This window comes from Panthera tigris, chromosome X (genome assembly GCF_018350195.1).
Source record: "Panthera tigris isolate Pti1 chromosome X, P.tigris_Pti1_mat1.1, whole genome shotgun sequence".
NCBI classification, from domain to species: domain Eukaryota; kingdom Metazoa; phylum Chordata; class Mammalia; order Carnivora; family Felidae; genus Panthera; species Panthera tigris.
In genome coordinates, this window is record NC_056677.1 from 34,404,144 (window position 1) to 34,475,502 (window position 71,359).

Here is a 71,359-nt window from a genome sequence, read left to right on the forward strand (position 1 = left end):
ATTCTCCCGGCAGCGTAGCTCACAGAACGAAGCCAGGCCAGCTTAACCTGAATTCGCTGGGCGTTTGGCACTCCCGAGCTCGAAGGCCTTGGTCGGATGGGAGCAAACACCCATGCTGGCCGTGGGAGCGAGCTGTGGGTGTCACGGGGGTGGCATTCAAAATATCTAAGGGCCGGGACAGCCTGGGCCTCGGCCACTTGGCATGGGCACTAGCCTCCGCCGGCCCGAGGTCGGGAGCCTGGGCTTTGAGCTGTGCCCAGGCGGCCATGGTGGAAAGCGCACGTGGGACGACTGACCTAGAAGCATTTCGATACTGTGATAACTAAGAGGACCAGGCTTGGTGGCACCATAACGCCTCATCCCATCCTTCGGTGCCCAGGACAGCCCTGAGTCACCGGCCTGATCCAAAACCTTCCAGACTTGGGGCCGTGCCCTTGTAGACAGAGTTGGACCATGGGGTCTTCCAAGAACCATGCCCACCTGAAGCAGAAATGTACAACTTGGGCGCTCCCAGCGTGTTTCTCCAAGGCTGGGTTTTAAATTTTGAATGACTCTAGATGCTTCCAAACTATCTGGGACATAGCCAAGGGATGGTCCTGTCAATGCTCCCCTTGCCCCACCCCCAATTCCTGTTCTGCTCGTCTCCTCATTGCCACAAGCATTGTCCTAGCCAGGAAGAAAGGGCTACATTCTAGATGTATCTAGGTGGAGACAGATATGTCTACAACCCCCCCCCCCCACCGCCACCTGCTCTGAGCTCCAGCTTCCTCCTGGCTCAGCCTCAGACAACTCTAGGGGTCTTAGGGGCCACAGTCACTTGGGCACATTAGGTCCGTACGTCCTTGGCATTTTTGTGTAAGGCAGCTTTGCCCTGGGAGACCTTGTGACATCTCAGTAAGGCGAGGTGACCTCCCCGCTGCGGTCACCTTGGTTTTAAAGCAACAGATGTTGAGCTTGTAAATACGCGGAAGCCAATGAGGTGAATGCAATTTACCCCACTTTGACCCGACTCAGCTTCCCCACTGGTGAAATCCGGCCAGCGGGGCCTTTCAGTGCCTCAGTTTACTCATCCAGGAAATGGGCCAGATCTACACCCTGGAAATGGGATAACCCGACCTCACAGGCTCATTGTGAGGACCGAGCAGTGTTGCGTGTGATAGCCAGCCCTATATATAAGATGTAAAATCGGACGCCCCAAACGCGCCCCCGAAAAGCCCCAGCCCCGGCGCAGCTGAAAGGCTCTGTGTGTCCCGTCTGCTCGTGTCGGGGGCACAGTGTGCCCGAGTTTCGTCCGCTGGCACTGCCGGAGTGCAATTTTTCCGAGGACAAAACAGCCCCAGTGCTCAGGCAAGGACCCGCCACAAGACAGCACGTCACCTCAGCATTTCTATAAAAAGATTTCTCGGGCTCCGGAGCCTGGCTGACAGGCAGGGCTGGGAGGGTGTGTGCATGTGTGCGAACGTGTGCAATGAGACGGTCTCCTAACAGCTGGCCTCGGCCAACAAGCCACGCTCGCCCTAAAGCCCCCAGCCCTGCTGGCAGCGGGGGATGGATGCAAGGAAGGGAAGAGAGACAGAGAGAGAGAGAGAGAGAGAGAGAATGAGAGGGAGGGAGGGAGGGAGGGAGGGCTGTAAGCTGAAGAATGGAGCCGAGCAAAGAGATGTCTGCAGTGCTGATCTGTCGCTCTCTGCCGCCGACACAATGGACCTCTGGGTGGGCTCAGAGAGCCCCCCCCCCGCCAGCCCCCCGACCTCCTGCCCGTGACACAGATAAGGACCTAGAGGACTGCTCCGAGCTGCTGCGTGTGCCCTGGGCCAGCCAGCAGCGAGGCCAGCCTGGTGTGAGTGGCAGCAAAGATAAACGACGCCCGCGCGGGCATTGACTGCCCCAACACAAAGGCCGCCTCTCCCCGAGTCCCTCTGAGGCCCAGATGGTCAGGGAAGCCCTTTCCCGCCTCACAAAGAGGATCGCTGCATGTCTTTTCCTTTTAAAATGGAATAAAAAAAAAAAAAAGCCATTGCTCACAAAGGACCTGGATGAAAAATAAACCCTTAAAAAACCCAGCCTCTCCTCGCTCAGCAGCCCGGCATTTCTTCCGACTGTCAGACTTCGCAGATTGCTTTCTGGAAAGGATCCAATTGGCAAGGCCTGCCGCTGTGCAAATGAAATTTTAAAACCCCGCTCCTTGTTGCGCTCAAAGAGCTTTTCTCTCTCTGCTTGTTCTACACGGCCTCGTAGAATTATTCTCTTGTCTCTCGTTGTATCGGAAACTAATATTCCCCCGCTTTCCCGCCCCACGTGAGGGGTCCTCACCCCAGCTGGGGGTTTGGGTAATCAGAGGCGGCTGGAGCACCACTCTAGGCCCCAATCTTCATTCCTCACCTGGGCTTCATCTCACAGAATCACCTCCTAATTAGGAGAGAGACTCTCTCCCCAAGAGAAGAAACACTCTTGCGGGCTGCCTCCCTCCCCCCCCCAGCCCCCCCCCGCCCCCCCCCCCCCGTAACGAGCTAAGTGTTTGGGGGGTTGAGAGAGCCGGGATAACGCGGACGTTTTCCGCGCACCGGGTTTGACACCCGTCAGGCCCGTGACACCAGCTCGGTTTGGCTGGCGTCCCCCTGGTGAAAAGTCAGCGCAAAAAATAGCCCACAGGACTTGTCTGGCTTTGACAAGCCGCCTCAGCGTGTGATGAACTTGTGTGGAGGAGGCAGCGTGATGTGTCAGGAGAGTCCCGGGCCCCGGAGCCGGGCCGCCTGGGTTGGGGTTCTGAGTCTGCCCCCCGAGGCGGTGCCCTGTCCAGCCTCCCTCTGTGCTCAAACACTTGCCTCGTGGGGACGATCGCATCATCGGTGCCATCCTTCACCCCTCCCTGCAGCCGTGAGACCTGGTGGCCCCTCTCGCTAAAGGGGCCAAGGAGTATACCCCACCACCTTCTGACTCTGGGTTCGACCCTCTGACCTGAGGCAGAAGGGACAACGTTCCCCCCACCCTGACACTCCTCACCCTCATCCCGAACCTAGGCCCCAAAAGGCACAGCCAGGTTCCTCTCGCCTTCTGGCGTCCCTTGTCGCCTCGTGAGAAGAGCCTCTCCCTCTGGTGGCCACCGCGCCCTCAGCCCTGAGCACACGCGAGGCAGACCTGACTTTATAAATGTCCTTTGGGAAGATGACATCCCCTCCCCCGCCCCAAAACTGGTGGCTGCCGCCTGAATTTGACATTTGGAGGAGAAGGACCCGCGGCAGCTGTCCTGAAGGATGTCTGTTACGTTCCAGCCCTGGCCTCTTTGGGGCAAGGGCAGTGACACCTGACCGCTCATTCGTCGCGCACATATTTCCCCAGCACCTACCGCGTGCCAAGAGCTAAGCCAGACGCCGCCAGAGAGAAACGTGGGCTGCCAGGCGATGACAATGTTGCCCTCCAATAAGCGCGGGGGGGGGGGGGGAAGGGGGGGCGTCGGTCCACGGTCACCCGATCCATCAGTATGTAAGTCCTAATTTCCCGTCAGAAGATGTTAAGAAAGGGGAAAGAGGGAAGCCAGGCGGGCCACCGCCCCCCACCCTGTAGCTGGTGTATTCAATTAAAAATATGCAGGTTCTGACCTGTTGATTGAGGAGGCACAAAGCCACCCACGGGGGTGGACAGGTAGCTCCTGAAGCATCTGGGCTCCCCCTCTGGGGCAGCAAAAAGCCCCGGGTCCTTTTGGTTGAAGGCATTTTCAACACATTGTCACAAAGGAAGTAAAGGCCCAAGATTGATTACGTACCAGCCCCGGAAACAAGGGTGGGTGGGGGCACGGTGAGCCTGGGGAGGGGCAGTCCTCCCCGTCGGGCCAGGAGCCGTCAGGAGCTAGAGGGCAGGGTAGCGAGCACCTTCTACGGTGGCTGGGGCGGAGGTCCCTAACTTTTCATGGGCTTCACTCCAAGTGGTTACTTGAAAAGATGCCCTGAGAAAAGCCAAGCAGAATCCTGTGGCGGGAGCCCTAAGCCTCGGTCCTTATCTCCACGTCCAGACTCTGGGCGTGAGGAGGGCTGTCATACCGTCAAATGCCGAGGCAGCGACTCATAATAGCTGTTTTCTCATCACGGGCAGGGAGGCAGGCTACTATATTAAAGGAATACATCAAATGTAAATGACGGCACCCCGATCTCAGAAATGGTAAAATGTGAAAAGGAAGTGTGTGTCTGTCACTCAGCAGACAAGCCCATTCTCCATTGTGTGGCAATGTCCCGGGCACTGTCCGCCGAGAACACCGCGATGCCGAACCCGAGCGTGGGGTTCGAAGCACAGAATGTTGGAAAGAGCCCCCGGAATCTTTCTGTGTTCAGTGATTCACAAGGCCTTGCTTAAGTCGCCAGGTGATGGGACATGCCCCAAATGGGCCACCAGTAGGTCCCCAGGGTGTTTTGAAGCCAGGAGCGTTCCCTCGAGCACGGTCTGTGCCAGGCATTCAGGGGTGGGAGGCAGCTGCTTGAACCATCCCTAAGCCAAGGCTTCCAAAGCCATCACCCTGACCGTTCAAAGGACTTGTAGGAAGCGGCGCTCATGGGGCACCTCAGTAGTTCGGTGGATTGGGTGTCTGACCCTTGATTTCGGCGCGGGTCGTGATTCCAGCGTCATGGGATCGAGCCCCGTGCCGGGCTCCATGCTGAGCGGGGAGCCTGCTTAAGATTCTCATTCTCCCTCTGTCCCTCTCCCCGGCTCACGTTTTCTCTGTCTCTAAAAAAAACTACGTATATATATGTACACACACACCTATATGTATGTATACATATATATATGTATATATACGTGTGTGTGTGTGTATATATATATATATGTGTGTATATATATATATATATATACACACACACATATATACATATATATATATAAAGGGCGACTCGTGCCTGACAGCGTTCCCAGCAAGCCAAGCGTGTTCGGAGAGGGAGGGACGAGGCTGGGGGAAGATCACATCCAGAGCAGCACCTCCCACCCTGGGAAACTCTGGTGAGTGAAAGCAGATCAGAGGCAATGGCAAAAGGCCAGGCCGGTTCGGAACAGGCATCAGTGTTCAGAAGCGAGGGAGCGTACATAGCCCAAGGCCGGAACTGGAGCCGGGTCGGTCCGTCCCGGGCAAAGGCGGGCAAAAGCTGGGGAGCCTGGATGGTGGGAAGCACGGGGGAGGGGGGGCTCCAGGACTCAGGTGGAAAGGGCCAGTGGCACCTTGGGGCCAGGGCGGGGAGGAGGCAGCAAGGCCACACTGGCCAGGCAATTTAACGTCCCGGTGCAAACTCAGAATTTTCCACAAACCCGGCTAGCTGGTGGGGAGATGATTGCAACTCTTTGGCCAGGCTGGGCTTCCTGCTGACTCCAGCGTGAGGTCCAGGGCCGAGCCGGAGTTAGAACCCCCCACTCATCGCGGCCGGGGCAGGGCTAAGCCCTACCCCACGCCCAAGCCTCAGTGTCCCAGTAAGCGCATCCCAGAAATGCCCAGAAACAGCAGCTCAGACAGATTCCAGACTCCTTGTCGTCCAGTACCCACAGGTACAGACGGTCTAGTTGGCGGACTCTGCGTACTTTAAGTCTGATTAGCAGGTGACTGCAGCCCCGAGCGCCCCAGCCTGACGACTTCCCCCCACCAACCTAGCCCTCCCCGGCTCCCCACTCCCCGAGCTCCGTGGAGCTCCACACACGCCAGCAAGTGAACAGTTAACGCCCACGGTGCAGGGGCCGAGGTCCATCCTGATTGTTCAGGGACTGTGCCCTGCCAGTTGTTCAGTGTTTTGAACGTGCCACCTGGATACACGGAAAACGCCAAGTGCGGTGCCCTGTCCTGTTAATCGCGGTCTGGCACCTGCAGCAAGCGAGCGAGGGTCTCCTCCATCCGGGGCCTTCTAAAGGAACCCCGCACACCCACCCAACGAGCCCCCAAACCACCCTGCTCTCGGCCCCCACTAGACCCTTAGGTCCACGGCTTAGTGTGGGTTTGATTTGCTAACTGGAAGCGTGGCTTTCCCTTAAGACAGTGATAAGCATCACGCAGCCTGCATGGCTCTTCGTGTGGCCCCTGATCCAGTTCACAGGCAGGACACTGAACGTATTAAAGCAACAAATATCAACCCCCCTTCTTCTCCTGCGCGCAAGCTGAACCACCCCAACCAGCCTTTCCTGCGGCGCCTCTCCGTGGGGGTCCACGGCAGACTGTGTTCTACCGTGTGGGAGGGAAAGGACCCTTCAGTTCACGTCAGTTGGAAAGTTCCCGAAGGCATCTATTTGATAGTCTGGACCATTTGGGCGTAACAGATGGTGAGGAGAACGTGCCCAGGAAAGGGGGCTCAGCTCCTGGCCAGCCCAGCATCTGGGTCTCTTTGGGTGGGTCATGGCTGGGGCCAGTCTACCGGCAGGGGCAGATCGTCTCAAAGTAGTGCCCTGTCGCCTCCTCAAAGACAGCCACCGCCGTCATTCTCACCGGCCCAGAGCTGGCTTCCTGAACAGGGACAGGCCGGGGTGGAGGATGCTGGCACGGCGGCTGGCATCCCCGGGAAGCAGGAAGGCCCCGCCACAGCTCTGGAGGCCGAGAGCCAGGTGCGGTGTGGCCAAGGTGGGCAAGATCTTCGGCCGTTCGGAGGCCAGATGCCTGGCACAGGGCATTCCCTTCCTGGTGAAGTCAGCTCCTGGGGCAGTTGGCAGAAAGAAGCGGGGAGCGTCACGAATAACATCGGGCAAACCCAGGAATCACCCCCTTGATGTCACTGACCGAGCCGGGGTGCCCTCTCTGGAACAGCTGACACAGTGTCCACTTCTGGGCTCTTAAGCATCTCTCAAGGTTCAGGACGGATGCTCCCGCAGCTGATTCAGAGCTGCCAAGGCCAGGGGTCCCTACTCCTTCAACTTGAGGAAATAAATCAAGTCGCCATTCAGGTAAATGCCAACACCTCTGTCAAGCGGTCATTCATGGTGAGAGGAAAGCAGAAAAGCTGGGGAGTCCAAGGGCTTTCTGATGGACTTGAGCTTTCTAAAGCACATCTAGAGGATAGACCTCAGTTGGCGGGGTAAGTAGGTTTTGATCCTTTCAATCGCTCATTTAATCCCGTTGAGCACCAACTATGCACCAGGCAGCATCGCAGATCCTGGGGACCTGGGCGCAGTTGCAGAGGTCGGAATCCACTTTCACTCCTCTGAGCACAAAAGGATTAATTGCACGGTCTTCGGCAGGACTGTGGAAGCAAGTTCTAGATGGAGCTTTCGGGAGCAGCAGACTCCCCAAACCGTACCGCTCTGCCGCGGTGAGGACCCCTCCGTGGGCAGAACGCCACTGCCTCGGCGGTTGGACCACACCGTTGTCTGTCACCACCCACCCAACAAAACAGAGGTCCGGCAGGCTGCCTGTTGTCCCACGCGTGTGAGTCAGCGCCCGAGTCTGAGACCTGCTGAGTTCTGTAATTGACGAAACCAAAAAACATCCCCAGAACCCCTAGCTGCGTGTCACACAAGCCGCCGTGGTGAACAAGGTCCACCCGGCTCCTCCTGGGAGCTGACACCCCAGCTGAGGAGACGGACGCGAACATCCCGTGACCTACTTAGCCACCTGAGGAGGACTGGCAGGGGCGTCACGAAGGGGAAGTGGAGGGCGATGCGGCAGTGACCCGGCCTGGCGGGGGGGGGGGGGGGGGTGAGGGGACAAGGAGGGTTTGCCCCCAGGAAATGGCGAAAGGTCGAGAAGGAGTCAGTGTGGTGAAGAGGGTGCGGGAGAACCTTCCAGACCGGGAAGCCATTCTCAGCGTGCGTGAGGACGTGGGCGCAGCCCATGGTGGTTCACAAGCGCGCTTAGCTGATGAGACCAACCTACGTGGGCGTCACCGCGAGGCAGGCAAACCCAGGAATCGTGGGAATAGCTACCTACCACTTACCTCGTGCCTCTTCTGTGCCAGGCACCGCTAGAAATACACTCGGTCGAATGACTCGTTTCATCCTGTCAACACCAGGCTCTCAGTATCCCCGTTTTCAGATGAGGAAACTGAGGCACGGAGCGGCTCCGTAACGGACTTGTCCACAGCCGTGCAGCTGCGGAGGGGTAGAGCCACGATTCCAAGCCCCGCGGTCCACACTGCGGGGTCTGCGATCTCAACCCTGGTGTCACCCTGGCCCTGCAGCAAAGGGGAAGGTTTGGGCCACGCGGCAGGGGGCCCTGGATGTCATAGGGAGGAGGAGCTTCCGGGAGCGGGTGCTAAATGTGAAAGTGAAACAAACGCCACAGGGCTGAGTTCAGTAAACAGCAAATGAGTGGAGCGGTGCAAATATGCTGAAGGATTTGATTTTTAATGTTTATTCAGTTTTGAGAGAGAGAGAGAGAAAGTGTGTGTGCACGCGCAGGGGAAGGGTGGGGGGAGTGGGGGACAGAGGATCCACAGAACCGGACTCGGGGCTCGAACCCACGAACCGTGAGGTCGTGACCTGAGCCGAAGTCAGACGCTGAACCGACTGAGCCACCCAGGCGTCCCTTCTAAAGGATTTTGTAACAGATGCTGTCTTCCCTCGCCTCGTGTCCCCAGCCCCTAGCAGTGCTTTCTGGGGTCACCCCCACATAAATTGCTTTTCCACTCAAATCCTTGGCAGAGGAGGGGGGACGGAGAATAGGTACGATTCTGATGTCGGGGCAGGAGGAAGGCTGGTATCACCCCAGGTGAGGGGACCAGCTGGTACCCACGTGAGCAAGAGGGTCTCGAGGAGCCTGGTCATCGTTCAGGGGCTCCTGGGCTGTCCTTGGTCCCCCTGCCCTGGTAGGGTCCTCCGCTGGCTCCCACACGAAGCCTCAGCCAGCCCTGAGGGCCAAGCATTCCCGGGTGGCCAAGCTGCCTGTGTGAAGGTTACATTCGGATTCCTCTTCAAGGCTGTTGGAAGTCGGGACATTCCCCTACTCTCACCAGCAAAGGTCACTGGGAAATGTCACCTAACTTGGCCACTGCCAGCTTCCTGGCTCTCCTCCTATCACTGCCCTCACAGCTGAGCAGAGGTGGGGGACGCTTATATCGCCCGTCCCTTCAGAGCCCTCCAGGGGGGCGCGGGAGACCCACAGCGTGGAACATCGATTTTCCAAAGATCTTTCCACCCAAAGGTGGGGTCTACATTCCTTCCTCTTGAATCTGAGTGGGGCTGGGGACTGTTCCAGCCAAGAGATTCTAGAGGAGACGATGCCACGTGACTCCCTGGTCCAGGTCATAAAAAAGATCCAGCTTCCGCCTGCTTCTCTCCTTCTCGGAAGCCCACTCTGGGCACCCAGCCACCACACTGCGAGGAAGCCCAAATCAGCACAGGAAGAGAGTTCACACAGAGAGGCACGGGGGAGGAGAGCTGAGGTCCCCCGGCCAACAGCCAGCATCAGCCGCCAGACATGTGCGTGCACAAGCCTTCAGATGGCCCCAGCCTCCAGACTTCGGGGCTTCCAGCTGAGGCCCCAGACACCACGGAGCGGAGACAGGCTGTCCCCACGTGCCCCGTCCAAACTGCTGATCCACGGAGTCTGCAAGTGTAAGAAATCATTACTGTTTTAATCCACTAGGTTGTGTGTGGAGGGGGCGATTTGTTACACAACCGCAGGGACTAAAACACCAAGCTTCCAAGATCCTGCCATTAACAACAACACGGATGAACCTGGACGACAGGATGCTAGGTGAAATAAGCCAGACGCAGAAAGACAAACACTGCATGATCTCACTTTTATGTGGAATCTCAGAAAGTTGAGTTCATAGACGCAGAGTAGAACAGTGGTTACCAGGGGTGGGGAGATGGGAGAATGGAGGGATGTTGGCCCCAGTTTGCAAAGTTACCCTCACATCGGACGAATAAGCCTCGAGATCCAATGCACAGCTTGGGGATTATAGTTAAAAATACCGTGTCGTGTACGAGAATGTGCTAGAAGAGTAGATTTCGGGGGCTCTCATCACAGAACAAATGATGGTGCAGACACAGGTAGGTGAATTAGCTTTGCTGTAGCAAACATTTCACTACATATGTATATATCAGAACATCGTGTTGTACACTTTAAATATAGACAATTTGGGGGGCGCCTGGGTGGCTCAGTCGGTTAAGCGTCCGACTTCGGCTCCGGTCACGATCTCTCGGTCCGTGAGTTCGAGCCCGCGTCGGGCTCTGTGCTGGCAGCTCGGAGCCTGGAGCCTGCTTCGGATCCTGTGTCTCCCTCTCTGTGTCCCTTCCCTGCTCTCTCTCAAAAATAAACAAACATTTCAAAAACTTTTAAAAATATATAGACAATTTTTATGGAAAATTTTAATTTAATTTCAAAAGAATTTTAAATTAAATTTAAAAAGAATTTTAATTAAATTAAAAAGGATTTAAAAATGAAACACCAAGCTTCCCAAATTCCCAGGGTTGAGTTGGGTTTTATCTGGTCTTGTTTGACATTGCTCCGTCCCTACCAGGACAACCACGAGAAGGCATCCTCTGCGTCGGGATCGTGGTCTCCGCTCGCCTTTCCTAATACCAGCTCCTGACTTGCAGGTCTGCGGGGCATGCACCCGGTATCTCTAACAGGGACATTCTTCCGAAGAGCTGGGGACAGCAGTTTGCCGGGTGACCATGGAGCCAACTGGGGTCACATCACTAATTCCCAGCCACTCTTGCAGTCCCACTTGGTCTCTTGTTCAGCGCTGACGGTAGATAACTTCAGGACCACACCGTCCGGAGGAGGGGAGGGGGGCAGTCTCCCTTCTCCCACCAGGTCCAAAACGCTCCGTAGCCAACTTGGCGAGTCCAGAGGCCCCTCCCCATCCACAGAAGCAAAGCGGTGGGGCGGGGGGGGGGGGGGAAGGGGGGGGTGGGGAGCAGGTGTCTCCAGAACTTGCTATTTATTCAGTTGCTTACATCTGCAGGCGGGGCCCCTCTAGGGCTCACTCAGATGTTTCCCATCTCCCCTTTGGCTGCTCCCATCTGCATGACCCATTCACGCTGGAAACACTCTCAAAGCGGCAACGCCTCGCCCAGGGTCCAGCCCAGCCCTGGGGACAGATGGCGCCGTAACGGGTGACACTGACGGGGACACTCACGTTGAGCAGCCTCACCCATGACCCCTCCCCGCGCGCACCCGGCCAAGGGGACGCCCACGTAAAACCTGCTCCCATAGGCTTCTTCCAGCAACTGGAGGCAGCAGCTAACGGTTCCACGGTACCACGCGCCGGTAAGCAACATCACTAACTCCTTTTGAAATTGCGTTTCCGCACTAACTACCTGTGTGACTTTGGGCTAATTATGGAAACTCTCAAAGCCTCGTGCTCCTTTATGTGTAAAATATGGTTGGCACCCACCTCAAAGGGTTTGCGAATGAATTAAATGAGATAATAACACGTGCGTACAGAGCGCTCGCCGTGTTCCAGAAATGCCACCGCACCCTTGGCATGTGCTAGTCGCTCTTTCCGTCCAGGAGCCTGTGATGGGCTTTTGCCACCGTAAGCCTATAGTAAAAGGGCTTGAAACAAGTGATTCGTCCACGGGGACAGGAAAACGCAGATTTGCTTTCTTTGTGGTATGAATTGCGGGTGACATCAGTCAGCCTTGGTGTTGGCTCCTAAGGTGGCGGCGTGGAGGGAGCACTGACTTAGAAGGGTGACAACCTGGAGTCTGCTTCCACACGTGTTCCACAGCAGCCACAGAATTAGACTTCTCCATTGGTTCCCCATTATTTGAGGGCCACAGTCCACAAAGTTCTCACCGCGGCTGCAAAGCCCCATGGGAACTAGCCCCAGCTGTTCCCAGCCTCTCCCTTCCCTCATTTCACAGCAGCCACCTGGCTTCTTTGCTGTTCCTTGAACAGGTCAAGCCTACACCTACCTCAGGGCCTTTGCACTTGCTGTCCCCTCTACCTGGAATGCTCTCACCTCAACAGTCTTGGGCTTACTCTCACTTCTTCAGACCTCTGCTCAAAAAGCTGCCTCCATCATTTCTCGCCTTCAAATGCTTTATTTTTTTTAGAGCGCTTGCCCTGGTATTATAATACATACCTGTTTATGAGTATATCGTCTGTCTCGCCTCACTAGAACATAAGCTCCCTAAGGAGCTCCCTAAGGACATGTCCTTATTCACCGCATCGTCCCCAGAATCTGGAGCCACATTTGACACACAGTAGGTACTCAATAAATAGTTATGGGTGAGCACATCGCTTTTCTAAACTGTCAGCCTGCCCCTCTGAGTTCATTGAACAACCTCCCTTCGTCCTAAGGGTAAAGTCTTCCAGACCCCATTATTGTCTATCCTCTGCGTAGGTCCAGTCACCCCCCCCCACCCACCCCCACCACTCACACACATACACACACGCACGCTAATGCGAGACACGGAGACGCACAGATATACAATTATAAAACACTCAGACGTGCGTGGACAGACACAGACACACACACGCAGAGACGCACATCTACAAACGTGCACACACATGCATGCACATGGACACACACGAACACGCATACACACACACACGGGCATACCCGTAGACATATACAGACACACATGCACACACACACAGACGCACGCAGATACGCACGTGCACATGGACAGACCCACAGACAGACATGGGCAGGCACATACACAGACACGTGCACAAGCACACAAGAGGTACATGTACGCACACACACGCACGCACACACACGCACACACACGCACACGCTTTCCAGCCTGCGGTTCTGCAGACCTACCACACTCGTGCTCACCCCTGGGATTTTAACACTTCGCAGCTGCCCTTCCTTGGGCCAGCTTTTCCCTCCTGGACAGTCCCCGCTCATTCTTCAGGTCACAGCTCGGACGTCATCCCCCCCACCCCCCAGGGAGTCAGTCAGTACAACACGGTGGACAAAAGTACAGACTCTAAAGCCAGATCACCTGAGTTCAAATTCTGGCTTTGCTGCTTGCCAGCGGCGTGCCCTTAGACAAGTTACCTCACCTCTCTGTGCCTCGGTTTCCTCCCCAGTAAACCGGGATGGCGGATGTTAACGGTACGTACCTCACGCGGCCGTTTCGGTTAATGCGTGGAAAGCACTCAGCAAGGTACCTGGCCCACAGGGGAGGTTAGTTAGCCTGTCGTTGTTATTTGCTGACCACTCCTAAGACCGGATTAGGTCTCAGCATCAACGCAGGGACCCATCTGGGCCACAAGCATGCTTACTGTCTCTATGGGCAACAGGCCTGGCAGGTTTTGGAGGGCATCCTGTCCCCCGAGAGCCTCGGTACCACGCCCAGGGCGCCTCACACCAATGTGCTCAACACACAGTTGCTGAGCACAAGCATGCCTTTGCGTGATCCATTGAGCTGCCCTGGAGTGTTGCTTCCTCTTCCGTAAAGTGAAATCATTGGACCGAAAGTTTTCTAAGGCAATCCCGACCTTTCTCCGAGGAGAGGACCGAAGCCCAGAGACAGAGGTAGGCTAGCTCAAGGCCACTCGGCAAGCCACTGGAAGAACCGGGGCCATCATTCAGGGGTTGTGGCTTACGGCGTTGTTTTTTCTTGCCGAAACGAAATGATTTGGGGAGATCTCTCTAGCAAAGGCAGAATAGTGAAAGCTAGCAACGTTCGGGTGGAAATTTGAGAAAGAGGATGAGTCATATCTCTTTAAAGTATCACTCGGTGTTTTTGCTGTGACAGAGCATAAAAATAACAGCAGCTAGCTGGCTTAGTGAATTCTTGCCACCAGCCAGGAACCGCAATGAAGCACTTGAAACGCTTTTCCTCATTTGAGGCTCCAAATGATGCCATGGGAAACGCACCCATTTTACAGATGATTCTTTAGGGTGTGTGTCACAAACACAGCCTGAAAGCAGTGGAAGTGGGAAGTGGCTTGCAGGAGATACGGGTTGTACCGGTCGGCTACTGCTGGGTAACAAGCCACCCCAACGTATACAACAAGCATTTATTCTCATACTCGCAGGTCGGAGGGCCACCTGGAGTGGCTCTGCTTCAGCCACATGTCTGCAGGTTGGCTGGTCTGGGCTGGACCGGACCCCAAGCTATAAGGTCAGGTCAAGACCACAGGTGTCCTTATGCTTCTGAGACCAGCTGGCTCCTGGGGCAGGTTCTTTCGCGATCATGACAGAAACGCAACAGGACAAGGGCAAACATATGACCCCGCTTACGGCTTCGGCTCGGAACTGGCACGTGTCATCACTTCTGTCTACATTTTAATGGCCGACGAAAGCTACACGGCCAAGTCCAGCACCAATGGGATGGGAAATAGACCCACCCCTCTTTAATGGGAGGAATGGCAACGGGCGTGGATAGAGGGAGGAGTGACAAATTGGAAGGAGTGATGCAATCTACTGCCGAGGTCATTCACAAATGTAGCAAGATCTGAGCATCAGCATGTTTTTATTTTGTGAAGATGGGGGGGGGGTGGGCAGGGAGGCACTGGCGTTACGTGTATCTCAAATGCGGGGACGAGATTTCCCTCTTCATCTTGAATTTAGGGTCAAGGTTTCCAGGGGTGCTGAGGGAGACAGAGAGCCTTCTGGACTAGAGAGGGGACGTGGGGACAAGCGACCTCCTAACGGGTGTTTGCAGACCCTGACCAGGACAGCAATTATCTCTGTGAAATCAGAGACTTGTTCAGTGTGCAGCCTTCGGGTCACACAGGGCTGAAGCCCCGCCCACTTCTAAGGCGCTTGCGGGGAAAGCGGCTGGGCAAAGGCAGATGGCCCGGACACCTCCGTGCACCTGAAATGCTGACCAGATGGCCATGCTGCCTGCCTCTTGCGCCTGAACTTCTCCTCTCCTCCCCTCCTCTTCCCACCCCCCCCCTCCTCCTCCTCCCCCATCTTGTGAGCTCTTCCTGTCCTGAGTGTGCTGTCTTTTCCACTTCCTCTTATGCCCAAATCCAAGTGGCATCACTGTTGAGCCTGGTGACGTCTCTAAGCTTTGGTCTTTCCATCGAGAAAATGGTCATAATGCCCCACAGAAATGCAGTGAGGAGGACTAAATGAGAGAACAGTGGCTGGAACATGATAATGTTCTGAAAGTCCTAGCTCTTATTGTCAAATGTCTCTCAGATCTCTGATGTTCAGGGTCAGACCTCACATTCAATCTATGCAGGCATTGTCTGTTGGTGTGACGTTCATGTTCCAAACATCTCACGGCAGGCCAAGTACGGCTGTGCCAGCGGGACCCCCAAAGCCATTCATTCATTCATTCATTCATCCATCCATCCGTCCATCCATCCAATGATTTTTTAAGCGTATTTATTTATTTTTAGAGAGAGAAAGAGAGAGAGAGAGAGAGAGAGAGAGAGCGAGCCTGACGCGGGGCTCCGACCCACAAACCGTGAAATCATGACCTGAGCCCAGATCAAGAGTCAGATGCTCAACCGACTGAGCCACCCAGGCGCTCCCATCCATTCACTGATTTTTATTGGTGGCCCCCTATCTGCCCAGAATCAGCCCAGAAACTAAGAGAGATACGGAGAAATGTAAAACACAACTCGTATTTCAAGTAGCTCCTGGTCTACCTGGGAATCAATGCCTTCAAGCAAGCAGAAAAAAACTGAGAGACAGGAGGGGCCCAACTCCCACCCAAGGCAAGAAGCCCCCTTCCCTGTTCCCAACAGGTTTGGCCTCCCGCTGAAATAGACCCGCACACAGGGAGCTTAGAGCCTAAGGCAGGTGGCCGGGTTTTTTCAGTTCTAATTGTGAGAAAAAAAAATGTCTCTCTGACTTTGAGCTGAAATTTAGCTTCCTGTGATGTTTGCCCCCCTGGCACATTTGCAGGAAGCTGTCCCATCTTTTCTGATTATACATATACCGCTAAATCCGTGCTTTCTGGGGTGTTCCGTGGAACACTAGTCCCACGGAGCTTCAGTACGTCCCCACGTATTCCAGCCGAATCAGTGCTCGTCGGTCATTCCGTTTGAGAAACTCTGGGTAAGCAAAACCAGTTTCTGTTACCGAAAGATAGTGCCACGAAGCCTATGAGAGAAGCAGGGCCGGGCTTTGCTCGGGGGACATGGCTCAGAGCCGGCATTCCTCAGTGAACTCTTTCGGGAAAAGTAAAGTTAAAAAAATAATAATAATAATAAGGTAATCTGGACTGGGAGAACAGAGGCAAGAAAGATCATTCTGAGTTGGACGGTGCAGCACCCACTCAGCACGTCACATATCCGGGCACATGGTCTTGACTCCCGATGTCCAGCACTGCGTATCTGCCTGAGCGCTTTCTGGCTACCGGAGCCTGCCGTACCCATGACCGCAGCAGGCTGGAATTCCTAGAAATCTACTGACCCTCTCCCCCGGAGCAGCTGTCACCCAATGATTGACAGCCCAACTCCTGGACCGTTGGCTGGGATACATCCTACAGCATGTCCCAGAGGGCCCCGTGGGACTGAGCCCCACTTGCCCGCATGGGCGGTAAGTGACTTGCCGACACACCCTCCCATCCCTGCCCTGACGCCTCACTCCCCGACAGGTCCTTCTCGCAATCCCCTTTCAAATACGCTATGTGCACTCAAGTCCATGTCCGGGCTCTGCTTTTGGTGGGACCCAAAACACAACAGATGGTCTGGGGAGTGTTTTCCACCGTCAGGGCTGAACATAAAAGAGGGGCTAGTGTCCGGTGGGCCAGAAGAGGAGGAGGGAGGGGGAGAAGAGGGGCAAGAAGAGGGGCTCCCGCACGGTCGTCCTCAACGCGTCACCTCTCCTCCTCCCCACCGCCCACGTCAATTTCCCCACTCGTTTGCCCGCGGCTTGGGGACTCGGTCTGGCCGGGGTGGAAGGGGACTGCAGACAAGGAGTCATGGGAAAGGAGGAGAGGGCTCTCTTGGGTCCATAAGTCACTCGGCAGAAGAGAGGTCTGGCGTTCCCAAGCCTGGAAGCTAATTCCCAGGGCTGCAAATACCTGGCAGGCAACCCCCAAGTCCGGGCGGGACTCAGCGGGCCTCAACCCCAGCTTCTGGGTTGCTTTTCTCCATTTTACTGTGGGTGTAACCTTGAGCCCTCTGCAGAGGTAAACAGCGGGGTCTGAATTATTCGGTTTGGAAAAGGAAGAGGCCCCAGGGAGGGAAGCGCTGCGGTAATAAATGCGGAGGAGACACGGCTTCCCCTCCCTTAGCACAAACCCGGGGCATCTCTACCAGCACAAAGGCATCACTCTCCTCTCCCTATTGCATGGGCCGGAGTCACAGAAGCCACAAATCACTAAGAAAAGTGCGGAAGAACGCTTGCCATTTCTTGGAATGGAAATAATAATAAATAATAATAATCCGGGCCGTGTACGTAGCCAGGACATTTTCTCCAAGGATTACACTCAAATTTATCGTAAGTCCCCAGGGTCTGGATATTTTTTAATTAAAACTGTTACTGGGGGTTCACGGGCAAATAAAAAGAACGAAAAATTACCCCCAGAAGTGAGTTACGGGGAGGTGACCACCACACTGCGGTCCTGTGGCATCGGTCTTTTTATTGTCTACGCCGTCTGTACGGTTACATCCTGGTCAGTCCCACCATGCCCACTGCTCTTCGCAGAAGAAACTAACCGACATCGACCATCTCCTGAGCGTCAGGCGTGCCGCCCAGACGTTATATTCTTAAGTCTCATTACCCCCCGGGAGCTACCATTTAAATGATTACTGTGTGCCTGCTAAGTGCTTTTTTTTTTTAAATTAAAAAAAAATTTTTTTAAATGTTTATTTTTGAGACAGAGAGAGACAGAGCATGAGCAGGGGAGGGACAGGGAGAGAGGGAGACACAGAATCCGAAACAGGCTCCGGGCTCTGAGCTGTCAGCCCAGAGCCCGACGTGGGGCTCGAACTCACGGACCGCGAGATGGTGACCTGAGCCGAAGTCGGACGCTTCACCGACTGAGCCACCCAGGCGCCCCCCCCCCCCCCCCGCTAAGTGCTTTTGATGCAAACTTCGTGCAATCCTCACAAAGTCCTCTGATGTGACTTAGTGTCCCCGTGTTTCGGATGAGGACACCGAGGCTTAGAGTAAAACGTGAAGAAAATCTCGCAGGTGGAAACTGGAGGAAACCAGGTAAGGGTGCCAACCCAGGTCCCACCCTCAGCCCCATCCTGGGGACTCTGGGACACAACTTCTACCCCGGAGTTTGTCTTGCCTCCAGGGAACGGAGTCGGGGTTTCTTAGGCCACAGTGGTCACTGGCTATGGGTGCCCGGGGATGAAGATGGGAAGGGGGACAGAAAACTTCTAGCAATTTTCTTTTTTTTTTTTTTTTTTTTTTTTAACGTTTATTTATTTTTGAGACAGAGAGAGACAGAGCATGAACGGGGGAGGGTCAGAGAGAGAGAGGGAGACACAGAATCTGAAACAGGCTCCAGGCTCTGAGCCGTCCGCACAGAGCCCGACACGGGGCTCGAACCCACGGACTGCGAGATCATGACCTGAGCCGAAGTCGGCCGCTTAACCGACTGAGCCACCCAGGCGCCCCTTCTAGCAATTTTCAACCCTCCATGCCTCAGGGGAGGCCACCGATGCGGGAGGGCGACCTTCTGAAGGTTACAGCTGTCGGCCGCAGAGCCTCCTGGAGCTGGGGACAGGGCACCCAGACCTGGCCGAAGGAATGAGAACAAATCGGGGGCGATGTGCCGTACTTGGTTGCTTCGTTAAGAGAGGAGCACCTTGGCACGAGACCCTCCTCTCGCCCCATGTTTGGACCCCACAACACGGACCACCTGGTCAAGCCAGCCCACCCATTGCTAATTCCTTCGGCCAGGTCTGTGCGCCCTGTCCCCAGCTCCAGGAGGCTCTGCGGCCGACAGCTGTGGCAGCCAGGAGCCGGGGGGCAAAGGCCTACAGCAGCCGGCCGCTCACGTCTGTGCAGCCTTGAAGCCCAAGCAAGCCACTGACAAATAAGCCTGCTCGAGGCCTTGACCGAGGCAGACAGCCAGGAGCCCAAGTCGCAGGGATCCGGCGAAAAAGCGGCACAGAAGTCCCAGCAACGGGAGAGCACAGGTTGGGGGGGGGGCCCACAACCCTCTGGCAACAGGGTTTGGGGCCCAGGAGCTGCCCTGTGCCTCTCTCTGAGGTTCACAGCTCACTGTGATGGCTTTCTGGGTCCTCAGGACAAATCCCCCTTTGAATCTGGCCTGGTTTGAGTGAGTATGTGTGCCTGGCCATCACAGTGTCTAGGAGGACACATGGCATTTCAAGCTCCCAGAGTAAGCGGAGCTCAAAAGGGCAGCCTAGGGGCGCCTGGGTGGCTCCGTCGGTTGAGCATCCGACTTCGGCTCGGGTCACGATCTCGCGGTCCGCGAGTTCGAGCCCCGCGTCGGGCTCTGGGCTGACGCCTCGGAGCCTGGAGCCTGCTTCCGATTCTGTGTCTCCCTCTCTCCCTTCTCCTCCCCTGCTCACCCTCTGTCTCCCTCTCAAAAATAAACATTAAGGGGCGCCTGGGTGGCTCAGTTGGTTAAGCGGCCGACTTCGGCTCAGGTCACGATCTCGCGGTCCGTGAGTTCGAGCCCCGTGTCAGGCTCTGTGCTGACAGCTCAGAGCCTAGAGCCTATTTCAGATTCTGTGTCTCCCTCTCTCTCTGCCCTTCCCCTGTTCATGCTCTGTCTCTCTCTGTCTCAAAAATAAATAAACGTTAAAAAAAATTAAAAAATAAAAAAAATTAAAAAAATAAACATTAAAAAAAATTTTTTTTTAAAAAGGGGCAGCCTGGAATAGACTGGACCCAAGTGCAAGAGGTTACACACTCACACGATCATATACACTCACACACCTCACACATTCATATACGCTCACATGCTCGCACACATACAGGTGCATTTATACGCCCGTGGACTGTCTCACACCTAGCCTGTCAAAGTACAACAAAAGCCGTGACAAGGCACACATTGTGTTTTCTGTATTTGTACATGTCGATACGTGTCAATTTACTTCAGTCAATGGAATAACCCTCTTATTGCAGGACATTTAGGAGACTCCCACCGCTTTGCTGTTGCAAACAAATAATATTCGGTGAAGAAAAGTAAGTTCCGAAGGATACGTACAGGATGCCACCACCTTTGTAAGATTTAAAAACAATCAAACGATGGTGTATGTGGTTTGTAAATACATACATATGTAGTACGAGTCTATTTTTTTATTTTACTTCTTTTGGGAGAGAGATCGAGTAGCAGGGGGCAGAGAGAATCTTAAGCAGGTTCCATGCCCTACGCAGGGTCTGACATGGGACTCGATGTCACGACCCTGGGATCATGACCTGAGCCGACATCAAGAGTCCGACGCTCAACTGGCTGAGCCCCCCAGGCGCCCCCGCAGTACAAGTCTAAAACGTTCGTGCAAAAGATGACATGTGGCCCCTGAGGGGAGGGGAGGAGGGAAGCTGGGAGGGAGGGAGAGAGAGACGGGATTTTCACTGTCTTTGGAAATTTGTGTTTTGTAAATCTATGAATAAAAGAAACAAAGGAAATACGACAAAATGTTAACATTTGGCTAATCTCTGTGGTAGGATCACGGGTCTTTCCTATCACTTCCCATCATTTTCTGTGCGCAAATAATACCTAGTATTGTACCGATTTTTAAAAGTTCCCCTACAGCTGTCACCATAACCTATGAGCCAGCAGCTCTACCCTTAGACCCTCAACACAACATGCCCAGGCGCAAAGAACATTCGTCCCAGCACGATTTTACCGGCCCCACAGGGAAAATGACCCCAATGCCAGTGAACAGCAGAACGGATGAGTAAATCGCGGTGTGTTCGTGCAATGGCATACTATTTGGCGACGGGAGTGGCCAGATTACAACACACAACAGCATGATGTAGTAGTTCAGCAGTCAACACACCGCCGTGTTGCAGCCTGAGAGTGCTCGGAGTCTGACTCTGTGCTTACCTTTACCGGTGTGTTGTATGTTTTCACGTTACTAATTAGCGTTCTTTCATTTCAACTCAAAGAGCTCCTTTCGGCGTTTCTGGTAAGGCAGGTGTCACGGTGATGAACTCCCCCGCCTTCGTTAGGGAAAGTCTTTACTCCACCTCCATTTCTGAAGAGCAACTTGTTGGGTAAAGTAGTCTCGGTTGGTACTTTCTTTCTTTGAGCATTTTGAGTATACCATCCCGAACTCTTCTGGCTCGCGAAGTCTCTGCTGAGAAATCCTCTGACAGCCTTCCGGGGGGGGGGAGGGGGTTCCTGGTATGACAGATTTTTTTTCTCTTGCTGCTTTTAAAATTCTCCCTTTGTCCTTGATTTTAGACAGCTTTATTTTAATATGTCTTGGAGACGATCTCTGAGTTAAATGTGTTTGGGGACCTATGACTTGACGAACTTGGATACCCAGATCTCTCCCCAGCTTTGGGAAATTCTCAGCCATTGTTTCTTTAAATAAGCTTTCTGTCCCTTTCTCCCTCTCTCCTCCTTCCGGGACTCCGAGAATGTCTACATTGTTTCGCTGTAGATGGTATCCCATAATTCACATGGGTTTTTGTCACTTTTGTCCGTTGTTTTTTCTTTGCTCGCTTCTAAGTGGATAATTTCAAATAACCTATCTTTGAGTCCGTAGGTTCTTTCTTCCGCATGATCAAGCCTTCTGTTGATGTTCTTTGCTGCATTTTTCATTTCGTTCACTGTATTCTTCACCTCCAGGATCTCTTTTTGGTTCTTTTTTATGACTGCTGTATCTGTTACACTTCTCATTTTGTTCACATATTGTGTTCCTGACTTCCTTGAATTGTCTTTTGGTGTTTTCGTGTAGCTCACCAAGCTTCCTTAAAACAATTCTTTCTTTTTTTTTAATGTTTATTTATTTTTGAGAGAGAGAGAGAGAGAGAGAGAGAGAGAGCAGGGAAGGGGCAGACAGAAAAGGAGACAGAGGATCTGAGGCAGGCTCTGAGCTGTCAGCACAGAGCCTGACGCCGGGCTCAAACTCCCGAGCGGTGAGATCGTGACCTGAGCCGAAGTCAGACACTTAAACCGACTGTGCTGCCCAGGCGTCCCTAAGCCAATTATTTCTAATTTGTTTCCAGGTAAATTGCAGATCTCCACGTCTCCGGGATCCGTTACTAGAGAATTACTGTGTACCTTTGGTGGTATCATGTTTCCTCCATCTGTCATGTTCCTTGAAGTCTTTCGCATCACTGTCTTCACATTTGAAGAAGCAGTCATCTCGTCCAGTCTTTGCTGACTGGATTCAGGAAAGAAATACCTTCTTTCAGCCTTACTAAGGATTTTGAGGCTTTCTTAGACCTTCTCTGTGGCTATGCCTGCTCTGTACTTTATTCCCTCTTGGGAGTACGGGTGGGGGGATTCTTAAGATTCCCCTTCTCCCAACCCTACAAAGGTAGGACTTCTCCCAACCCTACAAAGCCCGGCGGTGTAGGGACAGACTCCCGTTTGCTTTCCCTAAGGTGGTGCTGAATGCTCACATTTGCGTGTTTTCTCCCAGTGCCACAGAGTCGGGCTGGCTTTCCGCGCGTGCTCACCAGCTATGTGCAAAGGCTCACACTCGCTGCCCTCAGGGGTGCACACAGGGACCCAGCCATAGGGCCGGGGGGTGTGGGTGAGGCACATGGAGTGTTGGACATCATGCCCGTGAGCCTACCGGGGGGGATTTTCAGGGGAGATGTCCCCAGGGGCTCAGGGATGGGCTCCCTGCTAGACTCTAGGAAGTGGTTAGAGAATCAACGTCCCTCTGATACCTTCTGATCTCTGGCCGCCGTTCGCCCAGCTTACTCTATGCCCCTTAGGCACGCAGCGCACCTCAGCGCTCTGGACGGGGGGAGACAAAGTGGGCTTCTTTGGCCGCCTCCCACATAGCTGGGGAAGCTGAGCATTCGCTCGCATGCTCTCACCTCTCCTGTAGAAGAAATCGCAGGCTGAGGGAGTCTGTCTTGGCACGGAGCTGTGTTGCCTTGGGAGAGGAACAATTCAAATAAAGCAGAACGATTTCTCCTCCCCTCTTCAGGGCATCCAATCCCAGGTTTTTGTTGTTGTTGTTCCAACAGCGTACCGAAACTTCACTGGACTCCTGGACTTCCGCAAAGACGGTCTCGTCCGTGGGCAATTGTCAAAATCTGTGTTCCTTGCAGGGGAAGAAGGTAGAAAGCGCCTATCCTGCTAGCTTGGTGACGTCACTCTCCATGCTCTGCCTCTTGATCCAGGTGTGGTTACCTGAGGGTGTTCAGTTTGTGATAAACCATCCCGTGTACGCTTACGATTTGTGCACTCTTTGTCATTTCCTTACGTTTGAATAAAATCTACATTAATTGAGTCTCCAAAGTAAAAGTTAAGGCACATTCAACGTAACGCTCTCTGTTGGGGCTATCACATGAAGGCCATTGTCAGCCATCCATTTCTCAGCTGAAATTAATCTATTGATCACCGCTGTTGTAACGCACTCGATATCAGACATGAAATTATCGACTGGGAATAGCCGCTAGGCCGCTGCAGTAATGGGGGGGTGGGTGTGGGAGCTCCGTTAATGGTATTTCACAGGAAGTCTCGTTGCCTCTGCACTGCTCCAATGGAATGTCCCTTTTTAGCCCAGACCTCATCAGAAAAGGACTCATCCCGCCCCTGAAGGAAACTAAACCATCCCCCCACCCCGCCCTAGAGCAGTGGACTGATCACAGTCAGGAACCAAGTGCCCAGGTTAGAGGAGGGGCTGTGGGGCAGCTAAAAGAAAAAGCCAATCTCGCCAGCCCTTAGACCTCACCCGTGAGTGCCTGAGTCTAAGGGGACCTTGAGCCATGGGCCGCGGCCAAGGAGCGAGCCAGGCACACACGGCCTCCCCAGATACGGATGGCACGTATACAGCACACGTACCCCCAGTTTCCCCGCCAAGCCCTTAGCAGACATCACTAATCAATCGAGGCCCTCTGAGAGCAGACAAGGCCTCGCAGCCCTTCTCAATGACTCTCTGGAAAGCCCGGAAGAAGATCTAGCAAAGAGACGCCTCTGGGTAATGTGGGCTGAGGCAGGCAGGGACCTTAGTAACGAAGGTCATTACCAAGAGCAGTGGGGACCAGACAGCACGGTGCAGCTGTATTTCTCTGTTGACCGAATAGTACACACGTACTTTTATTTCAGAAGGCAGGATATCTTTCTGTGGCCCTCGTGGAAAGATACCCCTTTGGGCCATTGTTAGATTTGCGCAGCGGGCAACGGGTAGCACTTAACAATAGCGGCTCGGCGTGCCCTTCCACCACAGCGGGACCAAGCCAGGAGGGGGGAAGAAGCCGGAACTTTCTCCCGACTTGGGAATCGTGTACAAGCTAAACCGGGGCGGGACCCCAAGGCTAAGTGACTCCTTTAGGGTAGAACTGACGCCTTTCCCGTGCAGAGAACACTCCCAAAGGAGCAGGTTACCAATGGGCAGGTCTGCCACGTTGCTCACGGGGACACGATTCACGTGGTATTGTGTGAGATTTGCTTTCTCTAATGCCGCAGCCCTGCCCACAAGCGACGGTGTCGAGGGCCCCTGGGAAAGGCTGCCCACGACCCACGGCCTGGGAGGTCACGGGGCCCCGAGGAGAGCCATCTCAGGCCAGGACCGGTCTGCCCAGCAATAAATAGAACGGAGGCGTGTCTCCCATTCGGCCGTTGTTCCCCGTGTGTGTCCCACTCCCCAGACAGAGGAGGCAGGCCTGGGGGAGGAGTCGGGCCCCAGAGCCCCTGCTGCGACCCCAGCAGATTCCAAAGCTTGGCTGCAGCCTGGGACGGGAGTCGCTGTTGAGGCTGCAGACAGCTGTCTATTATCACATCCCCACCCCGGGAGGACTGACAGCTACACGCAGCCACAACGTCACGCCCGGGCCAGCTGCTGATGCGCAGCGTGGCTCCGATCCAACCATCAGAATGGCTTTTCCTCGTGGCTGAGGTGGCAGACTGAGTCCTCCTGTCCTAGGGGAGGGTGAAATGGGGACTCGGTCGCTGTTAACCCGCGTTTCACCCGTCTGCGCTCCTGACATGCGGAGCCAGCCGTGTCTGTTCACCACAGCGCTACCCGCTCCCCGAGGTGACCGCGGTGTGCCAGCTGAACTGCCTCCACGTAGCCCCCCCATCCCCCCCCACCCCCGCTCCTCAGGGACGTCCTTCCCTCCCCTCAGCCCCGCCTCCCGGCCGCAGCCCAGACCTGGACCTAAAATGCCCTCTAAGGACTTTGCCAGTTTTCATTCCATTTTCATTCTCTGATTTTAGATCCGGCTCCTTTGGGCACCTGTCCTGAGATGGACAGGTAGAAGCCCAAACCCTGGGGCTCCCTCTGGGCTGAGTGTCCCAAGACTGAGCAGGTTGCTGGTGTGAAAGAGGGCAGGAAGCATCCTTCCTAATGTCTCACTCGGCCTCTCGCCGGGACGGGCCCAAATCAGAAGAGGTGACAAGTGAGGCCATAACCATACCGGTGCATTTGAGCTCTGATTTGCACCTAACTGGGAGCTATTGCAAGTTTTTGACGGGGGGGGGGGGGGGGAGTATATAAGCAGAGTGATATTTTAGGAAGATGTGCAGGAGAAAAGCCTGGGGGTAGAGGACCAGTTAGGGGCTCTGCAGTAGCCCAGGAAAGAGGAGAGGAAGACCCCGGACCTCAGCAAAAGTCCAGAAAGTTCCAAGAGCTAGGGATAAGCCACAAGGCTGAGCAAGCAAAGAAGCCAAGGCAACGATTCCCTCTTGAAAGCCCACCTGGAGGGGCGCCTGGGGGGCTCAGTCGGTTAGGCCTCCGACTCTCGATTTCGGCTCAGATCACGATCTCAACAGTTCGCCGGTTCGAGCCCCATGTCGGGCTCTGCGCTGACAGCGTGAAACCTGCTTGGGATCTTCTCTCTCCCTCTCTCTCTCTGCCCCTCCCCTGCTCATGCTGTCTCTATCTCTCTCTCCAGAAATAAATACATAAACTGAAAAGAAAAGAAAAGAAAAGAAAAGAAAAGAAAAGAAAAGGAAAGAAAAGAAAAAAGAAAAGAAAGCCCACCTAAAATAGGACACAGATGCAGAGGAGTGGTGTAGCCTTAGACAACTTCCGGGCCAGCCACTTCTCACAGGTGAATAAATCGCCACCGGAAGCCCAGGGGAACCGACTCCATCGAGGGCCAGGTCCGGGCCAGCCACCGTGCAAGTGCATTATGATCTCCAGCCACCCCCCCCCACCCCCCGTCACCCAGTGAGCCATTTTTTTCTGGGATCATGAAACTTGGCCCAGAGACATTCTCGGATTTGCCCCGCACCGGGGCTAGAAGCCAGCCCGCACTTCACCCCACGCTGTGCCGCCTCTCGGAAAGAAAGGGCCCGATCGCCTAGAAACCAGCAGTGGCCAAAGAGACACGACCTTGGTTTTCGATCAAAGGACAAGACTGGGACGGTTGAGCCAAAAGCACATTGCCCGGCAAGGGTGGAGAATGCCAAAGGAGACCCACGTGCTGGAACATGGGGCTGACGACGAGTAGCCCCTGAAAAGAACAACAGTGTGATGAGTCACCGGAAAGCCAGAAAGCTGAGTTCAGCTGGGAACTCCGGCAGGAATGACGGGAGCCCCTCGTTCACGGCCAAGGGCCCTCATGAGAACTGGCCCACACTCAGACAGGGAGGAACCCCGGGAAGGGCTGGGTCCCCCAGAAGCGGAGACGGAGCCAGGGAAGCCTGCGAGCATGGTTTGTTGGGGGTGGGCTCTCCCAAGGACTTGTAGGGGAGTAGGGAAAGCAGGTGTAGAAAGGCAAAGGGCAAAACAGAGACGGGGGCTCAGCTGAAGACAAGGGCAAAGAGCCACCCTGGTTTGCCCGGGATTCATGGTCCCAGGGGACACGGACTTCCAGAGCTAAATCTGACGGTCAAGAGAAAACTGGGACAGATCGGGCGCCGTACCTCAGCCTGATCCCCCAGCGGCTTCCGGAGCAGGAAAGGCACGCTGCAGGCTTGTCCCCTTAAAGCAGAGTCCAGGCTTTTGTACCCCTGGTGGAGGTCATTGGCCACGTGTCTCCCCCACTGGGGAGAGCTGCAACCTCCCAGAGGCAACCTGGGTAAAGTGGATCCCACTGACCAAGGACAGTCTGAGAACAAGGCTGTGAGCTGGTGATAGACAACACTGATCACAACCAACGGACAGGTGCACCAGGGATCTCGGCGAGGCACCAACAGGAAGAACGTAGCTTCCAAAGAGCCACCTCCTCCATGCCCTTCACCCCCCGAACTCTCAAGCCACCCCCTCTTCTCCCTTGACAGGCAGCAGAGTGACTCCAGCCCTCATTAACAGAGAGGCGTGAGTCCCCGGGGACTTCCGGGGAGCGTGTCACCGGGTAGCTGGGCTCAGTTCCTGGCCTCCCGCGGGGGCTAGTGGCATTGTTCAAGGCTTTCCCTGAGGCCTCTGTGATGCAGGTGAGCGAAAGGCTCTACAGTAACCTTGTGGTTCTGTTAACCATCGACAACGCGGAGCGTAGTAACACTTCGGCCACATTCTCCGTTGACCGGAGCTCTGAGAAAAATGCGAGAATGTTCGCTCATCGGTAACTGCCTATCACGTCATTATTTTTTCTTTTTTCAGACCACGAGGGCTCCTTGGGACTCCTTGGTGGCCTATCCAGTTTGATGAGCATTATTAGTTAAAAGTACAATTATCGTGAAACGAGTAGAGGTGTGAAGTGTAACACATTCCTAAGGCTCAGCTTGAGCTGCTCCAGGAATCTGGCCAACAAGCATCTATTGAGCACCTACTATGCACCAGCTGGCTCAGGGCTGCGTGCTGGGGATAGAAGATGAAAAGCACAAGGTTCCTGCCCTCCGGGAGTTCGGGATCCCCTGGGAAGCTAGAAACAGGTGAATCCCAGCCACAGTGCTGAGGAATTATAGCATAAGGGGTATCACCCTTACCTGGGGCAGGGCACTAAGGGTAGGGGGTCTTGAGGACTCCCTGAAAGTTGATCTTTAAGGATGAGGAGTTTGTCAGGTGGAAGGAGACCCTGCTAATCGTCCCCCAGTATCTGGTCGCTTTTTCCTGATTTGGGGCCAAAAAAAAAAAAAAAAAAAGGACTTCAGAACTAAAAACTATGTTTCCCACGTTCCTTTGTAGCCAGATGCGGCCATGTGACTAAGTCTGCCGGTTGATGGGATTAAGGTGTCCCCCTGTGACTTCCAGGAAGTGTTCTTAACCCAAAGGGCCGTGCCCTTCTTCATCAATCTCTCTCCTTCCTGTTGGTGGTCGGACGCAGAGGCAATGGCTGGGGCTGGGGCAGCCATCCTGAAACATGAAGTGCACTCATGCTGACAAGGGTAGCGCGACAAGATGGAAGAAGCCTGGGTCTCTGACGACTTTGTGAAACTGCTAGAACAGCCTTGGGCTGTGTGACTCCAGCTTTATTTACTGGGGGGAAAAAAAAAAACTTCGATTGTGTTTAAGCCCATGTTATTTTGGATTTCCTATCAGTCGCTGCCAAACCTAATTCTAACAGGTAAAGAAGCTAAGGTAGAGCAATTCCATTCTAAACGCACAACCCCTGAGTTCATTACCTTGGCCTTGGCTTTGGCTTGGGTAATTTTTCTGGTTCTCCCCACCCCTGAGTTTCTCATTAACCCTCCTGCTTTTGAACTCCCTTGGCCGCTGTGGTGGACGCCAGGGTGCGCTGACCAGAGCGCTTCTTGGGGAGGAAGGACTTGCTGCCCCAGCTTCCGGGAGTGGTGTCAGCAAAAGGCCTGTGGCTGTCAGCCCCCCGGGACAGGCACCTCCTCTGAGCTCATGCTTCTGCCCCAGGTAGCCTCCATCAATGACTGGCGTGGGGAGAGGGAGGGCTGGCCATCTCGGCCCAACCGAGGGCCCCTCCGTGGGGGCATCTTCTAGCTACAGAGCACCCCGTGGCATCAGCTGAGGCTGTCGCTGGGCACACGACGGCTCAGCTTCTCTCCCTGCCTGCTGCTGCTGCCTTCTCGTCCCTTCCCCGGGGGCCATCCCAAGGGCACCCCTTAGGTCTGTCCGTGCTGCGCTTTGAACTGCATCTCACGGGGGCGCCTGGGTGGCTCAGTCGGTCGAGCGTCCGGCTTCGGCTCAGGTCATGATCTCACAGTCTGTGAGTTCGAGCCCCGCGTCGGGCTCTGTGCTGACAGCTCAGAGCCTGCAGCCTGCTTCCGATTCTGTGTCCCCCACTCTCTCTCTGCCCCTCCCCCACTCATGCTCTGTCTCTGTCTCAGAAATAAATAAACATTAAAAAAAAATTAAAAATGAACTGCATCTCACGGTCCGCTTCCTAGACTTTCTAGACCCAACCTGCAACAGTTCTGACCAGGCAACTTGGGGAAACTGAGCCCTGAGTGAAAATCAGGAAACCTGGGTTCTCCACCCACCTTTGCCTCCAGGGTGCCGTGTGACCTCAGACCAGCCACTCGACGCCTCTGTGCTTCAGATACTTGAACCAGAAAGCAGAAACCGCAATTTTGACGTTACGCGACACGTTTGTTGCTAAATCAGGGGTTGGCAAACTATGGCTCGTGGGCCCAGTCGGGCCCGTCACCTGTTTTTGCAAATGAAGTTTTATTGGAACACAGTCCTGCCCGTCTGTGTCAACGTTAGCTATGGCTGCTTTTTGTGCTACAATGGCAGGGTTGAGTAACTGTGACAGAGACTCTACGGCCTGCAAAGCCTAAGACTTACTACATGGTCCTTTGCAGAAAAAGTTTGCTGATCCCCGGTCTAAATAAATTAAGGGGTTACTGCCTCAAGAGTTAAGACTGGAGTCTGTCCATTTCTTCAATATTTACTGAGCACCTACTAGGCACCCGGCCCTTTTGTAGACCCTGGGGCACCTATAGTGAATACAACAAGCAGAGCCCCTGCTCTCCCAGGGCGCGTGTTCCAGCGGAGGAGATGGGCAGTAAACAAAGAAATATGTGCCATGAATGCCATGGGGAAAATAAAGCAAGGCATGGGAGAGGAGGACGAGGGGTAGGGTGGGCCTGAGATTTTAACTCTAATGGTTGAGGAGGGCTCCTCTGATGGGGGCGGCATTGGAGTAGAGACCCGAAGGAAGCAAGACAGGAAGCCATGCAGATATCGGAGGTAAAAGCATTCCAGGCAGAGGGAGCAGCCAGCGCAAAGGTCCTGAGGCAGGAACACAGCTGGTTTGTCAGAGACACATAAGAAGGCCAGTGTGGCTGAAGAAGGGGTGAGGGGGAGAAGAGGAGAAGGTGAGGCCAGGGCACTCACAGGGGGTCAGACCCTAGAGGGTCTTCCAGGGCATTGTAAGGACTCTGGTTTTCACTCTGAGTGAGATGTGGTGTCACAGGAAAGCTCTGAGCAGAGAAGACCCATGTCTGACTTAGGTTTAGGGATCCTTCTTTCTACCGTGCGGAAAACGGACAGTAGAGGTCACGGGAGGGGGTGACGAGGGGGCGAGAGTGAAGAGAGGTGAAGAGGGTGAAGAGAGACGAGGCTGGCTCAGACCAGGGAGGTAGAAACAGAGATGGGGAGAAGTGGTCGGATTTGGGATGTTTTGAGCGTAGAGCCTGTAAGCAAGCCATGCTTGTTCCAAGAACAGGGCTTGGGGTTGAATTACTCACTTTGGTTCTTTCCAGCGCTCTTCCTCGCGTGGGGATATTGCGCCCTAAAGTCATTCGCTCGATGCCTGGCAGGGGGGGAATTTACTAGCCCTGCAAGCCCGCCCCGTCAGAGATTATCTATGAGCGTCACCGATGAGGGAGAAGGATGTCTCCTCACCAAAGGGGATTTCAGCAGCTGGTGAAGGGGACAGAAGTTCCCCCTGTCGCCCCCTCCCTGCTGAATCACAGCACAGTTCCTGTGGGGTCCAGAGCTGGTGCAGGAGCACCCAGAGGGATCCTGAACTCTAAGTCAGACCTGACCCTCCTCCACCCAGAGCCCTCCTGTGACACCCTGGGTCGGAAGGGGGGGTCGATTCCCCCTCTGGAAGCTGAGCTTACTGTAGCGACTCACTGGTAGCCCATAGAATGGAGCAAATTGAGGTTTCATGACAGCCAAGGGTGGGGCAGAAAAGGCCATGGGGCTTCCGCCGGGTTCTTGGAACGCTCGCTCTGGGGGCTGCCGGCTACCACGAGAGAAACCCAACCCCCCTGAGACCGCCACGCCGGAGGGTCTTTGCACAAGTGTCCCCACCCGCAGCGTCCACTGAGCTCCCGGCTGCCAGCCATCTTGGACGTCCAGCCCAGTCAAGCCTTCCCATGACTCCAGCCCGGGCCCAGCACCTGAGTGTCACAGCAGGAGAGGCCCCAAAGCCAAAACTGCTCGGCCGAGCCCTTCCCGATTTCCTAGCCCAGACAAGCGTGAGCCAAGCAAAGCTGCGAAGTCTGGGGATAAGTGGTGGCACCGCGACGGATAGCAAACGGTGCTTGGGAGCAGAGTCTTTCTGTAGCCAGCTCCTCTGTGTGGGTGGTGGCAGGGGAGGGGTGGGTCCCAAACTCCAAAGAGTGACCCCCCGCCCAGGGGCTGCGCCACGTCTGATGCAAAACAGAGAGGGGGAGGCCACGGAGTCCAACGAGGGAGAGATTTATGCCCTTACTCTCCATCTGCAAAGCAAAACAAAAATAGCTGAAACACTGGTTTTCTGCTTTATCGGCTCTGTGAATAAGCATATAAATTTCTCTGACATTTCTGGAGGCTTGCTGAAGGGGAAAAAAGCCATCCCCCAGGACATGGCCAGCAGCAGCGGCAGCATATGTTTCGCCGAGAGCAGAGGCAGAGAGCGCCGTGTGTCTGTGGGCACCGAAAAAAAGGTGACTTTGCGGGGAATACCAGACTCCGGGCAGAGTTTGCACCTTTTTAAACATTCTTCCTTTTCTTTTTCATTAAAAGAAAGTCTTGCCTAAGCCGAGGCAGCTGTCGTGGCCGATGGCTCCTCGGCAGGGAAGCGGGATTGTGTCGGGCAAGCTCAAAGAGGCCCGTCCCGTCCTGGGCTCCGTGGGGCCCCAGGCTGCCCGGAGATGCCAGGCTTGGCCTGTGGCACGGGGCCAGAGCACCCCAGTAATGAGCTCACGCAGGAGAAGCGGGGAGGCAGTCGGCAGAACACAGGGGAAGACCAGAATAACCGACGAAGCAAACGGGAACGGAGCGTCGTGTCTTGCACGCCAGTGAGGACTCGGGCAGGAAGTTCTGAGAAGACACCGCCAGCCCCAGCGGGCTGGAACCAGTGCTGACATCAAGTCAACGCCGGCCTGACGGGGAGACGAGGCGCACCCCCTCCCGCCGGGAGGTAGAAAGGGCACGGCTTGTGTGCAGTTGCGTAAGGATAGGGAAGACCAACGAACAATCCAGCTCATTCTGAAGTTCTACAGTTACGCTGATTCATATGGCTCAAGCCAAACAAGGGCCTTGTCCCCTTTTAGGTCGTAATTGCGCCTTTCCTTGATGCGCATTATTACATTGGTTCCTTATCAATCATTTACACTTTAGTATAAACGAATGTATTAGAAGGGCACCTCAGTGGCCCAGTCGGTTGGGCACCCGACTCTTGATTTCGGCTCAGGTCATTATCCCAGGGTCATGGGATCGAACCCAGCATCGTGCTCTGCACGGAGCATTGAGCCTGCTTGGGATTCTCTCTCTCTCCCTCTGCCCCTCTCTTCCACTTGTGCTCTCTCTCTCTCTCTTTAAAATAAAAAAAAACATTAATGTATGAATGAATGTATTAGAAATTACCCTGAAAGTAAATTGTATGGGGAGGAAGGAGAAAGAACGTGAGGGCGCTGAGCTGGGGAGAAGGGGGTTTGGCAAAGGATAGGCAAAGAGGTTCAAGGGAGGGATAGAGAAGAAAAAGATATCCCAGAGACAAACCTAGCTTTCGAAGGCAGAGGCAGAGATTGGAGAGAGGCAGCCACAAGCCAAGGCACCTGGGGCCACCAGAACCTGGAAGACACACGGAACGACCCTCCCCTAGAAGCTTCCGAGGGAGCGCAGCTCTGGCCGACACCTCGATTTCAGGCTGCTGCCCCCCGGAACTGAGAGACGGTCTATTTCCGTGGCCGGAAGCCACCCGCTGTGTGGCCCTCTGTTACAGCGGCCCCAGGAAACTAATAGGACGGGTCTCGTTCCTCGGACAAGCCACACACACACTCCCACCTACGGGCTCTTGCAACCAGCGCTCCCTCTGCCTGGAATGTTCTCTCAGACGCCAGTGTGGCTCCCCACCTCAGCTCCTTCGGATCTTGCTTTCTCGGGAAGGCCTCATCGAATGGCCTGCATCTAAAAACATCACCCCGCACATCCTCTCTGTACCACCCACTTCCCTTCTTGGCTTTGTTCTTTCCATAGCATTTGGCACCTTCCAGCATATGCCAGAAACCAAGCTTCCCTATTTTGTGTATCGCCTGTAGTCTCTCCTCTGCTAGAAATCAAGCTCTGCAAAGGCAAGGATGTGTGTTTGTTTTTTCTTTACTGTATTGTTCACAGCCATTTCTGCAGTACTTAGGACAGTGTCTGGCTCATAGTAAGCATTCAATAAATGTCCAGCAAATAAATGAATGATCTGAGCGCGTTGAGAATATCAAGGAAAATAGGGACGCCCGGGCGACTCTGTCAGTTAAGCCTCTGGCTCAGGTCTCGATCGTGCAGGTGTGGGATCGAGCCTCACGTCAGGCTCTGTGCTGAGCAGGGATCCCGCTTAGGATTCTCTCTCGCCCTCCCTCTCTCTCTCTCTCTCTCTCTCTCTCTCTCCGCCCCTCCTTCCCTCTCAAAAAGAAAGAAAGAGAATATTAAGGAAAAGAATCATGCGTATTCTACAGTGCTTTATACACAGCTGACCGCTGTTACCAATGCAGTCTCTTTCGATCTTCACGACAGCTCTGGGAGATGAAACTTTATTTCCCAGAAAAGAAGGCTTGAAGAGTCGAAATAACTTACCCGAGGTCACAAAGAGGCGGGGGTAAGATTCAAACACGCAGGCCTGCCCGACCCAGAACGTGTACCTGCAAAGCCCTCTGCCAGGAAGTTGCCAAGAACATGGGGACCCGCCTTGCGCGCTGAGAGGAGCTAATCAAGAATCACGTAACGCGTGTTTAATGCTCACTGGTCGGAGGCGGGCGTCTGGGCTCGTGTGCTTGTGCGCGTGTGTGCGTGTGTGAGTGTAATTAAGATTCAAGAGACCTGTTCCCGTGGACTCTGACGGTTGCCAAAATCATTATCTCTCTGTTATAAAGACGTGAACTCCAGGGGCGCCTGGGTGACTCAGTCGGCTAAGCGTCCGACTTCGGCTCAGGTCACGATCTCGCAGTCTGTGAGTTCGAGCCCCGCGTCGGGCTCTGTGCTGACAGCTCAGAGCCTGGAGCCTGTTTCAGATTCTGTGTCTCCCTGTCTCTCTCTGACCCTCCCCCATTCATCCTCTGTCTCTCTCTGTCTCAAAAATAAATAAAAACGTAAAAAAAAAAAATTAAAAAAAAAAAGACGTGAACTTCAGATCCATCCACTCAACGAACGTTCGTTCAACCAACACCGACCTGCCCTTAGGCCCCTGGGCCTACCCGGGAGGTCAGCTGCAGCTTGGGGGATGGTTCCAGACATTCCAAGGGCTTCCTTTCTCAGACATTCATCTCTCCGCCCTCAGGCTTTCTCCGGCCACAGAAGTGGGCTCAGCCTGTCGCACCACAGGCAGCGGAAGCGACACCCAGCGGACGACCCTGACCCAGTGGGGTGGGGAGCGGGAGTTGGTCCCCAATGACCCCAGCTTCTTTCGCCCCTCTGTGGAGGGCAACTCCGGGGTGTCTGTTGCAGCCTTCCAAAAGGTGCCCGCCCTCTCCACGGGACACCCTCCGCAAGCTCTGCCCCCTCCCCTGACTGTGCTCTCCCCAAATAAACAACTTGTACCCACATCTCTGTCGCGGGGTCTGCCCTGAGACAACGCAAACCAGGACAGTTGCCACGTGCAGCACGCCGGGCTAGCAGCTGGAGATTCAGAGCAGAATAAGCCGTGGCGAGGTGCCCAGAGTCACAGAATGACGGTCCCCACGTTTGAGGAATCTGGAGAGTCGGCTCCCTCTGAAATGTGTCACCCCCTCTGGCAGTGCGTCTCAGCTCTATGAACTCTGGGGACGTGCCAGAGGGGTGACATATCACTAAGTCATTTTCTGCAAACACCTTCCAGGGCCGTTGACAAGCCGAGCGGGAAAGTCAAGCTCATCCAGCTGTTGTGATTCATCGCACCTCAGTTTTGATCCTGGAAAGGGTTTGATGGTTCTTTCATCCCACAGATGTCTCCTGAGCACGTGCCCCAGCCAGGCAGACCCGGATTCCACGCCGCAGCCACCTTCTCACCTGGTCACCAACGCGCGGCCCACAGGGCGCCCCGGGGGGCTCAGTCGGTTAAGCCTCAGACTTCGGCTCAGGTCACGACCTCACCGCTCGTGAGTTCGAGCCTCACGTCAGACTCTGTGCTGACAGCTCCGAGCCCGGAGCCTGCTTCGGATTCTGTGTCTCCCTCTCTCTCTGCCCCTTCCCCCCCCCCTCCCAATACAAATAAATATTTTAAAAATTTAAAAAACAAAAAGGTGGCCCGCAGGACCAAGATCTGCTACCGCTGAAGCCACCTCCAAGCCCAAAGCACGGGCCCCAAAGGCATGTCCATGACATGTGTCCCCAAAGCATCTTTGAGTGACGGTAGCCGCCTGGCAGTGAGGCAGAGGTGCCTGCCTCAGGGAGGACACTCGGTAGCAAGAGGCAGTTCCAGAATGCTGGGCTGTAATACCGGGCCTTGTCAGCTTCAAATTATACCATTACTGGTGTTCAACCAAACAGACAGAGAAAAAAAGATGGAGAATACATCATGTGTTCCCCCAGAAGGCCCCGGAAAAAGCCAAGCCGAGAAGCAAGCTGGCGGGCCCCTTCTCCTCGGGTGCCCGGAAAGATTCCCTCCGGCAGGCGCCACGTAGCTCTGGGCTGGCTGTACAGAAAGTCACGCCCTGCCGAGGGCGGCCATTGGGCCAGAGGCCTGACTGACCCCAAGTCCTCCTCACAAGCGCGGCTGAGCCTGCCAGGGACAGCAGGACCCCTCCCCCTGGCACGCAGGGCTCCGGGCACCGCCAGCACGGTGCCGGGAGCTCTCCGGGCCCCTGGGTTTGGAGGAGGCCAGCCTCAAGGTCGGCACCAGTGAGGGTTTGTTCTGGGCTTTCCCACTTAGCCTGCCCACGGCGAAATGCAATGACCGCCGGGTGAGACCTGATTCTCCCTTTCCCCTTCCCCCAGGAGGAAAGGAATTCCTGCTCCTCCTGCATTCACATCCTCCAAAGCTCTGCGGACCCCAGGGAAATGGGACCTTCTGCCCCCCCGCTTGCCAGAGATGGTCCCCAGGAAGAGGTTGCAGGGGGCAGGCCTAAAGTGTCCTCCTGGCTTGTTCCCAGCAGCCTGGCGCACGCCTCCCTGCACGGCGTGGACCGTTTGACTGTTTTCTTGCAGAATGCCGAGTTTCTCTCCTTTTGTTTAATTCATCAGGAGCCGGTGGCTGGTGGAACACTCGAGAAGATCAAAGGAAGAGGAAAGGGGCTCCCCAGAAGGCACGTCAGGCCTCTCTGGGAGGGAAGCATTTTCTAATCCAGGAAAGAAAAATCCTGCATTTTAGGCAGTGATTAAAGATGGGATATTCTGCGTCTCCCAGGATTAGGAGGAAGAAGGCGAGAAATTCTTTATTTTAAAAAAAATGCCACCCAGTGCAGAAAGGGACAAGTCACACTCTGAAATTCAGCGCCAGGTCAGAAGGCCCAAGGCAGATCCGGAAATTCAGGTCTCCTCCAGGCCACCACGGCAGCTACCCCATTTCGAACCCCTCTCCAGGCTTTTCCAGGAGGTCAAAAAACAAAAATAACTCATTCGTTGTGTCGTTCAATAAATACTCAGCGGCTACTGAGTGCCAGGCGCAGGCAAAACAGGGGGGAGGAAAACAGAGGCCGTCGCTGCCCTCAAGGGGTTTGTTTACCGGCAAGTAGGAGGTCTTTAAGCCCCAACAAGGGGGTTTGAGCCCCGCCTTGAACCTTGCGCTGGGCTCCGGACTGACAGAGCTGACCATGCAGAGCCTGCTTGGGATTCTCTCTCTCTCTCTCTCTCTCCCTCTCTCTGTCCCTCCCCTGCTCATGCTCTCTCTCTCTCTCTCTGTCAAAATAAATAAATAACTGCAGCCTCCCTCATCAAGCTCAATGTACCACCAACGACCCTCTCCACCCCGCAGCCCAGGGCCCCCGGATCTGATCAAGCCTCTACTTCTACGATCCAATTTACAGAAGATACAAGTGACAAAGGAACACGGTATGACATTACAAGGATGTAATCAGGAAAAACCAGACTGAGAAGCTCTACGAGACCGACAGCCTGGTTTCCCTCCACAAACAAATTGCCAGCAGAAAGGACCTCGACGTCACCCTGACGTGGATCCCAGCTCAAACAATTAAAAACACTTACGACATTTATGAAGCGACTGGAAGTCACGACACTCACTGGATAGTTGACACTCGCGAGAAATTGTTAGAATCTTCAGACGTGATAATGGTATCTCAATCGCCTTGTTTTAGAAGTCCCCGTCTTTTAGGGACGCCTGGGTGGCTCACCCGGTGAAGAGTCGGACTCTTGATCTCAGCTCAGGTCTTGACCTCAGGGTCGTGAGTTCAAGCCCCGTGTTGGTCTCCACACTGGGCATGGGGCCTACTTTAAAAACAAACAAACAAAAACCACATTTTTTTAAGAGGCACCCCGGGGACATTTTTGCAGCATACGCGAAGGCCCCCAAGCAGGAAGGAGCCTGCATATTTCAGGTCCCAAAGATGGGCCAGTGTGACGGGGGGGGGGGGGGGGGCTGAGGGGAGGAGCCTGTCATGGAGGCCCTGGAGGAGGAGTGCGATAGAGATTGCAGGGCCTTGGGACCCAAAACTTGCCCCCTTGGGCCTTCCAGACAGCTCTTTTGACCCTCTGGGTGAATACAGTCCCAAGAAGCTGACCACTCCTTAGAGACCAGAGGAAGGGGAAAGCAGGGCCTGGGTACACAGTGTGAGTACCTCTTGAACAACTGAACAAGTGATAAAGGGGTCCCTCCACGTTGGAGGTGGTCCAGTGACTTTGGGTGATGTCTAGATTGGCAGGCATGTCGTAAAGCTGAGTAAACCAGGTGTCTTGGAAGAGTAGAGCAAAGCTGTGGAAACACAGGGCTTCCCGTGGCTGCTGTAAAAATTTCTACAAACCGGAGGTCTTGAAACAACCGAAATCTATTCTCATGGTTCTGGAGGCTAGAAATGTAAAATGAAGGTATCACAGGGCCGTGCTGTCTCTGAAGGCTCTGGGGTTCCTTGGTGTGCAGGTGTATGACCCCCATCTCTGCCCACGTCTTCACCTGACTCTCTTCTGCGTGCCTCCGCGTCTCCTTCTCTTTCTAAGGACACCAGTCATTCGATGTAGGGGCCGCCAGGATCGAACAGGACCTCATCGTACCTTGATTGCATCTGCAGAGATCTTAACTTCGAAATAAAGTCACATTTACAGGTCCCAGGAGTTAGGACTTTTAACACAGCTTTTGGGGGGCACAATTCAACCCACAACACACCGTTCATCAGGTAGACCCTGGAGCCGGACGTAAACGGGTCCGTTTGGATCTGCCACAGACCCCTCCGGGTCTTCCCCGTCGCCAAAGTTGCGGGGTCCCGGGCCCCGGAATGTTTGGCTAGAGCAGCCCTGTAGAACGTCTGATCCGGTCTCAGCCCTTGGGGGACCCCAAGCTCCCTTAAGACTCTCATGAAAGCTGGCTATGGGTTCTCTCCCCAGAAAAACGCTCACTTGCAGCTACTTGTACATGTTTGGATATTACTTTGGGAGGGGCAAGGACCCGTAAGGCCCCCAGGATCCATGGGGCGTGGGTTAGGATCTCACGGGTTTAGTCTTTCAGATGAAAAGCAGGGTGTTAGACAAATAGAACAGATACCTAGGTCTCACAGCCAGCCTGGGGGAAAGTTGGAAGCTGCTTTCTCTGACTGTCTCAGTCACAGCCCAGCGCCTGGCAAGCTCTCGGCCAGCCCAAGAAGCACAGAGTGGGCCCCAGGAGGGAGCCAGCAGGGCGGGGACAAGTCCCCGTGAGGAAGCCACGGAGACGCCGGGACCTTCCCTTCATCTCGGGGGCACCCGCGCCGTCTTGTCAAACACAGTGACTAAAATCTTGCCAAACACGGAGCCCTGTAGCCTGCTGATGGCCAAGCAGAAGAGCATCTTTACCAGGCACGACAGACGGCGGCCAGCCACCAAGATATCTAGTATTCCATCGTTTTCTCCGGAGAGAGTTTTGGACAACCCGGGTTTCCCCCCAGCCTCCCCAGCCCGTGAATGTGAAGCCACCAAGCCCCTCCGTCAGAACGCATGGGCATCTCAGAATGGGCACGTGAGCCCAGGACGGGCCTCTTCCCTTCTCCCTTTTGGGCTCCATGGGGAGTCCCCTCCCACCTTGTTCACTGTGGCCCAAAATCAAGGGCACGACCTCATCCCAACCTCGGCAGTGGCCATCACATCTGGGCCAAGGGACACTCCCACATGTGGCCAGCACGTGAAACAAGCACCTCTCGGGAGCTGTTCGCATCAAGACCCAGTTTAATTTTTTTCACCTCTGTTGTGGGTTCAACTATGTCCCCCCGAAGCTCTATGTTGAAGTCGGACCCCCAGGTTCCTGTGAACGTGACATGATTTGTGGAGACGGAGTGATACTAGACTGCGGTGGCTCCTACCCCAGGGACGGGTGTCCCTACACGAAGGGAGAAATTTAGACGCAGAGTCACACAGAAGCAGGCCATGTAGCTACGTCCACGAGTCAAGTTCAGCAGGACCGCCGGCAGCCACGGGAAGCTAGAAGAGTGGCCTAGAACAGATTCTCCCTCAGAGTCTCCAGAAGGAACCAACCACCCTGCAGACAGACACCTTGATTCCGGACTTCTAAGCTCCAGAACTGTGAGACGGTACATTTCTGCTGTTGCGAGCCACAGCACAGGTCTGTAGTGATTTGTTACAGCGGCCCCGGGACGCTCATATACTCTCACCGCCCTTTCAAAGTGATTTCAGGGGCCGGTGGCTCAGTCGGTTGAGCGTCCAATTTCGGTTCAGGTCACGATCTCACGGTTCGAACGGGGTTCGAGCCCCGTGTCAGTCTCTGTGCTGATGACTCGGAGCCTGGAGCCTGCTTTGGATTCTGTCTGTCTCTCTCTCTCTCTGCCCCTCCCCCACCTATGCATGCATGCACTCTCTCGCTGTCTCAAAAATAAATAAACATTAGAGAGAAAGAAAGAAAGAAAGAAAGAAAGAAAGAAAGAAAGAAAGGAAAAGAAAGAAAAGAAAGAAAGAAAGAAAGAAAGGAAGAAAGAAAGAAAGAAGAAAAGAAAAGAAAGAAAGGTACTCTTCCACGGGAACCTTGACGGGCCCTCCAGAGGCTCTGGCCGCATCTTCCGTGACGGGCAGGCGTCAGGCAGATGCACCAGCTGCCCTCAGCGGGACCCATCCCACACAGACATCGGCTAGCATTCCCTTCCCCTCTGACGGAAACCCGGGCCTCAGTTGGGGTTCCCCCAGTAGGATGTGGGGACGAAAATTCCAGTGCAAGTGATTTATTACAGAGGGGAGCCCGGGAAACACCAGCAGGGGAGGGAAGGCAGCAAATCCAGGCGCCGCCCGGAGCAGATGACTGCTGTGGGCAACTGGGTTCACCCCGCTGGGGACTCGTAAAGCATGCACATCAGAGCGCCCCACCGCAGGGCAGGGAATGGATTACCCAGCGCCCCCCGCCTGGTACTGGTTGAGAACTGCTCCCAAGGTGCGTTAGCTCCCCGGCACTTTGCGACCGCCCAGCCAGGACCCAGGCACACTTCTAAGTCAAGAGATTGCCCTCGGGCAGAAAGCTCTGGGTTTATAAGAGATAAGCATGGTGGAAGAACTAAGAACCTGGGCTGCAGCCCTCTTAACTGGATCTTTCTTAGAGATAACCCCAGACCAGGTCAGCATTCCTACCCTGGCTGGGCGCCCGGTGCTTGTGATGTGCCGTCCAAGCAGAAGGTAGCTATTTTCCATGAAGAAGCAATTCGCTTTCTCCCTCTCTCCGTCTCTCTCCCATTCTTCCCCCTCCTCCCCCTCTCCCTCAGGCAAATAGCCCTGGCCTCTGAGAGAAGAAAGGCATGTGTCAGATTCCAGTCCATGGGCCCAGATCACAGCTGGGGTCAAGTATCATGGGGTTGTCCAAATGGAGCGCATGCGTCATTCTTTCGAGGCGCTCAGCGCCCTCCCCGCCACACACGCACCTGAACCTTCTTTCTTGTGCAGGGCTGGGGCTCCCAGCAAGAGAGCGTTCTCTGCAAAGAAATCTGCTCGCAGAAAACCCAGTGTCCCCTCTCTTCCCCCTTTCATATCCTTCTCTGGGTTTCAAGTCCTTTGGCTGGTTCTTTGATATTTCCTTTGAAAAATCTGCATTTTGGTCTCACGTTGGAATTTCTCAGCTATTGTCTTTGGCGCCCCAGGCGAAATGTGCGGTTGAACGTCCTAACCCAGGGGCTCAGCTCTGGGGGTGGCAGAGGCCTGCCTGCACCCCCACTCCTGCCCCCCACGCTGGGCTCCGCGAAAGGGGAGGGAGCCCGCCCCTCCTCCTCACCTCGGACCCACGTCTGACCAGGATCAAACCTTTCAGGAGGCCGGCTTCCGTCCCGTCAACCTGCAACCCATCTCTCTCTGTAAGCCTCAGTCCAAGTTCAAAGGGCCACCATCAAAGACTCCAGCGGATTGAATGGTGCCCTCCCCCAAAAGATAGGTCCACTCAGAACCTGTGAATGTGACCTTATTTGGAAAAAGGGTTTTTTGCGGAACGAATCAAATTAGAGATCTTGAGGTGAGATCATCCTGGATTACAGTGGGCTCTAAACCCAATGACAAGTGTCCTTCGAAGACAAGGGGAGAAGACACAGAGAAGAGAAGGGGACATGAAGGCAGAGACAGAGATTTTGGAGGGACGCATCAATGAGCCAAGGAACGCCCAGGATTACTGGCAGGCGCCAGAGGCTAGGAAAGACGCCTGGAACGGATTCTCCCCCAAAGTCTCCAGAAGGAACCCAACCCGGACTTCAGATCTCCAGCCTCCAGAACTGTGAGAGAATCCATTTCTGTCCTTTTAAACTAGCAACTTCTGTTACTTTGTTAGGGCAGCCTAGGAAATTAATGGGAGACCAATTGGGGGGGGGGGGAGCTGTCTGCCTCGTAGACCTTTCCAACTGCGGCAGAGACAAAGCTATGTGTTCGCCAAACCCTGTTCAGCTACCAGTCGCGTACGCAGGAAAACCCCATTTCCCAGAAGGCTTTGCAGTTAGGTGGGGCCAATGACTGGGTTCTGAACCGTCAAATGTGGACGGACTGAGACCTGGTCTTTGAGACTGCCCACGCAGTCCCGTCCATGCTCTCCTGTCCCTCCTCTGCCCGCTGGATGGAAAGGATCCTATGGCAGATTCCGAGGTCCTAGAAGATCAACGAACCCGAAGATGGAAGGAGCCTGGGTTCCCGAATCACCTCATGGACAACTGGAGGCCAAACACCTGAAGGAGGTGAGCCTCTGCTATTGGAGGCTTATTTGTTAGAGCACCCAACCTTCCCTGTGTAGCACACACGTACATTATCTTACTTTCACCTCAAAAGAAGTCTTCGGGGAAGAGCAGAGTGGACACGGTAGACCCTCCGCTTTGTATTTTACGCCTCTGTTCATAATTTTTAATGTTCCTGTCTCGGCTTCTTCACTAGGCTCTAAAGTCCCTGAGGGCCAATTCCATGCCTGAGTGACTGTCGGATCCCCTACGGACTTAACACCGTTCCACGCACATCATACGTGCCCCGTCTTCGTGTGCTGGGTGAACACAGTAATACTCGCTGACATTTATTGGGCAAATACCACGACTCGGATGTTCTCAAGTACTTAACCCACGCGATAGCACCGTGGGGCAGTTGTTTCTACCCACAACGGAAGAAATTAAGGATCGGGAGGGGTACGTGGCGTTCCCGAGGCCACACGGCCGGGAAATGACAGATGGGGGAAACCAAGGCTGTCTGGCTCCTCATCCCCACTGCCTCCGCCTGAGCACACCCCACCCGCTTCTCCGGGTTTCGGGATCCATAAAACTAGAAGTCATCCCAACCCCCAAATCCCTACTGCCCATCTTCCCTGTGCTCACCAGGGCGGCAGGACGCCAGGCCCGCTGGCTCTCCCTTCGCCTCCTGTATCCTCCGGCCGGCCACCCCAGGCCACCTCACGACCGCAGACGGGGCCCACCAAGGCGCACAGGGGCGGACCCTGCGTGTCGGTCCGACACCACCCACGGCCTCCCCGGGGCCAGCTCGGCATTCGGCTTTGGTGATAAGAGAAACCCATCAAGAGATAAAGAGAGGACAAGATTCTGTGTGTGTGTGTGTGTGTGTGTGTGTGTGCGCGTGAAGAGATTTGCTTGGAAACACCAACCCCTCACCAAAGATGTTCCCAGCCCTCATTTGTACACACAGTCTTCAAACATCAAAGTGTTTGTTAAGTGTAAATATTTTTATTCGCTCCCCTCCTTCTCCTCCCGCTCCCCTTCCATCCCGGCTTCGAGCTCAGCAGATGCCAGGAGACCCCTCTGACTCAGAGCCAGCAGGGATGGTTTGGGGAAAGGGCACTTCCAGGTCCCAGCGGGCAGCCGGCAGCTGCGCCCGACAGCCACCCGGGACTCGGCTCCCAGCCGCCGGCTCCTCTCTTGGCGCCTGTTTCCATAGGAACGGGCAGGCCCGGGATTGGCGGCCGTGGGAGCGTTACCCACGCCGGCTGCTTTGCAAGTGGTCCCTCCGCGGCCCTCCCCTCGCCTGCCCAGCCCTGGAAAGGACCAGGGGGCTGGGGAAGTGCCCGAGTACAGGGGATCCCGGGGACTCTGCGCGACACCCTGAAACCCGAGGCGCCAAGAGTCCGAGACGACACCTTGCCCGGAGCCTTTGTTAACGCTCCCCCCCCCCCCGCCCCCACTCCCGATCTCTTGCCTTCCTCCACGGGATCCTCAACAGCGAGCCCGGGGTAGCTTTTCCCACAGGGCCCGCCAGCCTGGCAGAGGACACGGAGCCAATTCAGAGAGCCCGTCGGGGCCGCGCTCAGAGGACGCACCAAGCCACGCAGGGCAGCCGCTCGTTCCCATCCGGAAAAACCCTCTTATTAAGCACCTCTCTGCTCCACGGTCTCCTGCGCCCTGCAGGTCACGCTGTACTCTACCTCTCCGTTTCGCCGCCAACCTTGTGCTGTGCATGTCTCATGATTAAACAGAAGCCGGCGAACAGACGGCCTTTCTGAGTCTCCAAAGCCGGGGACGTGATGGCTCCACCGGAGATAATTGAGAAGAAGCACGTGGCTTGCTGCCTGGCTCCCGAGGCCGAGTCCCTGCTACCAGAGGATCTCCTGTGCCCCTCCCCTGAGGAGTCCCGTCAGGGGCGGACCGTTCTTTGATGAGGGTCCAGGTCCGGGCTGTCACCTTTGAACCCCGGTCTCCCTCGTCGTCGTAGATCTTCCTGCCATTCTCAGGCCGGCCAGCAGCCTCTTTAGGCCTCCCGGGGATGGGGTCCCCTGGGGTGAGGGCTGATTCCCAGTTCTGCAAAGGTCAAAGGGCGCGCTGGGAGAAGCTGGGGTTTTGCTGATGGGCTTGAGGACTCTGAAGGCTCATACTCGGGACCAGAGGTTGAATGCCAGCCCATCAGCAAGAACTAAACAGCTCTTAAAGCAAGAGGACACTCAGGACTATTGATCAGGATGCAGCGTCCACATCTATAATTAGACCCAGAAAGCTGCTTGCACATCAGAAAGAGCGAGAAAGACATGACCGTGGCTCCGCTGAAGCCAGATATGCATCAGGATTGCACAAAACAAACAGAAACGTCACGGCTGCCAATGCCCGGGGTCAATGGCAGCTAGCCCTCCCGTCTCCGTGGTGGCCGGGACCTCCCAGAGCTCGGCAGCCCGGCACCCGGGGTCCTGGAAACCCAGGACGCAAAGTTGCCGTTGAGAAGTTTCCTTGGCGTTTTGCATTGTTACAAGTGGCAGGAAAAGGCTCCGTTTCTGGGCATTTGTGCGGCGTTCGTTTGTTCTTTTGGGTAATGAATCTGATTTGGGAACTGCAGCTAAAATTTGGAGGGAGGGGGAGTCCATCAGAAAGAAATACTGTTTGTTGGGGCCTTGGAATGCTCCTGGCAAATTGCCCTTCCTAAGTGCTGTTTTTTGAAAACTCATTCCTGCGGTAGGAAAATAGAGCAGATTTCAAACACTTAAGAGATCATTTTCAGAATGGTCTAGATGCACGCTGGTGTGCTGGCACATTTGCCTTTCATTGTTTTTTAATCACTATTTTGTCAAGTTTAATTGCTGCCATGCTAACAACTCAAACGGGAGCGAAACAAAATAGGGGATATCTATCATTGGTGAGAGCATTTTGATGGAATCTCTATATCCATTTGCGTCTCCTCCACCAAATTAGGAGAAAAGAAAATAGCAAAGGTTTTCTCCGTTGCCGTTGCCGGGAGAAGGATCTTTCTCTTTGGTCTGGGTGGGGAAATCCCCAGAGAAGCGGGCGAACCAGGCAGAGCCCTCCCACACATCCGCTCAGCCTCTCACAAACCCGATCTGGGGTTTTCTTGCCCGGATTTTCCTTGCAGGGGTATTATGAATTCTTACAAGTCCTGCTGGACGGTGAGAGCCTTGAAGGCAGAGAGAGACTCTGCCTGAAGTATGCACGCAGATCCCGATCCGCTCCCAACTCTCCTGTGGGTCTCGTGCTAGACACACAGAGGCATTACTCAGAGAGGCTTCGTGAAAGGACGGTGCCCAGCCGCCCCGGCCCGTGGCTGGCTGACGGCCTCCCGCTGTTGGCCTCGGCCGGGTCAGCCACATCTTTTGAGCTGAGGTCACGTCCCTCTCGTCCCTCTCGACAGCTGAGCAAGGCGGTGGCACTCCACACTGACCGATGGCCTCCAATGCCAACGGGCACCCAGCGGTCAGGGCTCCCGCCGGGCAGGCAAAGACTTTTCAGAGCTACATTGCCTCCTGCCGGCCCCCCCTGCCCAATCTTTCGTGGGTTCTCCTCCTGTTTATTACTTTGTGCTCGGTTATGTACATATGCCCCTTCCCGGAAGTTGCTGAAGGATTAAATCAGCTCTCACAACCACTGACTCCATCTCGGCAGCTGCTTCCTGGAGAACTCAACCTGAGACCACCCTTTGCCCACAGGATGGCTTTTGAGAGCTCCACAGCCTGCCTCGGGTGACTTCTTGGTGGCTGTCTCACGCGAAGAGATGAGGCGCGTTGCTGAGGACCAGGGTCATCCGGGAGTGTTCGCAACCAAGGGAAAGTGCCAGCCAGCCCAGCTGTTTTGAAGGACCGGGGGGTGAAACTCCGCTGTGACGCCGGGTGGTCCTTTAAAAAGGAGTTTCCCGAATGGTCAGGGCAGGTTTTGCCTCTGGCAGCTCGGTGAAGAAACGCAAAGAACCCGTTTGCTCACAGGCTCAGCGATTTTGGAATTAGGGCCTGTGTCCCAACAGGCCTCGGGCTCGTTATCACTTGAAGGCTTACCGCGCCCTTGGCTCCCCTAGCCGACTGTCCGGCAGCTCCTTGAAGGCCAGGACGCACCTGTCTTGCTCACCACTCTATGGACAGGCTCTAGAACAGTGCACGGCATGTGCTTATGGTTCAGTGATGAACGGAGTGATCGAGCCCCATATACATCATGTCATTACTATTATCCCGATGCTCCTCCATCGTCTAGAGGATAGAGTCCAAATGTATTCACATGATAGACAAGAATATTCAAGGTCTGGCCTCCAGGCACCCTCCCTCTCCCCAGAACTCAGAGAATTAGCAACCCCCCGCCCCGCCCGCTCAGCCTCACTTAGCCGTGGCTGCCCCCTCCCCCCCCCCACCACTTTTCAGGCAGGCCACTGCCTACTTATGTTCGGAAGACTTCTTTAGGGGCGCCTGGGTGGCTTGCTTGGTTGGGAGTCCAACTTCGGTTCAAGTCATGATCTCACGGTTTGTGAGTTCGAGCCCCGCATCGGGCTCTGTGCTGACAGCTCGGAGCCTGGAGCCTGCTTCGGATTCTGTGTCTCCCTCTGTCTCTGCCCCTCCCTCGTCTGTGCTCTCTCTCTCTCTCTCTCTCTCTCTCAAAGATAAATAAACATTAAAAAAAAATTTAAAGAATTAAAAAAAAAAAAAGGAAGGAAACAGGAAACAGAATTCTTTCCTAGGCCTACTTCCAGGAAGGTGTCGGCCAAGAACCCTCATTAGCAATGTCTGTCATACCGGGCCAAAATAACACCTCACGCTCTAACATACCATTGGCCATATTCCGGACACCGTTCTGAACACTTTTATGTGTTAACTAGCTGGGGCCCGATACCACTTCCGTGAGGTAAGAATTAACCTTCACTTTACAGGCCAGGAGGCTGAAGCACAGAGGAGTTAAGCAACTTGCTCAAAGTCACACAGCTACTGATAGCGGGCCCGGGATTTGCACCCAGGCAGTCTGACTCCAAATGTTATGCTACGACCAGGCGCCTTGTCTCTCTGCCTGTGTGGCCTGTGCCTGTACTGAGGTCTGGCTCATGGAAGGGTTTCTGCCCACGAAACCGGGGCCACCCAGCTGGCACCTTCTGTCCTTACCAAACAAGAGCAACCGATAGCCTCCCCCTGCCCACTGCCTACCCCCCTTCCCTCATCTCCCTCCCGGCTCCCTTTGCAGCGTCCCCACCCGAATTCGCCTTTTCTCCAGTCTCTCCCGTCCCTCTCCCAGCCACCCCCGGCCCATGCCGCCGCATCTGGGTGCCCTCCACCAACTCCGGAGTCCCAGCATTGAACAGCAACCCCGGCGGGGCTGGGCGCGTGCACCAAGTTGCAGGTGGGGCTCCCGTGAGGGGGTCTGCCCTTGTCCTGTGGGGGAGACACAGAGGGAGTGCAATACCAACTGGCCGATGAAAATCACCACGACGGGTGGGGAGAGAGCGACTCTGCGGAAGAAAGGGAAAGAAAAACAAAACCCCTGTGTTCCACGTTTTGAAGCATTTTCATTATGCATTGCGCCTGGCAAACGATGTAGCCGGCTCTGCCCCCGACTCTGGAGGAAACCCTGGGACAGAGGAGCCCAGAGAGGCAGGAGGTCAAGGTGTGAAGCTGTAAGCGTGTGAATTATCCCTCGAAGCTGCAGGTGAACTCAGGGGTCTGGACGGGGAGAGGCTGGGGTGTCCACAGGGCCTGCTGCAGAGGCCTGCCCCTTCTTTTTTTTTTTTTTTTTAATTTACTTTTTTAGTTTGGGAGAGACAGAGACAACACAAATGGGGGAGGAGCGGGGGGGTGGGGGCGGGGAGAGAGAGAGAGAGAGAGAGAGAGAGAGAGAATCCCAAGCAGACTGTCAGCATGGAGCCCGGCGCAGGGCTCGAACTCACGAACCGTGGGATCATGACCTGAGCCGAAACCAAGAGTCAGACGCTTAACCGACTGGGCCACCCAGGCGCCCCGGCCGCCCCCTTCTTGAAGCAGCTGCCTTTAAACACCTCTCGTGTTGGCTTCTTGTGGTTTTAGGGGTGCTGGTCTCCACCAACCTGATTCAGAGTTTCTCCAGCAAGTCTTGCGAGGCCTAGGGTGGAGGCTGCAAGTCTGTGTTTCTAACAGGCTCCCTCACGATGCTGACGCAGCTTTCAAAGAAGGGTCAGGGAGGGCACGTGCGAGATAAGCCCGTGTTCCTCTGCCATGACTTGCTTCTTGTAAACCTCAGCCTTGAGGACTACACCCTCTCCATGACAGCGGGGAGAAACCTCTCACTTACGCCTCTGGTTGGTGGAGCTTTGGAAGCAGGCCACCTCATAGGGCAGTGGCCAGTCTCTGACTCGGCTGTCCTTGGGCAAGTCCCCACCCACCCTTGGTCCAGTCAGCACATACAAGGGCGACAGCATCCTGTGGCTCTGGCCTGGAGACATCTCAGAAGGAATTCCTCTGGAAAATGCCACGGATGTGGTGGGAATTCTGAGCCTCGATCTTGCGAGTAGTATAAACAATTTATGTCGAAAGGGTTGGAAAACTGAAACATGCTGTTCAAATATTGAGACACAGACGTTTTGATGACTCAGAAGGCGTCAGGAGGTGGGGCTGTAAAGTAAACGGATTCAACGTGTACTCAAGGCTCCAACCCGCCCACTGATTTAGGAAGGGATTTGCTCAGACTCTCCAGGGTTGCCTAAGACGTCAGCTGGCTAAGCAGCTCAAAGGGCACTTATGGTCCTAACCCAGCTCTGTTGCAAGATTTCAGACATACTTAATGCGGGCTCGTTCAGGTTCAAGAATTCTACTTTACTAGGTATATTAGTCAGCTGTCTCTGTAATAATGCTGTGTAACAAATCCTCCCCAAACTCAGTAGTTCACCAAGCAAAACTTTATTTATCTTGCTTCTAGGTCTACAGGTCGTCTGGGAAAGTTCTGCCTCAGGCACCTGAGTGGGTTCGGGGAGGCTGTACATATGTTCGCGTTCTCCTTGGGCCAGTGGCTACTTGGGACAGACATGGAGAGAGCAGAAGTACGAAGGGTCTGAGCGCCCTGTCACTCCTGCCTGTGACAAGACTGGCGCCCTGTCGCTCCTGCCTGCATAGCATTGAACAAAGTAGGCCACGTAGGCTAAGCCCGGCGTGGGCTCCTACGTGCCACCTAATTTCATGAAGGGCACTGAAAGGTCACATGACAGCCTCCTGCTTTGAAGAGTGGTTACCTCAACTCTTCTGACCCTTCTGATGGTAACTTGCACAGTATCATATGTGGGTGCACACTTTAAATTGATTTCTTCCATCTCTGCTATTTTTTCATTAAATTCATGTTCTATGCATGTTTTCTTCTTGGCATGCAGTGTTAAGTGCACACCACATATTGCTTATGAAGCATGTGAATTAAAGAGCCACACTGGACAGTAATTAATGAAGAGAAAATTTCCTCGTTAGGTGGTGTCATAATAGCTAATGACAACTATTGAGATGACGTTACCCATTTGAGTAGGATTTTTGTATTGTTTTAGCCTAAGGTGGTTTTAGTTTGGGGGCTCAGGAATACACCCAATCTTTTTTCTCCTTTGGTAACTATGATTGAGGCCAATGAGAAGTCACCCTGCATGAGGTTTTCCAGGAGCAGAATTCTTACAGAAGACAGAGGAAGGCAGTACATATAGCCAGGGGTGGAGGGAGAGGAGTGGGGAGGAAGTTGTCTGAGAAATGGGCAGAAGCGCACGTGTGCGCATCCTTCCTGACAAGAAGACGGCCCAGTGAGAGCAAGACAGAACAGGGTTCTAACAGGAACCTGCCTGTCCCCCGTCGCCACCCGGGGGTGGACGGAGGGCAAAATTTTGCTCTTTCTCTCTCAGGATCCCCCCTCCTGCAAGTCTCCTATCTGCCAGCCCCCGCAGCTTGTGTAGATTAGAAAACAGCCCCCCCCCCCCCACCAGCTCTCCACTTGAGTAGTCTCTCCTGAGTCTGAGTGGGTGCTGGGGCCTGGGATGCGCCTCAGGAGTTTGAAGTCGTTAGTCACCGGGACAGTTCGGACAGACATCGTGTCAGGCGGCCGCCGAGAAGCGCAATGAAAAACACAGAGGTTAAAGGCCAGGCTTTGGGGTCACATATAGGTGAGTTCAATTCCTGGCTCCACTACTTCCTAGCCGGGACCTAGGGCAAGTTGTTGAACGTTTGGGGCCTCAGTTTCTTCATCTGTAGAGTGGGAATAACAGCACTATCCAACGTGCGTGCACACGCACACGCAGAGTTGTTGATAAGATCCAATGCAATGCGCTTTAGAAAAAAACCGGCCCTGCTCTTGGGGCTCAGCTTTGACTCAACAGATGCACGTTCCCCTGTCCAAATCACAGGGACAGACAGGTTCAGGATTCGGAAATTTCACTTGCCGTATACTCCACGAAACCCCACACCTCGCAGTCAAACACGCTAACATTTCTCGCAGCAAAATGCATGACTATTCACAGTCACCGGGATTAAATAAGGCTTTTAAATAGCCTCACATCCGTTCCGGCCGGGGTTTGCCATCAAATGAGGTTTTGCCAAACCTTCGTTTTCAGGCCTTTGGGATGTGAGTAGTGTGGGTAAATGGGTATATGAGCAGGTTACAAGCATTCAGACCACGAGAGAGAAGACTGGGGCCACCGGCGCAGGGAAGGGGTGGAGAGGGCAGGCAGTGTTGCACAGAGGGCTCTTCTCTTCGGTGAAGGGCGACCACCCTTCTGGAGGCAGAAGAGAGAACGAAGGCGAATAGGAAACCAGCCACCAGGCAGAGGGTGGTGGGAGAGGAGGACAGACGGTTCCTGCATTTCGAGTAGCATCATTTGGCTCCCCAGAGGCCTAGAAAATATTCATTCCCAGACCCCCTCTATCAGCCACTGAATAGTTGAATGCATAAATAAACAAACAGAGGAGAGAGGAGAGCGGCTGGGCCCCACACCCTAAGGAGAGGTTGGATGAGCCGGACGCCCCTTCCCCCTGGGAACTCCAGAAGGCCCCCTGAAGGACCCCTGGCAGCGCCCCGGCGGGAGGTGCTGGTCAAGGTGAGCGTTCATGCGGCTGCCGGCCGAGGGACAGCGGGCAGAACAGGCACGGCCCCTTGCCCAGGAAATTGGCCGGCACGGGTGGTGGGGGAGGAATTTGGCCCTTTTTCTCAGGAGTTTCTGAAGCCCCAGGAAGCAAATAATTCTATTATCCTGGGTTTTGTTCCCGGGTTCCTGATAGCAGCCTCTAGTCGATCCTTAGTAGCAACACTGTATGTGTGTGTGTGTGTGTGTGTGTGTGTGTGTGTGTGTGCGTGCGCGCGCGCGTGTGTGTGTGTGCGTGCGTGTGTGGCGCCTATGTAACAACAGAGACACATGGAGAAAAGAAAACAATGGTTTTCTCTGCGCCCCCAAGGGAACAGCCCCAGTGCTCTGGCGCTGAGCGGAGGGAGAGAGAGTTGCGTGTTCTCCTCCCGTGTCTTTTCTTATTTTGCATTTCTCATTACATCCGCATGTCACGGGGCTGCTGGCTGATTTATAATTTATTGGTTTAGTGTCTCGCGGCAGGGAAAGGATGCTACGCTATATTTTTCAGGGACACTCAATTCAACTTTGGTGAAGCAGCCAGGGCCACAGCTGTGAGGGGTACGGATGGGAGCCGTGCGAGAGGGGGTGGCCAGCGGGCCCTGCGTCACCGGGCCGCCCCGGCCCAAATGCCGCCCCCCAGCCGGCGACGCCGGCCTGCGTGGGCTTTCTGTTCACGTGGCGGCGGGGGGGGGGGTTTCCTAACCCCATTTCACAAATTCCATCTGAAGCAGGCATGTACACGCGCATCTACGATTTGGGGCCCTGGGCCCCGAGGTCCTGGCGCAGTCCTGCCTTCGAGGTTGTTCCATGGCAGACCCTGACACACGGATTCACGTGAGGGTGATTTCATTAAGAAAGTCCGCCAGGAGAGAGGGGTAGGGGGGTAAGTCAGTTACGTGTAACAAAGTGCTGCACGCTGTCGGGGGGGGGGGGGGCATGCTCAAACAACAGAAATGTGCTGTTGTCTCACAGTTCTGGGGGCCAGAGGTCCAAGGGTTGGTTTCCGAGGGCTGTGAGGGGGAAATCTGTTTCAGGACTCTCTCCTAGCTTCTGGTGGTTCGCGGGCATTCTTTGGTGTCCGTTGCATTGTGGAAACATCACCCCCATGGGGTCTGCCTTCCCATTCATGTGACGTTCTCCCTACAAGCGTGCCTGTGTCCAAATTTCGTCTTTTTATAAGGACTCCAGCCATACTGGATTAGGGTCCACCCAAATGACATCATTTAAACCTGATTACCTCTGGGGCGCCTGAGTAGCTCGGGCAGTTAAGCGGCCGGCTCTTGGTTTCGGCTCAGATCGTGATCTCACAGTTTATGAGTTCGAGCCCCGCCTCGGGCTCCACACTCACAGCGCAGAGCCTGCTTGGGATTCTCTCTCTCCCTCTCTGCCCCTCCTCTGTTCGAACACTTGCTCTCACGCGCTCTAAGTAAATAAATAAACTTAAAAAAAAAAACCCGTGATTACCGCTTTAAAGATCCGATCTCTAAATAAGGTCTCATTCTGAGGTACTGGCTTTAAGACTTCAACGTATGAATTGGGGGGGAGGGGAAGCGGTGGTCACAATTCAACCCCTAACAGGAGGTGGGGAAGTGAAGGAGGAAAGAAGACCAAGCCAGGGTGAAGTGTCACAGAAAGTCCCTGAACCCTGTAAGGCATTCCTGGGGACAGGGGAGGGAGGTCACCTTCAGCAGTGCCCGACTGGGAAAGAAGGGAGCCAGGGTCGATCAGTGAAAGGAAACCCTCAGAGGGACATCGGTTCGTAGATAGTCCCAGCCTTCCTCGAGCACTGATCCAGAGGATGCTGGTTGTTGGGAAGAAAGGCCACTGGCAGATGATGTGTGCGGAAACGGAAGAAGGATTTCGAGGGGGCATGGGAGGCTCAGGCAGTGTCTGCGGTGAGCCTTCGAGTTCCTTTTCTGCCAGAGGTCACTCATCGCCCCTTTGATGTGCCGCCTCTTGCAGATGACGGGCACTTGGCCACACCAGGGCCCGGAGGGGAGACAAAACGAGATGAGAGCCTATGCTCCCAGAAAGGCCCAGACTGATCGTGAAAAGCCGGTTGTTTTTGCTAGGTTTTCGTCAGCGGTAGCTCGTAACGTCGGGGGAAGTGGGGGAGAGGACTGGCCGTTCCTGTGTAAAACAGGAAAGAGGAAATACACTTCGGGAAAAGTGGTAATGATCGACTCTTGGGGTTAGAATCACGGTCTTTGATTGAATAACATGGCAGGGTTTTGATTCAATAGTAATCTGATTTGGTGGCACACCAATAATAAATTCTCCAGCAAACTGAAAAATTCTGTAGGGTAATGGAAAGCATTCGAACCCCATGGTTTTCATTGAATTAAATATGAAAATGTATCATACAATCGATATTGCAATATTTGATTCAATCAGCATTTCAGGATGGGAACCGTTTTCTCCTATTTGTTTTTATGCTGTCGCAAAATATTTCAATTTGCTTCAGAATTTATTATTGACAAATCACCCTCACGGCCGTTGGGGGTTGGGGTGGGGAGCTTGTCACAGAGGATTGGCAGCTGAGAAATGCTGGGCCAAACCAGGCCTGGGGAAATAGCCAGGGACTGTGGAATGCTCAGGTGAGATTCCAGGAAGGGGCTGATTATGCGCCGCAAGGGGATAGAGGAGGACATTCGTCCCTGGGAGAAGGGAGTCAGGACAGCTTGTCCCCCCTTTCCTCCCGATGGAGGCTACTCTCTACGGCAGCGGCCTGCCCTGGGCAAAATTAAAAGGTAGGCACAGGGGCACCTGGGTGGCTCAGGCGGTTGAGTGTCCGACTTCGGCTCAGGTTGTGATCTCGCGGTCTGTGAGTTCGAGGCCCGCAGCCGGCTCTCTGCTGTCAGCGCAGAGCCCGCTTCCGATCCTCTGTCCCCCTCGGTCTCCGCCCCTCCCCCACTCATGCTCTCTCTCTTAAAAAAAAAATCAAAAGAAATCAAAGTAAACATTTAAAAGGGAGGCAGAGGGGCACCCCCACCTCCTGGTGCCCTGGTAAAAACACCAGCTTGAGGGCTCAGAAATCTGGGTGTGATGGGTTCTTCCACTAACTAGCTGTGTGGCTTCAGGTTAATGACTTAACTGCGCCGTGTCTCTGTTTCCTTATTTGTGGAATAGCGGCAAATTCTTACCTTCCTCATAGGCCTGTCGTGCTTGTTAAATGAATGTGGGTACCACACTCAGTACTTCATAAGCAACCAGTAAATGGCACCTGCTATCATCATCATCATCATTATTATTATATCAGTTGCCTGTTGCTGTGTAATTAACTTACGCTCCAAAACGTAGTGGCTTAAAACAATGATGGTTCTGGTGGTCATTTTGTTTCTTTATTTTTGAGACATGGTGCAGCCAGGGGGAGGGGCAGAGAGAGGGGGACAGAGCACTGACAGCAGCGAGCCCGACGTGGGGCTCGCACTCGCGAACTGCGAGATCGTGACCTGAGCCGAAGTCGGACGCTCAACAAACTGAGCCACCCAGGCGGCCCTCGACAAATGCTTTGTGAATGAATCGTGTAAGTGTAATTATATGGTCTTAGGAGGAGGCATGCTTCTAGAAGCACATTCATACTAAAGAGTTAAATAATCACAATGGCATGCCTCACAAGGGCATATGCATTTTTAAGCTAATGGCGGGACACAGGGCATGGCTTAGCATAAACAGAAGCTCCGGGTAGAATTTTCGGAATCACGGATGGGTGGCTATTTTAGAAAAGCGTATCTCTCCCGTATTCCTCAAATGGCATGGACTGTGGTACTTTCAAGTCCACTTACGAGGATGGTGGCCTGTCAGAGGCTCCTGAGCGAGGGCGTAGCTGATGGGCATTGCCCCATTTCCCTTAGGCCTCTATTAGTCACCCTTGGAGTCCTGGACGTCCCCATCCCACTGGCTTCAAGCATGCGTGGGAAGAGGTAGAAAGAGCTAGGAGGGGTTCATTAGAATTGAGAAGGGCAGTGAGACCAAAGTCAAACTGGACCCAATAAGTCCATAATCAGTCAACCGACGGACACGTCCCAAACTCACTGTGCGTCAGTAACTGCCTCAGACACTAGGGATGCATCCGTGAACAAGACAAAGTCTCTGTTCTCGTGGAGCTCCCATCCTAATGCTTGAGCCAAGGAGACTGAAGCCAGAGAAAGCAGGAGCCAAGAGCTATCCCCGAGGAGAGGCTGGAAAGCGTCCAAATCCTGAGCGCTGAGGTGGGTGACGTGAAGTCTGTTCCACCTCAGCTGCTCACAGCCCCCGGCACTCTGTCCAGGCGCGGCGGCTAGCGGAAACGCAGAAGGCAGAATGGCACAGGGATCGGGGTGCCAGGAAAGGAACCCAGGATGTGTGAGGCGTGCGCATATGCCATGCCCAGGACTCCCTAAGCACACACCCTGGTCACGGTTCCGAGCATTTTACGCCGATGATCTCATTTCATACTAATTCGCAACAACACCATGCCTGTATCAGTCAGCTTTTGCTGCGTAACGGATGATCACAGAACAGTAGTGACACACGACAACGAACGTTCTTTAAGCATCTGCGGGATTCAGCCGATCTAGGCCGACCTCGGCTGGGGCAACCCAGCCCTGCTCCACATGGTCCGGCAGGCACATCCTTGTGGGCGGTGGCCGAGGCACGCGAGCGCAAGCCTCCGTGCACAAACTGTAACATCCCAGTAGCCGTAGAATGTCACATAGCTGAGCCCAGAATCAAAGAGGCGAGGGTGGTGTGAGGGGGCGGGAGGCGTGTGCGAAGCAATCTGCCGGAGCAGGAGGGCAGTGAAAAGTTACAAGACAAAGGACATAGATTCAGGGGGGACAGAAGACTCGGGACCCATAAGGTAATCTACCACAAAGAAGTCGGTACTACCCTTAAAGCCATTTTACACAAATAAGAAAGCTGAGCGAGGAAAGTTTAAGATACTGGCCCAGGGCAGCCCAGCTGGTAATTGGCGTATCCAGAACTTGACCTCAGAACCTCTGCTCTTACCGGCTCCTCCTCACCATTTCGCTTCTCAGCTCTCGCTTAATCCGAAGATAAATCTAAGAGTATGGGATATATGGACGGTGTCTCCTTCAGGAAATCCTCCGTAAATATTTTTTTTTCTTCCAGCCTTTGGCAGGCATCAAGCCATAGTGCACTCGAGGTAAGACTCCTGGTCAAATACCCAGAGTTTGGGAATTAAGTGTTATTTGGATGTGGACCCACATGCTTTAACAATTAGCCGCGCTGAGTTTTGACATTTGGGGAAGCTGAAAAGCCTGGTGAGGACACAGACTGATATGAAGATTTCTTTCCCTGCTGTGGGGGTTGGGGGGTGCGGAGGAGGGGTTCTAAGGCAGCGCCACAGGCCAAGCCAAAATTTCCCTGAGAAAATTGTTCTGGTCCTTTTTTAGTGCAGAGGAGTAAAAGCATCCCGTGGTCATTCAAGTTGACACGTACTATTAACGACCAGAGATATCTTTCTTTTTAATGGTGCAAACTACATTATAGTTCATTTCTGAATCCTCCGCACCTAGCCCAGTGCCTGTCATACGATAAGAGCTTAGTAGGGGCGCCTGGGTGGCTCAGTGGGTTAAGCGTCCGACTTTGGCTCACGTTGTGATCTTGCGGTTTGTGAGCTCGAGCCCCGCGTCGGGCTCTGTGCTGATGGCTCGGAGCCTGGAGCCTGCTTCGGATTCTGTGTCTCCTTCTCTCTCTGTCCCTCCCCCGCTCACGCTTTGTCTCACTCTGTTTCTCAAAAATAAATAAAATGTAAAAAAAAAAAATTGATAAGCGCTTAGTAAACGTTGAATGAATAGGTAAACGAATAAATGAGCAATTATATTTCTAATGGGGCGGGGGTGAGCTTTGCCATTTAAAGGAATCTGGAGATTAGGCCCTCTGCAATGGAATGTGAGGAATTGTACCCTAATCCACTCGACTTGTAGGTTCTGCCTTTAATTTATTGGGTCTCCTTAATGCCCTCCGTAAAGAGGTCTGGTGGTTTTAAGTTTCTTTCCTCCTCAAATGACCGAGGCTGTGGTGGAGACGCATACTTTTGTGACAGAGGCAAGAATTTAGCACTCTTTTCAGCCCTCGGCCCCAGAATTTCCGGCCCGCTGCGATTCTGTCCAAGTGGTCTGAGCAGAGTGGACCCAGGCTCCCACATACTAACGCAAGAGGCGGCCGGCACCCTACGCGATCGAAGCTGCCACACGGCAGGTGGCCCATCCGGCTGCATGCTCCGGCAAAGTCATCCAACCGCAGGTGACAACGTCCCGGTCCTGGGGCTGCCCCCTGCACCTGGCCGGCGTGGGAGGGCCGGGAGCACAGACCTCTAAAAATGAGTTGCCAAGTTGCGTTTTCTGTCTTCTCCAGCCGAGAGCCTCTTGTAGCAAAAGTTTCTGAATACCAACACCACACGGTAGTAGCAAGCGCTTTCTGGGATCCTTTGTTCAAATCTTAAACTGGAATTTTCAAAACACGTAGAGATTCTGGGCTGGAGGTGGAAGGGGATGGCCAGGAAGTCGGCAACCTTCTGCTTGGCTCCCTGGGCCTCAGTCGCCTCATCTACAAAATGGGGTGGGGGGAGAATAATGCACAGTTCAGCAACATACAGTCAAACCTTGGATTGCGGGTAACTTGTCCCGTGAGTGTTCTGCAAGATGAGCAAACATTTCCAATAAATTTTAACTTGATAAACGAGCGATGTCTTGCAAGTACGGGTAGTATAGGAGGCCGAACGTCACATGATCACAGCTGAGCCAATGGTCCTTTTTTTTTTTTTAACAGAGACAAACCAAGAAACAGACTCCCTTTTTTAAAGCTGATCCATTTATTTTGAGACAGAGAGAGAGAGCATGAGTGGAGGAGAGGCAGAAAGAGAGAATCCTGAGCAGACTCCTCACCGTCAGCGCACAGCCCCATGTGGGGCTCGGGCCCACGAACGCGAGATCATGACCTGAGCTGAAATCGAGGGTCAGACGCTTAACCAACGGAGCCACTCAGGTGCCCCACTGAGCCAACGGATCTTGAAATTTGCTTGAATCAAGGTTTTCCCGTATATTATCAATTCATTTTTTGACACGGTTTACGGAGCACCCATCCTCTGTCTGCTGCACAGACATGGCCACTTGCCTTGTGGACATTTAAGGAAAATGAGCTGCGCATCAGTGGGATCTGAGACCCGTAGTTACGGGCTGGGGTCGGGGGAACCACTGGTCACCGCTTCTGTGTCTTTACTCACTCGAGTGGATACAGTTGTGCAGCCGACGTGGCATCACTTTGGGAAGAAATGGCAAATTGTTTAAGAGAGAGAAGGTTAAATAGAATGAGTGTAGCCATTCATCCAGATTGACTTGACGACCCCAGGTCCTTTATGGGGGGCACAGAAGTGGAAACGCCACCCAATATTCGCAGCAGGCATACCCCCACTCAAATCAGCTAGAAAAAAAAATTAAATTAAAAATTAAAATTAAATTAAATTAAAAAAATTAAACACACCAATCACAGAGCCAGATGCACAGTCAGGGTTCAGTAAACGTATGTGTCTAGGCATCGATCGGGGGGTACGCAGAGCGGTAACACAGCGGAAAACTTGCCTTCTGAGTCTCGGATTCCATTCCCAGATTTGTAATTTACTGGCCCTATAGCGTACCTTCACCGGCACATCTGAGCACTATTTCTTGAGCACCTAATATGTGCCAGGCATCCTTCTGGCCCCAGGGATACAGCTGTGGAAAAAAATAGAGAAAAATCCCTGATCCTGGAGTTACATTCTAGTGAGGAAGAGACAGATGATAAACAAGTAAAAGATATAATGTGAGATGTTGGTAAGTGTCATGAAAAACATTCAAAAAAATTTTTTTTACTGTTTATTTATTCTTGAGAGAGAGAGAGAGACAGAGCATGAGCAGGGCAGGGGCAGAGAGAGGGGGAGCCACCGAAACTGAAGCAGGCTCCAGGCTCCAAGCTGTTAGCACAGAGCCCCACGCGGGGCTCGAACCCACGAACCGCGAGATCGTGACTTGAGCCGAAGTCGGACGTCCAACCGACTGAGCCACCCAGGCTCCCCGGAAAGCACTTTTAAACAGGGGAAAGCAATAGGCGCTGGGGGAGAGGGTTGCTGTCAGAAAAATGACTTCACCCTTCTGAGCCTCGACTTTCTCATCTGTGAAATGGGAAATAATCTCCCCCAGATTGGATTCCCTTGATAATTACATTAGATAATGTAGATAAAGTGACCTGGGCCCTAGAGGACCTAAATGGATGTGCCCTCCCCAGTCCCTGCTGATACCAACAAAAGCCACCTGGCCGACGTTCAGAAGAGGCATCTCTGCTGTGGCGCTTCAGAATATCCCTGGTCTTTTCGGTCTGTATCTACCTCAAGAGCATCATCTTACCGTTAGAAGATTCCAGGCATTTGTTGTAATCTATGTGGAGGCACCCTGTATTGTGGGAAATGCAGGCTTAGGGACCGTTCAGACTGTCATCTCCAGAAAGCCAGCTGGTGACAGCACCAGTATGTGGCATCTGTTTACACCCCACCTGCTATCTGTCAGGTGCTTCCAGGAGGCGACCTTCACCCCTGGAGAGGCAGATAAACAGACTTTGATGCGGAAGACACGTGCAGAGGAGCCGACAGGTGACAGGAACCAGGCAGGGATGCGGAGGCACCCAGAAACTAGGGACAGCTGGAAGCCGTTAGCACTCTTAGGGACAAGGAGAGGGACTGGCGTGACACGAGAGCCCAGAGGGGAGGTGGAACCTGCAAGGGGCTGGGGGAGGGGATGGTGGCCACAGCCTGCCTTGTGGCGGGGTGGGGACCAAGGAGAAATACCCTGACCTCTCTCTCCTCCCGCCTGTGATCTGCTGCTCGCAATGGCCAAGCCCAAATGGAAGTCAGCTGCCAAGAAGCCGGGTCAGGTCAGTCCACAGAGCTGGGTCTCCGGAACACAGAACACGGTGGAAAGTAGTTAAGAATGGATCTTGGAGGGCAAACAGCGCATGCCTGTACCATGATGTTTGCTCTGGAGACCCTGCTAAGCATCGGCTGTTTCCGTACAACAGCGGTTCTCACCTGGAGTGCACCTGCAGAGCCCCTGGAGGATCGGTGAACCGGAGCGCCCGCCCCGCCGCCCCCCCCCCCCAGAGTGTCCGATTCTGAGGTCCGGGGCCGGGCCTGGGAAGCTGCACTTCTTTTTTTTTTTTTTTAATGTTTATTTTTGAAAGAGAGAGACAGAGCGTGAGTCGGGGAGGAGCAGAGCAAGAGGGAGACGCAGAATCCAAAGCAGGCTCCAGGCTCCGAGCCGTCCGCACAGAGCCCGACGCGGGGCTCAAACCCACGGACCGCGAGATCATGACCTGAGCCGAAGTCGGACGCTTCACCGACTAAGCCACCCAGGCGCCCCTGGGAAGCTGCATTTGTAACAAGTTCCTGGGTGAGGTCGATGCGACCTCACCGAGGGCCACACTTTGAGAGCTACGGCTTTGTAACATGACGTTTCTGGAGAACAGCTGCCCTTCTCCTGTTCCTAGCACCCAACCGGGTCTGTGTACCCCGGGACGCCCCACGGCCAGCAGGACCAGGGGCGGCACAGAAGGGGCCCAGGGAGCCACCTGCAGCTCCCCTCATCTGACAGCCGTAGGACCTGGACCCCGTCAGCTGGGCTACTCTCACCTGGCCCTCGCCCGCCCAGTCCTTGCTCCCTCCAGACCTCATCTTCTGTCCTTTGTTAAATCTCCCTGCCCCTCCTGCCCAGATGGCCAGTTAACATCACACACACACACACACACACACACACACACACACACCGATTAGCTGCACCTGGATGCCTGGCCCGTTTCCTAGGGGAAGATGAGTCAACCACCCCTTGGGGCCAGGCGACATCCTGTGCTCAGGCCAGGAGGTCACAACTCCCGGTCACGCGACATTGCCTCTCCGCGGGCAGCCCTGCCAGTCCGCGGCTTCCCCTGACATCTTTGTTTGAGGGGAAGCAAACACAGAATGTGGCTGGGCCCCTGCCAAACTGGGTCACCCGTGCCCCCTCCTGGGTCCCCCCATGGGCCGGGACCCATCTGAGAGCTGCTTTTCCACTTCATGTTCTCATCCGGCTCCTCATCTGACCCATCCCTTTTCTCGGCTTCCCGCTTGGAGACTGTCACTCTGCCAGCAGCTCCGGTCTTCCATCGTCACTAAGCAGCTGCCTGAGTCCCAGACGAGGCGCCCCACAGAGTGTCAGCGGCGGAAACGGCCTCCCGGGAACACATGGTGTTCAGGCCCCTTCTTCTGGTGGTTCCCACCCCCATTCTGTGTGGTTACGGTTGGGGTCCTGGGCCCACCATCCTGTGCCCCCTCCCCAGCCCCAGCCTCAGAGCAACAAGAGACCAAGCCCTGGCCAATCAGCACAGCCATTCTCCCGGACACGGGGCTCTGCCCAGGGCTGGGCCTGAACCCCGAACAGGGGCAGTCGGACTGATGTCCTGGAGTAGGCGTACAGACACCAGAGCAGCAGCTTATGAGAGCCAAAAGATGCACAAGTCGTGGGTGACTTGAAACTGTCCACCGTGGGACTATCTGTGCCTTGGAGAAATTCGCAAGTGCTACAAGTCAGACCTTTTTTTTTTTTTTTTTTTTTTTTTTTTTTTTGAAGAGCCAATCGCTCAACATTTCCCAGCACACAACTTCGGGGGGAAAGAGATCTGTTTCCTTGACGTGGCTAAACGTCCCGTACGACACAGAGAGAACGCAATGCAGAGAGAAGCAGAGGCAGTTTGCTCTGTGCCCCTGGATACAGCCATACCTAAACCCCAAACTATCCCAGTTATAGAAAATGAAAATCGCTTGCTTTGCATTAGCTCATTTGAATTGGGTTTTTCTCTCTAGCAGCCTGAAGAGTGCTTCCTGAAACAGGACTTAGGAGAAATTATCCTCCACTTGGGAATTCCCAAAATTGTCACCACAAAAGGGGGAGTTTCCTCAGTGGTTGGTTCCGGGGTAGAAGGAGATGGAACCCGATCAGCCCCTGCTGAGCAGGATGCGGGGCCTCTGGGGTATTCTCCAGTGTGAAGGCACACCTTCAGGCAGTGGCAGTGACAGAGGGGGGCGGGGTGCCCCCGGGATTGGGCGACCGGCTCAGAGAATTCCCCACCACCACTGTCACTATCTTGAAGCTGAGGTTGGACCCCTCTGGTTTCCATTAGTGGTGAATTGTAGGATGCAAGTGTTTACAATTGGCCCCGTAGGGGAGCCGAATTTGCCACCCCAAAATATGCCTCTTTGGCATAAAGATTATCTTAGGCTGATGATTTTTAAGAAACAGCAGACATAGGAGAAGGTCTGAGAACCAAGTAGAAGCTATACCCTTTTGTAGAGAAATTTACATGTACAAGGGAACTCTCCATTTGTAAGGGTGTCTCCCTTGGCTGAACCAGGGAGAAGACAATGAGGAGATCTCTAGAAACCCTCCTCAGTGAAGAAGGCAATGACCTAAATCTGCATAACGCCCTTACCCTGTCTGGAAACCTTTGCCTGGAAACCTCCCGGCCTCCCCTCCCCGAACATCTTCTTTTGTCTTTAGCCGGCGATGCTATTTAAGGGGGTGACCTGGACATGTCAAGAAATTACCCCGTTTTCCTGGGTGTCTTTCATGTATACAGCAGGTATATTGGTTATTAAACGTCTGGGTGTTTTTCTCCTGTTAATCCGTCTTTTATTGCAGGGGGGGTGGGGGGGTGGTCCTCAGGCAAGAACCTAGAAGGATTAGAGAGAAAATAATTTTTCCTCCTTCATAGCTCAGCTGTGCGCACCACCCCTCTCAGGAGGAGGGTGCCAGCCGGTTATCTGTTCTATGTAGCTGAGACAGGTGGACTCAGCTCCCGTGCCCTAGGGCAGTATGCTGTGCTCCCGGCTACTGGCGGCCTCTCCCAACACTGGAGAGACCACATGTTAAACCCCTCTCTCCGGGGCATCCTGTGCGATCCCAGCCCCCAAGGTGCCCGGTTGCTGGTAGAGTCTTGAGAAACCCTGACCGGTTCTGAAGGACCTGCTTATTCTGGGCCATTCCCCCAGTCCGTTTCCTGATTATGAATACGCCCATCTTTTGTCCCACCGTAATTACCGCCCCCCCTCCCATCTTTTCCCCCATTTCTGATTGGCCGTGAAACCCTGACACCAGAGGTTTCTGTGGGTGTTCCTTCGAGGAGGGAGAAGGCAGAAGAGGAGAGACGGTGGCTCATCCTGAGCCCCAGGCTGGGCGGGGGAAGCAGGGCGCCCTCATGGAGAGAGGGCAGTGCACTGAGCCCCAGGAGGCTGGGAGAGAGAGAGACAACCCATGGATGGCCCCCGGTGGACAGAAAGGGGCCCTGAGTCAAGAGAGTGTCCTGCACAGAGGGGCCCGGGGGTTCAACCCCTAGTCGGAGCCTGCCTAGCCTCTGTGTGCTTGGGCACAGGCAGACACACACACACACACACACACACACACACACACTCCCCGACAAGCACACACGCGCACCTGCACACACACTAACCATCGCATATGCAGACGCAGACATACCCAAGCAGGCACCTGCGCACACACTCACACACCTGCCTCCCACTCCTGCAAAATCCCAGCTCATAAAGCAATCGCCGCGACGCTTCCTGGATCAAACTCCTTCCCGGCTCGCGGACTCAATGCCATCTTTCCCCTCCCCACTGCCGTCCCCCCCGCCCCCCCCCACCAGGAATTGAACCACTTTGCCCGCTTCTCCCCCACCCCAGGCTTGTTTTCCTTTTCTGAGAGATTTTAAGTTTCCATCTGTCATCCTAAGTCATTAATCCCCAAACAGAAGGCCAAAGAAGCCTACCCCACATAGCCAAGCCATTAACTAATTGCAAAAGGTACACGTATCACATCACAATAATCCCACGGCAGCAGCCCGTCCCCCGTGCCTGCTTCCTGAGTTGTGCTGATAAAAAGGACAAGCCGTCTGCTACTGCCCGGGATGGCATTTGCCGTGATGGATGGCCCGTGTCCGGAAGGGGTGTGGGTCAGCCACGGAGACTCCTGTGTCAGGCTGAAGAGGGGGCTGGGATGTGGCCTGGGAAGGAGCCAAGACTCCCTGGGGCCCCAGGGTGGCAGCGCCCCTGAGGACCAGCGCAGGGGAGAAAGCCGGAAAGGCCCCCAGCCCCCTCCTCCTAACAACTGTTTTCTCACGAAGTCAGCAAGTTCAAGGAGACTGGCTTTCAACCGACCACCCACGGTCTGCAGGCACAAACCTTCTTTCTGATGCTGGTCCTTGAGGGCAGGTGGTCTCCCCCAAGTTTCCCCTCACCTCTGCTGGGGGCTCAGAGGCCGCGCCAGCACCGTGCGGGGACTGCGTGATGGCCTATTTCCCAGCGAGGCTGGTCGGCGAGTCCGTGTGCGTGCGTGCACGCACATCCGGCTTCTCCACTTCCAGGATCAGAATAAATTGCCTGATTGACAAACCTCGTCTGTAGTTCGTGCGCGCGCGGTGCCCGTGGGTCGGCCGTGGCTATGGTTGCAGTCAGCTGACCTAATCCATTTATCTTATTTATACTGTGTTCCATTTTCCATATGCGGAGTTGGGGCCTCCTGGATCTGGTATGCAAATGAGACACGACGATTTGCAAATGAGCGGAGGCCTGACACTTTTAAAAATTATCATTAAGAACACTGCCACCCCGCCACTGGGTAGGAGGAGGGAGGCTGGAACCGAAGGCCTGTGATAGGCAGCGTCCTTCCCCCCTTCTCCCTGCCTTCTGAAGCCTCACTGACCCCTGTCCCCTTAAGGGCCACTCCATTCTTGCAGGGTGATGGGCGCAGGCATCACTGGGGAGGAACAGGCTGGCAGGGGACTCACAGAGAACTAAACAAGGCCAGGGGGGATTCCAACTGACCCCACCCACACGCCCTGGGCCCCAGAGGCCGACAGCCCACTCCTCAATGAACAAAAGACGCAGGGTCCCCACCCCAATTTTTATTTGGAGGGGAGGCAAGGAAGCGAGGTTCCTGAATGGTGATTTCTTGCGGGCTTTCTTTAGGGCAAGCAGGCGCCTGTAGGCCACCCAAGGAGATAATCATGGATCAAATTGTTCCCGAGAACAAGCCTTGTAGGACCAGCTCTGAGCTTGAATGGGAACCTTGAGTACTACATTATAGGCCATGGCCGTGCAACTTTATACAATCTTCTCTCTCCTTCATTGTCCTTTAAAAACCCCCTTCAGGCAGATGTGGGAGTGCAAAATTGCTGCAAACTGAGCCTCGCTTAGTCTTTCTCCATGGCCCGGAGCTAAGAAACGGACAGGTGGTCGAGGCGAAGGCTGACTATCCGAATCTGGCTCTTCCTCAGGAACAGCAAGAGGTACATTGACTGTGAGGCACCGGGGGTGGGTCCCACGAGACATCCTGGAGAGGGAGTCACCTCTGGCGGGCGGATGGAAGCCGGCGCCCGGGAACCCAGGTTTGAGAAACGGGAAAGTACGGCCATGCAAAGCTCCCCCCCTGCACAACTCCGCCCCCCACCCCCCACCCCCAGTTTCCCCCACTCCAGCCCCTGGCCGTCCACTGTGCTGTTCTCTCGTGTGGTATTCTACAAAGGAACCTCGTTTGAGTTCAAACTTCTGCAGATTAATTTGAAGCCAGTGTCTTCCTTTATTTTATTTTTTTTTTTTAAGACGCCGGAGAAAAGAACATATAATCCCAGCTTTTCCAAAGGCGGAGCAAGAGATTTCAATAACAAAGTTGTATTTCGCTTGGCAATCAGGGAAAGTTGCCCTTTTTTTTTCCCCCCCAAGTGTCCTTGTTTATTGTTCTGTTTCTAAGAATATACAGAGGAGACATCTCCAAGGCAGGAGGAATGCTTCCACCAGGAATTTCCAAGATGGCATTGGAACCATGTTGCCAATAGTGAGACAAATGTGAGCTGATCCCCCAACATGCAAATTCTGATACCTGACAGAAGGCACGCATGGCACGTTGTCTCTGACAAATAAGAACATTCACAGAGGTCTTGGCAAAATTAAATACAAGATCCTGAAGAAGATAACGCCAGATTTAACCCCAAAGCGCCTGGTTTGCATTAAGCACCTACTCAACCCCCTTGCTGGCTCTCAACACGAACCTAAATCTCCTTTGAATCTTGTCTTCCTATGATTCATTAAGGGCGAGCCACCATTGGTGACCAGGCGATGTTTTTAATTACTGCGTTCCCGTTCCTTTTCTGTACGGTTTTGTTGCTATCATTCCAGCAGATACTTACAAATATGACTTCTATGGGGGTTCCCTGTGATCTCTACAAGGACCGGAGCTGCTAATGAGAGCCAGGCAGGCCCCTAGCCAAGGGGGCTGCTGATTAGCAAGCCAAGAAACATCCAGACTCAGAGACTAATGAGCTGGCAGAGAGGCCAACACAGACGTAGAATGTGGAGTGCAGCACCGGGGAGAGAGGCCACCAAGGCAACCCGAGGAGTGAGCCCAAGAGGAGGCACACACTGGAATTCTGTCCGCTCGCGTGCGGTTGCTAACGGTTGAGGGAGCTGTGGACTTGGAGGCCGTAAAGGGGTGGATTTGTTCCCCCGGAGGCTCTGCTGACTCGGGGAACCGACCTTTGACAATCAGCTCCCCCACTGCCTGGAATGAGCCTCCCCTGCCTGGGCTGATGCCTCCCCACCGGCCGCCACCCCTCTGCAAATCTGCTCCCCCGCACCGAGGCCCGGCGCTAATCCCATGCCCCCTGCGGGACCTGCCCTGACCACCAGTGGTTTTATTCACCAGACGTTAAGTTCCCCTTACGTCTCGTCTCGTGCATGGCACTGGCCAGGGGCCGGGCAGGGGATTGAGAAAGTAATCATGTTCTGCCGGGGGACCTGCCCTCGCCGCCGCGTCGTCTTGATCTGAGACTTCACTCTGCAATTGTTTCAGACAGATGCCTTGGGGCAGAGACGGGCCAGATGCTCACCAAAACTGTTTCCTCTTCCTGGGCACACAGTTAAACTAATTTTGAAGCCACCTTTCATCTTGATGAGAGACTAGCTTTCACCCATCAAATGTGAGCAAAAGGGATGAGATAGTTAAGAAGGAGGGTGCCTCCTCTCTCTCTCTCTCTATGTCTATATCTCTATCTATCTCTATCTCTAGCTCTATCTCTCTCTCTGTCTCTATCTCTACTTGTACCTCTACCTTTATCTCTCTCTATTCCTCCTGTCTGCTGGCTGGATGATGCCGGACTGACCCTGAAGGCACATCGTGGAAATGGCTGAGCTACAACACGCTAGGAGCTAGGTCAAGTCTCCCTGAAAACAGAGCTTGCTCTGACAGCTGCGATGCGAGGGATTTAGTGACAGAAAGCTCCCAGGTGAAACGCACAGATGAGTGAGAGAAGCAGGATGAGGTGAGGGAAGCATCTACGCAAACAGGTAGTTCGAGATCAAGTTTAGTCTCCAATCGCCTAGGGAGCCCTGGGGCATGCATGGCCTCATGGAGTTGTGTCCACCTGAGGCCAAGGAGCCAGGCACCTGTACCCTGGGTTAGTGGGTCATTGGCTATGGGCCACCCCTGGGGCCTCTAACCCTCCAGGCATATCTGGGTAGAGCGGCTGCCTGTCCGGTCGGGGCAAATAGTTGCATCATGGCGCGACCGACTGCAAGCAATTCGCAGCCAACATTTACGACAGCTGTGGGACGGAGGCGCCCGCCTGATAAAGGGGGACCTAACACAGTGACAAGACCTAACACAGTGACATCTCCTACGAGTCCCTCTCACTCAGTTAAGCCTCAGACTCTTGATTTCGGCTCAGGTCATGACCTCATCGTTCGTGAGATCGAGCCCCGCCTCGGGCTCTTCGCTGACACTGCAGAGCCTGCTTGAGATTCTCAGTCTCCTTCTCTCTCTGCCTCTCTCCGCCCCCCGCCCCCCCCCCCATCTCTCTCTCTTCTCTCTCAATAAATCAATCAACATTAAAAAAAAATTGTCCCTGCCTGACCGCCTGGAACACAGCCCCCGAGCCGCATTCAGTCATGACACAAACAAGAAGTAATCCTTTATCGTTTCAAGCCTGAAGCCCCTGAGATTTTGGACTTGTTTGTTACAGCAGCTAATATCTGACTAGTTGCACACGTAGCCTCCTAAGCCAGAAGCTGGGGAGCTTTTCCCGTAGAAGACCAGGTTGTAAAAATTGCCAGCTTCCTGGCCACGTGGTTCTCTGTCACTACACTATCGGCCAGATTTGTCTTGCGGGCCGCGGTCTGCCAACCGCACTTGCAAACTACAACTCACAAGAACAGAAAGTATGCCTTCGACTTCTTTCTTTTTCACCTAAGGCCTAGGACAGAACTTTACCTGTACTGTGCAACCCTTTAAAGCCCAGGCGATTCATCTGAAAATGAAAAACTGAAAGTGAGTTTCTGGTTATGATTGTTGCTTAATTTTATTTCACCTTCACAGAAGGGCTGACTTTCTGGGTCTGGTGGAGAGTGTTCCGGATTCTGTGCAGGCTCCTTAGGAATTCCTGCTGGAGATAGCTGGCTATAGCTCCCCATGCCCCCGGACCTTCCGTCTCAAGCTTCTGTCACCGGTGGGAGCAGAAGTTGGTGGGAATAAAAAAAAAGAGCGGGGGGGGGGGGTTGTTGTGGGAGAGCTCAGAGAGGTCCAGTGCACCAGCAGGGGCAGGCTGACTGTGGACAGCCCAGGCATGCGGAAGGACCAGGATCGTCTTGTCCTAGAATTTTGGGGTTGGCCCAGCTAGCACGTAGGTCCCTCTGCCACAGTCTCAGCTTGGTGCTCCCAAATCCACTTTTAATGGTAAACAGATGACCATGGCAGCCATAGCCTGAGAACAGCATGGTAACCAGAGGTCCAGGCCCCTATATAATGACAGTGTGGCTCACCTCACCAGGAAAACTGCCTAGACCAGCAGGGGTAGTAGCTAAGCATGAGGGGAGTCTCAAATAAATGATAGGAGTCAGGAGTGATGAATATCAGGTGTAGCCACAAGACCAACTAACCCTGCTTTTATGAGTTTCCCTGGAAATGGGGCGCCTGGGTGGCTCAGTCGGTTGAGTGTCCGACTTCGGCTCAGGTCACGATCTCACGGCTCATGAGTTCGAGCCCCACATCGGGCTCTGTGCTGACAGCTCAGAACCTGGAGCCCGCTTCGGATTCCGTGTCTCCCCCTCTTTCTGCCCCTCCCCTGCTTGCTCTCTGTCTCTCGCTCCCTCAAAGTACATACGCGTCAAAAGAATTTTTTTAATAAAAAATACCTCATAAGAATACAGACAAGCCAATTTTTAAAAAATAGGTAAATAATTTTAAGCAGCCGTTTCGTCAAATGGCTAATAAGCACATGAAAAGATGCCCCACATCACTAGTCACTAAGGAGACGCAAATCAAACCCACAAGATGCCACATCACACCCACACCCACATCACACACTGTAGGATGGCTACAGTCAAAAAGACAGACAGTGGCAAGAGTTGGTAAGGATGTAAAACAACTGAGCCTCTATATTGGTGCTCTATCGGTAAAAATGCAAAATGGTGTGGCCACGTCAGAAAACCATCTGGCAGTTTCTTAAAAAGTTACCCGTAAATTCACCAGACATTTCCACTCCCAAGAGAAATGAAAACATATGTCTCCTCAAACACTCACGCATGAGTTGTTCCTAGCTGCGTTATTCATAACAGCCCCAAAGCGGAAATCACCCAAATGCCCATCGACAGACGAATAGATAAGTACACTGTGGTATATCCATACAATGGAACCTTTATTCGGCCATAAAAAGGGGGGAAAGCCCCAATACACGTTACACTGTGGATGAAGCTGGAAAACATTCTACCTAGTAAAAGAAAGCAGACACAGGGACCACATACTGTATAATTCCACTTACATGAAATCTCCGGAAAAGGAAAACTCTACAGAGACAAGAAGGAGACTCATGATTGCCTGGGGCTGGGGGTAGAAGAGGGCAGTACCTGCTAATGGACACAAGGTATCTCTTGGGGCGACTGAAATGTCTAAAAGTGGGGTTGTGGTGATGGTTGCACAACTGGGCAAATTCACTAAGAATCTTTGAACCCTGTGCTCGAAGCAGGTGACCTTTACAGAATGTAAATCCTAGTTCGGTACAGGTTATTGAATAATAATAAAAAACAAAACCTTCTGCATATGTATCTCCATCTCAAACCCTATTTCCAAAGAACCCCATCAAAGACAACCCACACCGCATTTGACCGGAAATGCCCATTACTTTTGTCCCTTGCCACATCTGGGGAAATCGCAGTTTCAAGAGAAAAAGCCCCAAAGTATGCCCCGGTGCACACGCGCATGCGCGCCCACGCGGGTGCACGCGCGTGCACATACCCACAAAGACACACACACTCCTTTCAAGCTCTCTGCCTTTTATACCCCAGTCGCCGTCACCATCACCTTCGCTGCCACGGGTTTTAGGACCCAGCACTGACTACAGAACTCCTTCCCATGAGGAAAATACTTGAATCCCTGCCCGCATGAAGCAGACTTACAGAGGCACATCCTACCATTTTTCATCATTTTTAATTACAAATTCCTATTTTAATACATGTTTCTGCTCCGTGCTATTTTTCATAATTCTTTTGCCTGAAAAGCCCAGATACCTTGAGGTATAAACACTGGTGGTATAAATTGCCTGTGTTTGGAGGGGAGCGAGGGTCAACGGGTTGGCAGGAATGAGCCCATGAGACAGACTAGGAAACAGAGAAGGGAAGGGGAAAAAAAGACGAGTTGATAAATAAGGACTCCGAGTTCATCCCCACAAGGCTGGCTGCTCATTGCTCAATGTTGCGAGACACTGACTTCTTAGAGGTTTGCAGTAACAGCTCGCTCGAGCTGGAAATTGCTGTGAATG